The sequence below is a fragment of the Dermochelys coriacea genome, chromosome 2, assembly GCF_009764565.3.
Source record: "Dermochelys coriacea isolate rDerCor1 chromosome 2, rDerCor1.pri.v4, whole genome shotgun sequence".
NCBI classification, from domain to species: domain Eukaryota; kingdom Metazoa; phylum Chordata; order Testudines; family Dermochelyidae; genus Dermochelys; species Dermochelys coriacea.
The window spans coordinates 221,385,877-221,457,664 of NC_050069.1; the positions used below are offsets into that span (position 1 = coordinate 221,385,877).

The following is a 71,788-nucleotide window of genomic DNA, read 5'->3' on the forward strand; positions in this document are numbered from 1 at the left end:
CAAGGAATATTTCCAACACACCTCTGACCAACATATTAACCCAAAGAGACCTTCCTGCCAACACTACAAAAAGAAGAAGGATTTTGGGTGGACTCCTCCTGAAGGTCGAAACAGCAGTCTGGATTTCTACATAGAGTGCTTCCGCCGACGTGCACGAGCTGAAATTGTGGAAAAGCAGCATCGCTTACCCCATAACCTCAGCCATGCAGAACACAGTGCCATCCACAGCCTCAGAAACAACTCTGACATCATAATCAAAAAGGCTGACAAAGGAGGTGCTGTCATCATCATGAATAGGTTGGAGTATGAACAAGAGGCTACTAGGCAGCTCTCCAACACCACTTTCTACAAGCCATTACCCTCTGATCCCACTGAGAGTTACCAAAAGGAACTACAGCATTTGCTCAAGAAACTCCCTGAAAAAGCACAAGAACAAATCTGCACAGACACACCCCTGGAGTCCCGACCTGGGGTATTCTATCTGCTACCCAAGATCCATAAACCTGGAAATCCTGGACGCCCCATCATCTCAGGCATTGGCACCCTGACAGCAGGATTGTCTGGCTATGTAGACTCCCTCCTCAGGCCCTTCGTTACCAGCACTCCCAGCTATCTTCGAGACACCACTGACTTCCTGAGGAAACTACAGTCCATTGGTGATCTTCCTAAAAACACCATCCTAGCCACTATGGATGCAGAAGCCCTCTACACCAACATTCCACACAAAGATGGACTACAAGCCGTCAGGAACAGTATCCCCGATACTGTTACGGCTAACCTGGTGGCTGAACTTTGTGACTTTTTCCTCACCCATAACTATTTCACATTTGGGGACAATGTATACCTTCAAATCAGCGGCACTGCAATGGGTACCCGCATGGCCCCACAGTATGCCAACATTTTTATGGCTGACTTAGAACAACGCTTCCTCAGCTCTCGTCCCCTAATGCCCCTACTCTACTTGCGCTACACTGATGACATCTTCATCATCTGGACCCATGGAAAAGAAGCTCTTGAGGAATTCCACCATGATTTCAACAATTTCCATCCCACCATCAACCTCAGCCTGGACCAGTCCACACAAGAGATCCACTTCCTGGACACTACAGTGCTAATAAGGGATGGTCACATAAACACCACCCTATATCGGAAAACTACTGACCGCTATTCCTACCTACATGCCTCTAGCTTTCATCCAGATCATACCACTCGATCCATTGTCTACAGCCAAGCGCTACGATATAACCGCATTTGCTCCAACCCCTCAGACAGAGACAAACACCTACAAGATCTCTATCATGTATTTCTACAACTACAGTACCCACCTGCTGAAGTGAAGAAACAGATTGACAGAGCCAGAAGAGTACCCAGAAGTCACCTACTACAGGACAGGCCCAACAAAAAACAACAGAACGCCACTAGCCATCACCTTCAGCCCCCAACTAAAACCTCTCCAACGCATCATCAAGGATCTACAACCTATCCTGAAGGACGACCCATCACTCTCACAGATCTTGGGAGACAGACCAGTCCTTGCTTACAGACAGCCCCCCAATCTGAAGCAAATACTCACCAGCAAGCACACACCACACAACAGAACCACTAACCCAGGAACCTATCCTTGCAACAAAGCCCGTTGCCAACTCTGTCCACATATCTATTCAGGGGATACCATCATAGGGCCTAATCACATCAGCCACACTATCAGAGGCTCGTTCACCTGCGCATCTACCAATGTGATATATGCCATCATGTGCCAGCAATGCCCCTCTGCCATGTACATTGGCCAAACTGGACAGTCTCTACGTAAAAGAATGAATGGACACAAATCAGACGTCAAGAATTATAACATTCAAAAACCAGTTGGAGAACACTTCAATCTCTCTGGTCACTCGATCACAGACCTAAGAGTGGCTATCCTTCAACAAAAAAGCTTCAAAAACAGACTCCAACGAGAGACTGCTGAATTGGAATTAATTGCAAACTGGATACAATTAACTTAGGCTTGAATAGAGACTGGGAATGGATGAGTCATTACACAAAGTAAAACTATTTCCCCATGGTATTTCTCCCTCCCACCCCACCCCCCACTGTTCCTCTGATATTCCTGTTAAGTGCTGGAATTAGCCTACCTTGCTTGTCATCATGAAAGGTTTTCCTCCTTTCCTCCCCCCCTGCTGCTGGTGATGGCTTATCTTAAGTGATCACTCTTCTTACAGTGTGTATGATAAACCCATTGTTTCATGTCCTCTGTGTGTGTGTGTGTATATAAATCTCTCCTCTGTTTTTTCCACCAAATGCATCCGATGAAGTGAGCTGTAGCTCACGAAAGCTTATGCTCTAATAAATTTGTTAGTCTCTAAGGTGCCACAAGTACTCCTTTTCTTTTTGCGAATACAGACTAACACGGCTGCTACTCTGAACTCTGTCACAGTGATATTCAGTGTAATGAAAAAACTGGAGTTGTGTGTGCTGTCTGCTGAATCTAGGAAACTATGTAAAAAGTGGTCACTTTAAACTGATCATTTTCTCAGATGAAAAAATGCAAAGTTTTTGAAACAAAGTATGAATTTTAGGTATACGTGCAAAAATACAATAGTCATTGAAAGAGTTGAAAAGCACATGGAAACGACGTGTGACGTTTTACAAAAAAGGATTACTTTCTAACAGTTCTAGACTAATGTTGAGGCAATTATATATAAGCATTAGATCTGGATCCTATAAACTGAATAATGGAAAACAAAACCTTGCAGTTGCACCACACTGAAATCAATGGGACTCTGCAGGAACAAAGGCCTGCCTGTGTGGATCCAGTTTATAATACTGGGGCCTAACTTCACATTGAAAAAAAAATACAAAACGAAGTTTCCTAGGTTGTCTGTTTTGTAAAGAAAATATGAACATGTATATTTATGTAGCACAAACAAAAGATAGGAAACAAGTGCAAAATGAGATGGTTTTTGTTTTTTCAACATATGCCATTCCTTATCTATTGAGTTGAAAAAAATTTTAAGGAAATGCCTAGGTAAGCAGGTGCCTCTATCAAGCTCACCTGTATTGAATGAGTAAATGAACACAAGAGACAAGCTTTGTGTGATTATTTTATTTGTGCAGTTATCACTTTGAATTCATTATTAAAAGATGGTCAAAGGCACTTCGAAGAAGTTGTAAACAAAAAATTTGTAAATGTTGATCACTTAAAAACATGTAAGTCACCATTCATTGTTGACCACAATTGAAACTGGTTCTTGTCTCGAATTCCAGAACATTCACTGATTTTAATGGAATAGACTGCTCAGCAGCAACATACGTCTTCCTGAAACTATTTTTTATACGAACAGCTGCAGTTCATTTAGCAGAGTATTTAACACCACACAGTAAGATGAAGAGCTGCTACATTTGTTGGGGTTCTCACACATTTTTTCTTGCCATAGTAAAAACTGGAAAGGTTAAGTCCTATACTAAGCTGACTATTCTCATTGTGGTGTGTGCATGCCCAAATCATAAATATCAATGGTAGTTATGTTATCAAGATGCCACCTCTTTCTCCAGATTATCAGAGTATGTGAACTAAATGGTTTCAGAGTGGCAGCCGTGTTAGTCTGTATCTGCAAAAAGAAAAGGAGTACTTGTGGCACCTTAGAGACTAACAAATTTATTTATTGTTATGGGGGGATATTTGGGGGGGAGGGGGAAGATGTCTCCAAGTGGGCTCTTTCCCCGTTCTTTGTTTAACATGCTTGGTGGTGGCCGCCGCATAAAGGTCCAAGGACAAAAGGTAAAAGTTTATACCTTGGGGAAGTTTTAACCTAAGCTAATAAGAATAAGCTTAGGGGGTCTTTCATGCAGGTCCCAACATCTGTACCCTAGAGTTCAGAGTAGGGAAGGAACCTTGATATGAAAGACCCCCTCAGCCAGCCAAGAGGAAGTTTATGTGGAAGGTGGTTTTTTTTTTTTTTTTTTTTTTAATGAGAGTATCCAGTTTTGAGAACTCATTCTTAATCTTTCCCTGTTTGCTGTAGAGAGGATGTTGATCAGGTGGTTCCGCAGTTTCTTTGAGAGTGTATGGCACAAGTTGTCAGCATAGTGTGTGTGGTATGTAGATTGTAATGGATTTTTTACCTTCAGTCCCTTTGGTCTGATGTCCATCTGTTTGCATTTGGAAAGGATGATTATGTCTGTCTGCATCTGTATGAGTTTTATTATAACATTCAAAAACCAGTCAGAGAACACTTCAATCTCTTTGGTCACTCGATTACAGACCTAAAAGCGGCAATTCTTTAACAAAAAATCTTCAAAAAAAAAAAAAAAAAAGACTCCAATGAGAGACTGCTGAATTGGAATTAATTTGCAAATTGGATACAATTAATTTAGGCTTGAATAAAGACTGGGAGTGGATGGGTCATTACACAAAGTAAAACTATTTCCCCATGTTTATTCCCCACCCCCCCACTGTTTCTCAGATGTTCTTGTCAACTGCTGGAAATGGCCCACCTTGATTATCACTACAAAAGGTTCCCCCCCCCAACCCCTGCTCTCCTGCTGGTAATAGCTCACCTTACCTGATCACTCGTTACAATGTGTGTGGTAACACCCATTGTTTCATGTTCTCTGTGTATATAAATCTCCCCACTGAATGGATTAGATTAAGTGAGCTGTAGCTCACAAAAGCTTATGCTCAAATAAATTTGTTAGTCTCTAAGGTGCCACAAGTACTCCTTTTCTTTAAACTAAAAGGCTCCTAGCTATTTTGGGAGTAGTCCGTTAAAATGCAGTCACTGAAACTTTCTTTCACTTATGAAAGTGTAACTGGATGGAGCTGTAGAAGCGTTCTCAGAAAGATCAGGAAAAAAAAAATCAAAGGGGAAAGAAATGTTGAGCAAAAGGACAGACAAGGTATTACTGGGGAGTGTACCAACAGTGCAAATTGCTAAACTGAATTAACAACAAAGAGTAAAAAGATTAAAGTTCAATTGAGTCACTCATCTAAAAATGTAACATTCAGTACCACCCCACAAGTAAGAGCTTCGGATAATTTGATAATATTGTCATGCCTCTGGAAACTAATGCATGTCTAATGAATGTTCTGAAAAACAAAAAGGACCTAAAATATTAAGAAGCCTATTGAAAGAACAAGCCCCGTATGTCTGACTCTCAGTATAAACCCCAGGGATTGTAGAGAATTTACTGCCAGGTAATTTTCTTAAAGAAATTTAGACTAGAATTACATGATTGGATTGTTTCTGTACATTGTGGTACAGAACTCTGTCAAGCTTTTTTAAAATTAAAAATCAAGAGTAATAAGCACTGTAGCATAAGACATCCTGCGCTCCTGCACTTCAAAGGCATATTCTAAGGAAAGCAAATAATCAACTAAAGAAGGATTCCTTGTAGTAGCTTGCCTGGGCTGCAAAAGTACTCATTTTACTATGTGCTTGCTCTTAAAGTGATGACATGACACTGAAATCAGTGGCTTACAATTGTAGAATGCTATACAAGGAGGCTGCAATGTTGAAAGCCCCTCTAATAAAAGCAATCATAAATGTTTATTAGGTAGCCAAGTTTGGAAAGCTATCTGGTAAAATGGCTACCAAAGTAAAAAACAAGTTAATAATCCCTACGTATCATTCATTTTGTTTCCATAATGATACTGGAGTTTGACAAAAAAAACCAATAGTTTTAGAAAAATTTACGATAAAGTCAAGTAGATACTTCTCAATCAGTGATACTGGAAGGCAAAACCTTCTGTTCTCCTTTCTGGGTATATGTGGTGGAGGGTAGAGACAGAAGCCTTCTTAGCCAGATACTAAATCAGAGGTGGGCAAACTTTTTGGCCTGAAAGCCACATCTGGGTACGGAAATTATATGGCAGGTCATGAATCCTCACGAAATTGGGGTGTGGGAAAAGGATGAGGGCTCTGGGGTGAGGCAAGAAATGAGGAGTTCAGAGTGTGGGAGGGGAGCTCCGGACTGGGGCAGGGAGTGAGGGCTCCAGATGTGGGGTGCGGGCTCTGGGGATAAGAGGTTGGGGGTGCAGGAGGGTGCTCTGGGCTGGGACTGAGGGGCTCAGAGGGCAGGAGGGGGATCAGGGCTAGGGCAGGGAGTTGGGGTGCAGGAGGGGTTCAGGGTGCAGTCTTTGGGTGGCACTTACCTCAACCAGCTCCCAGCAGCAGCGGAATGTCCCCCCTCTGGCTCCTACCTGGAGGTGCAGCCAGGCAGCTCTTCATGCTGCCCCATCTGCCCCACTCCTGCTGCTCCCATTGGCCACGGTTCCCGGTCAATGGGAGCTGTAGGGGTGGCGTTTGGGATGGGGGCAGCATGTGGAGCCCCCTGGGGAACCCCCCTATGCATATGAGCTGGAGAGGGGACATGCCACTGCTTCCGGGAGCCATGGTATGCATGGAGTGGGGCAAGCCCTGGACCCCGCTCCCCGGCAGGAGCTTGAGGGCCAGATTAAAATGTCTGAAGGGACGGATGTGGCCCCCGCCTATAGTTTGCCCACCCCTGTACTAAATGCTTTCTGAAGTATCCTTGCTAACACTTTATTGGAGAAGGAGATTTGCATTTCTCAAGACACAGCCCACCCAATTCACTAAAACATTGGCTGCCTACACCACAAGCTGAGAAGTTCCTTTTTTGTTACAGGTCAATGGGTGACATTGAAGGAGAAGAGAATGGTAGTGGGGAACTATAGATTTGCAATTCAGTAGGTCATTTACATTGGCTGAGTATACAGAATTTTAAATCAAAACCATCAACTTGTTAAATTTAGATTAAATGTCATCAGCTGTTAATAAAATGGTTTAGCCAAGAATCTGAACAATATATTAATCACTGTTGCTGTCAGTGCTTTTAGCATATTGATTTAGCAATCCTATTTGCTGCATCTCATATATGACCTAATGTTAGTTTAACGAGTGAGTCTCACATGGGAATACTTTGCTAAACTTAATCACCTTCTACAGTTCAGCTGAAAACACAAGTGATAAATTTTCTTCTTTGGACCAGCATCAGCATAATCTTGGATAAAAAGCACAGCTTTTTAATCACCCAATAGGTTCAAATTTTAAAGAGTTCTATAGGTCAATTCACAGCACACATTAAAGCTCTGACCCCTTCCAGCCTGTGTGTGAGGAAATCCTGCTAGTGAAAAATACTCATTATGAAATATTTAGATTTAAATATGAAATAACTAAAAATAACTGTATATGGAAACATCAGTGGTACTAGGGAATATAAATAATCCTGTGTTCAGACACTGAGGAGCAGCAAAAATGGCTATGTTTACTTCACATTCATGAGATACTGTAGTTATTGGCATCATGTCACAAGGCAGAACAGAAGAAAATAGATAAGTCAGTCATGATGTTTGTTGGCAAATAATGTTTGAGACACACTACTCCAGAGTCCCAAAATCTCCTAGCAACATCCTCAAGAGAACAGTGGTAACCATTTTAGTAAGGCCATTTACAACCAGTAATATGACCTCATCAAAAACACTGGCTAAGGGAAGTAAGGTTTTGGCCAAACTCACCAATATGATGAAGATGAAAACTAGCAACAGAAAAGTGATAAAGAAGCTTTTGTGAAACTGAGGACCGAAGACAGCCAATGTGTCAAGCTAGGCAGAACATAAAACTGGGCAAATTATGTATTGATCTCAAGAGCAAAAAACAAAAAAAACAAAAAAACTCCCCTTCTATAGTGGGTGTAACCTCTGATTGTATTTTAATATATTGATAATCTGTCAGTCTCACAGATAACCAGTGGATCCTTTTTAGTTAGACAGAGCTACTCCCGTAGCCACATAGTGGACGAAATAAATGCACGTTTTGAAAGGGTCCTTGCATTCAGGTTGGCTTACCTGAATAACTGTACAATACATTCACAAGACAGACAATAAAGAGAATTTAAAATGACACATGAAAATCTTAAACTGAAGACACAGAAAAAAGACACTATAAACCAGACAAAACCCTCAGAAGGGTAACTACATATTACAACCAAATAAAATAGAATTTGTAGGGAACATTCAAAAAATCATAGTAAGAGAACCTATACTGTGATTTAAAATAGTACCTTTTTGGGTGCAAAATCACTTCCATAAACAAAGAACCCTCCTCCTCCCCACGCCCACAAAACACCTACAATAAAGCAATGTGTAAATTAAATAGAAATAAACTAATAGTAACACTGGGTGAATCTGGAAATTACTGTACACTAGTGCATAAACGCCTTGCTGTCTAGCAAGTCTTTATTGTATGACTGTGGTGTTATATCACACATTTTTTGGCTTACAGAATGAATACAAGGGGAGGAAATTTCACTTTTAAGAGGTTTATTTCTATCATATGTACATTAAAAAGCTTTTGGATGAATTTTGTGCCCATTCAAGCAAGGAGTACACACCAAGAGGCATAGAGTGGGGAGGCATAGAGTTGCTATTCCTGGGCTTTTCACCAATTAGAGCAAGCCAACTGGGTGGTTGTTTTGTAGAACAAATAGTATCTTGGGGGAAGTTTATGATGAGGCAAAGAGTAACAAGTTCATTTCATTTGGGAAGTACTTCATATTTCAACATTAAACAGGCACAGTATTACTAATTACACCAAATAGTTTGAAGTCTGTCTTTAAGGCAGGAGTGGTTTTGAAGACTTATTTCCCTCTTTTCAGCCCAGTTACTTCACATCAAATTTCTCCAGTATCATCACCATCTCAAAGTGATGGACCAATGTAGCCCAAGATTTCTAATACTAGTACTTATCCAAAATAATGGGAAGGGGAACTGGGGCAAAAAGAAAAACAACAACTAGAAAATACTGCATAATCGTGCTTGAACCTCACCACCATTTGTTTTAATACAATAATATAAACAAGAACTTGTAAAAAAGCCACCTCAGATTTCACAGATCATGTAAAAGCTTTAGGGCCTGATTCTGCAGTCCTAACATGTGAAAAGTCCCACTATCCCCATGAGTAAGAATTGTACAACGAAACCTGCAGTTTGCAGTCACAGAGGAAGACCATCACCACAGAGCTTTTAAAATTCAAAAAGAATTACTACTAGCAATTCCAGAGTCCTGTCTGAGCTAGATGTAGCTGCTTTTCACTCCACGATACTTCTGTCAGTTCCACATATTGAGTAGAAGTCTGATTCAGTTTCAGGAGCTTTCTGCTTTAGCTTTTGTATCATTATCCTCTGCTTTGCTTTTCATTTGCTTTTCTAGATTCTTGAGTGAGTCAGGATTGTACCTGTATAGGTAACCATATGGTCGGAGATGATAAATCAAGTATTCCAACTGATACATAGTTATGGAATCAACATAGTGGAATGAAATTGCAAGATCAGAGCAGCATCCAGGACCCTAAAAATGGGGAAACAAAAAGACTCAGAGGACATTTCAAAATGTGCATAAAATGTTAAAAATAACTCTCTCTACAGTGTAAATACATATTTGGCTTCCCTTTATCAAACAATTCACCTTTATCAATAATTCACACTGCAAAGCCTAAATTTTGCAGGAATAGAGTACTCAGACCCTGGTATTCTATTTTGCTTGATCATCCCCAAATGGAAATTAACATCTTTCAAGAATGCTTGATGTGCTTTAGATAGTTTCTGTGACAACATGACTAAGAGCATGTCTGGCGTACAGTGAGCACAGTGTAGTTTCTAAAACTCACTAATGTGTTGTGCAAGTAACTGGTTTATGTGGACTCTGCTTCCCAGAATCTTCACCCAGGTTTCTCTACATCCACTTTTCCTTACCTTCCATTTTCCTCACCTATTCTCCAGGACATCTTCAGCTTGGTTTCCCGTATTTCAAATTCAATTTCAAGTCTCCAGCCTTGCAGTTAAAACAAAGATGCCAGAAACAGCCAAAACAGCTAAAGTACTTTGTTTAAAGACCTGGTACTAGCAAGGTACCCGACAGATTTCTGCTTGGATGCAAATAGTGAGCAACAATGGATAACCCCTCAAATTTCTTAAATCTCTAATTTTTCTGCCACCCTGTTTAAACTGAAGCTGTTCAATTTTTGCCCCCAAAATTTGCAATTTCAATTAAATTTTCAAAATTTTGAAGAAAATAAGTGGATTGTTGTTTCTACAAATTACATCCTAAATTTTGACCAGCCTTAGTTCAAACTAGCCAAACTCTCACTGGAAAGAGTGTGCACACAAAAAAAGTGATACTAAAACTTGACGCTGAAATTTTAAAAGACGAATCAAAGCTAGTTAATGAGACCCTAATGTGAGGAAATTACTATCCTTAAACTCAGCATGGGAGTTGAGTATGTAAGCATACTGTAATGGTTACAGAGGCCAAATGAAGGGAAATAGAAACAGTCTGCCTCCCACTACGGTTAAATGTCAGGGTTCTAGAGTTTGAAACAAAGAGGTATTCTTCAAACAATGGAAAACCAGTTCAAGCAGAAAAACTGCAGGTTGTAAAATGTAAGAGCTAATACGAAGAGCAGCTAGCGAAAAAAGACAAGACAAAAATAAAGGAATAAGTAAATTAAAGTAGGAAGCCTGTGAAAGAATTAGTAGGTCTACTGGGATAACACAATAAAAGGATAAAAACACAGAAGAGAAACTACATTCTTGCAGGCAGATCCCCAAAATTCACCTGGTGATAAGGACTGATTTAAAGAAAGAGATATTCTTATCAGGTGGAAGATGATAATGTCCAAAATTGAGCTGTCAAAGAGAAAGTTCTGGGACACACTGATAAATTAAATAGTAATGAGTCATCAGGAACGGAAAGTACTCATGATTTTTGAAGCAATTTAAGAATGAAGTGCTTAAGCTGCTAAAAATATGCAAACTCTGATTAAAATCCAATTACTATGCTAGAGGACTGGAATATAGCAAGTCTCATGTCTATTATTCTTATTTTAGGAAAGTGCTAGGTTTAATCCTAAAATTGTTGAGACCCATAGATTTCATTTTCAGATGAACTAGTTGAAACGATAGAGATATGTGCTCGTACATCAGCTAGCAACATGGGGTGTTGATCCAGGACGAGGTCTTAGGCTATACAATATTACTATGAGTACACCTACTTAATACAACAGAGGCAAATAAGCATGACATCTGGTCAGGAAATTCTTTAAATATGTCAAGTAATGGATACAGGATAACACGTGGATATAATTTATTTGGACTTTCAAAAAGTCTTTGTCAAAGTCCTTCTGAAGAGCCTAGTTAATAAACTAAATTAAGTAGTCATGAAGTGAAAGGTAAAAGCATTGTTATGGATTAGAAAATGGCAAAGAAATAATCAATTTTCAGCCAGGAACTCAGTAGGCTTCCAAAAAAAGGGCAGCATTTATACAGTTGATACAAAACATTCCGTTATATTAGTTATAACTTATAAGGGAAGTAAGCCCTCATGCTTCAGAGCATAACCCAACTACCTGGAGTTAGGAAGAAGCTTCCCTAATGGTAGGGGAGTTATTCCAGAATTGTCCATTGCTGAAGCATCTGTAATTGGCCACCCTTGGAGACATGACTGGACTAGATGAACCATGGATTTGACATGGTAAAGCAATTCTACTTTTTCTAACTGTAATACTCAGCCTGGAAAGCAGCTAACAGTTTATCCAATATCTTTCAATACTGGATCCTAAATATTATCGGTTTTAATTTGTTGAAGAGTTAGCACATTTACACTATATTCTAACAGCAGCAACTTAAATGGCTGCCATACCTTTATATTCCACAATAAAGCCAACTGTTACCATGAAGACAACTCTAAAAGACTAAAAACAAGATCACTTGTCTCCTACCTGTGTGGATCAGGTATTTGAACAAGGGAACTGACTGCCAAGCACTAAAGAAATTACATCTAGAAGTGGGGGGCAGGGGGGAAAGAGAGTGTCTGTGTTTTATATATCTTCATCCCTCCTGATTTGGAATGTAAATACTTAAAGATACATCATATAGGGTATCAATTCAGAATCTGCCGCAACTACATAAATATTTTAGTTATTACTAAGAAGGAACTAAACATGTCAAAATGTTCATTCCATATGGAGATTTACAGAAATAAAGTATAGAATTTATTGACACCTTTCATATCAAAGCACTTTTCAGGCAGCTTTCACTCACTTACAACTGAAATACTAATAGTTTAGGCCAGTCTTACAAATCATTCACCAGCAGAACTCCAACTGATTTTGATAGGGCAATGTGCACAGTGCATGAAAGACTGGGTCCTTTAACAGTAACTGAGGGAGCATTTAAAGCAAACAAAATAAAATTACCAAGACTAATTTTTAATCAGAGGTTCAAGCCTAATAAAATATAGCACTTAGTGATTTTCAACAACACAGGAGGGAGTTGGATGTCTCCCTCCCCACTGTGTCCATGAGAAGTTTCTCCTTATACAATTGTTTAAAATGGTGTATAAACATAACTAATTAGTCCTGATTCCCCTCATGAGATATGGATAGTACTGCCCCCAATTCTACAAAATGGAGAAATGGAGGCAGAAAAAAAACCCAAGTTAGAAGTTAGCCCAAGATCTAGTGAGAGTCAGTGACAGGGCTAATATTAAACCTCAGAACCAATCATATGGTCATTCCTACAGATCATGCCGCACCTTTAATTATAAATGCTAACCAGTTCTTTAAAAAAAAATACTATTAGGAGTTTCACTGTTTTATTGTTAAAATATTGATAATCAGGACCTAGGTTTATATATAATCCCCAAAATAGCGCCTCCAAAGTGCCTTCAGGTAGCATGCTAGTTTACTAGCTCAATGCTGCTAAAGCAGTAAGAGTGCTACTTACTAAATCACCAGCACCTACATGTTCCTTGGAAGTTTATCCAAATCCATCACCATTTAGCTAGTAAGATGTGAGGTAACAACTTGATGCGGTATGGCTGCTGGCCATATCCCCGATATACAATTCAAGTCTAATGCATTACACAGATTACACGTTACATGCAACAAGGCTTTTGAAAATACTTGCACTTCTCACCTACAAAAAACAAGTTTTACAACCTAGTAGTTCTACTCATTAGTAGGGCTCCGTGTCTGCCACAGAGGTCAGGGAAGTCATGGATTCCGTGACTTCCTGCACTTCAGCAGCTAGTGTGGCTGAACCCAGGGCTGCCCAAGCAGCTGGCCCCAGGCAGCTGCTCAGGCAGCCACCCCGGCAGCTGCGGGAGAGGCCCAGGGCCAGCTGTACCAGCTGCTCCTCTGGCAGCTGGCCCCAGGAACCACCCGAGCAGTGGCCGATGCGGCTGGCCCCAGGGACTGCCTGAGCAGCGGCGATGGGAGCAGAGGCAGCTCGGTGGCTCCTGGCAGCGGCCCCCCCGAGGTGGCCCAAGCAGCAGCAGTTGCGCCTCCTCCACCAGTTGCTACCACAGGCCCGTGGGGCTCCCCCCACTCAACCCTGAGATTCAATCATGGGTATTTTTAGCAAGAGACATGGACAGGTCACAGGCAAACAAAAAAATCACGGCCCATGACCCGTCCATGACTTTTACTAAAAACACCTGTGATTAAATCATAGCCTTACTCATTAGAAATGAACACGAGTGATCACAAAGCTGAAAGAAACTAGATCCATTACCATACCCAGATGAGACATTCAGCAGGAAGACTGGCAAAGACATAGAACTATTTTGGTAATTATCAGTGGATGCTCCTTTAATTGCAGTTTCATGCATGAAATTCTCTTCCAAATTTATCAGCAGAAAAAAGGATATTAGCTTACAACAGTGTTTTTGACTCCTGGTGGTCCTCAGGCTACGTTTAAGATTTCCAAAGGGGTCCACACCTCCATTCAAAATTTTTAGGGGTTCACAAATGAAAAAAAAAGTTGAAAACCCCTGGATTACAATGTCTATAAAGATATTTCCCACACCCTCAACACTCTAGGTACTTTAGATGGGACTAAAAATATGCAGATATAGAAAAATTAAAGATGACCAAAGCAGGAGTAAACACTCACATTAAAAAGGTTAACTTTTACATGCCAATCAACTTGCTTCCACAATTTCCACTGCGAGACCATTCCATTGACTACTTTAAATTTAATGCATACAGTAACTCCTCACTTAATGTTGTAGTTACATTCCTGAAAAATGCGACTAAGAGACACGATGTTAAGCAAATTCAATTTCTCCATAAAGACTTAATGTAAATAAGGGGGGTTAGGTTCAAGGGAAATGTTTTTCCACCAGACAAAAAGCTATATTTGTATATATGTGCACCCACACAGTATAAGTTTTAAACAATTTAATAATGTACACAGCAATGATGATTGTGAAACTTGGTTGAGGTGGTGAAGTCAGAGGGTTGGATGATATTTCCCAGGGAATGCCTTACTGCTAAATGATGAACTAGCATTTGGCTGAGCCCTCAAGGGTTAATACATTGTTGTTAATGTAGCCTCACACTCTACAAGGCAGCACAGATGGAGGGAGGGGAGACAGCATGGCAGACAGACACACACACCCTGTGTGGGGGGGGAGGGGGAGAGAGAGAGAGAATACGCATTGCCCCTTTAAGTACACTGCCTTTTTAAATATACCAGGATGTTGAGACAGCATCTGCGGCCAGAAAGCTCTCTCCATCCTGAGCCCTATCATGTCCCCATCCTGTTCTATATGGAGAAGGGGTAAGCAGGGGGGAGGGGGAAAACCCTAACGTTAGCTCCCGTTTTCCCTCCCCCCTGCACAGCAAGCAGGAGGTTCCTGGGAGCAGCTCCAAGGCAGAGGGCAGGAGCAGCACATGGCAGTAGGGGGAGGGACAACTGAACTGCTGCCAATTGATAGCCTGCTGGGCAGCTGCCGGTACACCCTGGTTCCAAGCCCCCACCAGCTGGCTGCAACGGGCTGCTCTTCCTGCAAGCAGCGGACAAAGCAGGCGACTGCCAAACAGCATTATAAGGAAGCATTGCGCAACTTTAAACGAGCATGTTCCCTAATTAATCAGCAATGTAACAATATTAACCAGGACAATTAAATGAGGTGTTACGGTACATATTTTAGTTATTTCACTATCTAAACTAGTTGCAAATAAGTCTTCTAAATATTGTTTTTTTTTAAACACAATTCTTAGGCACACAATTTGGACTTGTACACATCAGGTAGACATGTTCAAAATCAGTTTAGGGGGCAACTGTGTTTAAATAATTCAAAGGGTCCTTCTTAATCAAGGATGAGAACTAAATCAGCTGAGGCCACAGTACTGTACTGAGCTTTGAACAACGAACCCACCATCTCTTTAAATATTTGCTTCTGGGAATAAGATAGGATAATGCAAGTGCCAGTGTCATTTTTTTTGCCTCTTATCTTAATCATCTATTTTTTACTGTCCTATTAGATTACACTAAAAGTGCTATCAAGATAGCCTCTTAAAAGTGGGACAGAAGATTTTTTCCATTTACTAAATGGCACATTTTATCACTTTATTATCACAGCCATGCTATATTTGTACACACAGAGAATGGTTTGGCGGTATTATGTGACAGGTGGGATTTCAAAAGTATTTACCTAATTCTGCTCCCAAATGAAATGGGAGTTTCACCACTGACGCCAAGAGGAACAGTTTCAAAAGCACCCAGTGTTAGTGTAATTCCCACTCCATTTACAGGTAAAGTTACCACTGATTTATTTATGAACAGGATTATATAATGGGTTGCCTATGATAGCATAGTACTGGACTCAGTGACCAGGAGGTACTTTTCAGTCCTATGTTCCTGACCTTTAGGTTGTTAATAAGGCTCTTACAGAGATTATATACAAACCAGATTTTTTGAGATACGAGTACCTGCAGCTATCATTACTTTCAACAACTATATCCCTCATAGATTAGAGTGAGATATACAGGTCTCCACTTCTCTGTAAATCAGGTCAACAATAAGGACCTCACATTCAGCTTTAAACTGGTAGAATATGACTAACAAAAAAAATCTGTTATTGCAATTTAAAAAGAGGTGCTAAAAAGCTAAGTTCCACCACCTGCACTCACTGCAAACTTCTCATGTTCCCCTCAACTTTGACAGGCAAGTAATATCCTCTAAAATTACAAAAGGCAATTCTTTGTAGGGATTCTCAAACTAGCATGGACCATACCTTCAATTTTCTCATGAACCACATATTCCCTCTCATTCACGATTGCATAACCACCCAGTTGCAACTATAGTAATTGAGGACGTGGAAAGGTAACATTAGAAACAATATGTATTTTAGCTACCTTTTAATGTGATTTAGCAACAGGAAACAAGTAGCCGCCAACATCCTGCGATAAACCATACAGCACAAGAGTTAGATAGAAGAGACCTACTGGAGAATCTAGTCCATTTTTTACGACATGAGAATAGTAAAACTAATTTCAGATTAACTTATTCTCATAGTACACTAGGTATTTGCTTTCAAGTTTTAATTTATAAATGGAATATATAATGATTCCACCCGGAAATCTGTCTCAAGCACTCACAACAAAATCATTTTATTTTCCCAGAACATTTTAATAATGAACAGTTAAATAGCCTATAATCACTGTATATATAAAAAGATAACTTCTGCAATGTTCTTCATATAATGAACACAGCCTTTCTAAAACAAACAAACAAAAAAACCCAACTTACCTCTACTGCAGGATAATAATTATAATTCCAGTACCAAAATGTTCTAGGTAGATATCCTCTGATTAAGTGATGTTCTGGCACAAAGGGATGAAAAGTTTCTTTACCACTTGTGTCCCTTGAATCTCCAGCTTCTACATTAATATTCTCCATGCATTTTCCGAGTGCTAGGTCTTCGATAGAAGAGCTATGAGAACATTTGTTGGTTTTAAATGCATTAACAAATCTCCTTAGAGCTTCTTTGCTCAGTACATATCCTGCTCCTCCACTCATGTAGCCCTGTTTCACATAAGGCTTAAACCTTCTTCCAAAGTATATTGGTTGTTCGGGATTGTATTTTGAAAGAAGCCATCTCAAGTTGTCCAGTATAACGTATGTGTCATCATCTGCTTTCATAAACCAATCAGCATCGTCAAAATAATGGTCATGTACATACTGGAAGGCTTTAATAGTTTTCCAGTACAGTTGGTCCCTGCCTTCTTTGGTTTCTAGTCCCACAGTTGGAAAGTCTTTATTCTCCTCAGAGCTCATAAATAGTATTTTATTGCAACGCTGGGCCCAAGTAGCCTTAACATGCTTGGCTTTTTTCTCTAGATTCTGAGGCCCAGTCATCACCCAACAAAGTATTTTCACCTTCTGATACAGTCCTTCTGCAACATTTTTGTTCTCATCTAAAGGGGGGCGGGGAAGAGAGAGAAAGAGGAGGAAAGAAATTCCATGATACATTAGTGTGTTTGCTAAGTAGTAACACAAACGGAAGAGTACAATAGAAATGATTCAGCAATGCGTAAGAAAAAATAAGTTTTGTTAGCCATTAAGAAAGTGCAAAGAGATGAATGGAAAGAAGTCTAGTATAGATGCGCATCAGATGAGACTTCTGTTTTGGACAACTTTTTTCTGTCATATTTAATACAAGACAAGCCATGTACAGCCCAGTTTATATTACCTGAAATTTGGTGACCAACATTTGTCTTCATATTTTCTTCGGTCAGCAAGACCAAAGTTAAATTCAGGAATGAAAAAATGTAAATTTTCAAATACTTATTCCTACTTAGTTTTACAAGAGAAGTAAAATTGATACTATTAATTAAGATCTTACAAAAAAACCCATATAGTTTTACAAAATCTTATATGAATTTAAAAATATTCAACTCAAATTTATTTAAAAATTCTCCGGTAGACTTACGAAGCTAATGAAAACTTTAAAAAATTGACTAAAATATATTAAAAAAAGGACTGGCTTCAAATTTTTATTTTTTTAAACAGTCCATACTAAGTAAAAAAATATCAATGGTGAAGAGCAAATTTGATTTAAATGTTTAGTTTTAATACCTAAATGTTAATAATTACAAACTTATTTTAAAATAACTGTCACCAACTACTGAAACTGGTTTTCAAGTTAAAAGCAGCAAGACAGAAAAGGCAACTTGTCACCAAAAAACAAATTAAATCTTTATTTACTGTAAGGAGACAAGAAATAGATTCTGCAATACTGTGATAAAAATTATCATTGCTCTGTCTGAAATACTCTTCATTTCCAGATACAATGACAACTTAATCTGAGAAAAGTCTACACCTATTTAAGGTTTAAAAACCTCATGCACCAATTCTGCAATTGGACCCAAGTAGATGCACCCCTGTACCTAGGCATGGTTTACACTACAATTAGCTCAACTCAAGCCAGCTTACGTTGACCTAAGAATGTGTCTACACTAAAATTGTGCTCCCGCTGACATAACTGCCCCTCAATGCCGACTTAACTCTACCTCTCTGAGATGCAGAAAATCAATGTAATTAGGTCAACACAGCATCAGGGTAGACACAGCGTTGCTTTCACCAACTGTTACTAGCTTTCAGAGGCCATCCCACATGACTCATGCCGACAGTCCAATTGGTACAAGCACTCCTGGTGAGGACAAGCAAAGTTGACACAAGGAGCTTAATGTGGACACGCAAAATCAATTTAATTACTGCAGCAGCTGTATGCTGATGTAATTTAGGCTGACATAGTAGTGCAGACATGCCCACAGTGTCCCATTGACTTCAACTGACATCATTTAAGTCAATGAGATTCTATTCAGGTTCAGATCCGATTGCAGAATGGAGTCCTAAAATTAATTGTTTACCTTTATACAAGGTCAGGCCAATTTTCCTTACAATAATTTACTATAATAGTGTGCACGTTTCAGAGAACAAACAGGTTTGCATGTGTTTTGCAGTTTAAATATATTTAGTTTTAAGTTACTGATTGGTGGCCTGGCTCTGCAAACCCTAAACATAAGGTAGTCTTGTTGCAGACAAGACTGGGCCCTAAATTTTACAGTTAATCAGTCTGACAAAATATATCCACTGTAAAAAAGTGCATGGAATTGCAAATAAATATGGTTATTAGTTTTGAGTGCCTGAGAACAACAAAATTAAAGTACAGTAGAATTAATTTGTTTCTGAATGAATATGGCTTTGGATTCCTGATTCACCACCAATTAGCTGGAATGTATTTTTTGGTTATGAGATTATGCCATTTAATTCCCCCATGAAATTCAGACCACCAGCCTCACTTGATTATACAAGTTGCCTGTGTTAAAATGAAACGGGGGGGGGGGGGGAGGAGAGAACAGCCTCCCCTTGAAGATCTAGTGCAGGGGTCTCAAACACGCAGCCCACGGGGTTATTTTCTGCAGCCCACCAGCTCCCCGTGGCCCCCCCCACACAGCGTTTAACTAGAGCAGCTTGGCCTGCCCCCGCGCTGCTCTGGGAAGCGGCTGGGAACCGGTGGGGGGCGGCACAGGGGTCTATGTATTGCCTAGCCACGGTTCCCCATTCCCAGCCAATGGGAGCTGCGGGGGGCAGTGCCTGGAGGCACAGCCAGGGCAACACACAGACCCCTGTGCCCCTCCTGCCCCAGGTCCCGGCCACTTCCCAGAACAGCACAGGAGCAGGGCAGGCAGGCAGGGAGCCTGCCCTGCCCCGCCCCCAGTGTGTGCTGGGCCGGAGCCCCCTCCCTGCAGCCAAACCCCCTGCTACACCCCATGCCTCTCCTGCACCCCAACCTCCTGCTGCACCCTGCACCCAGACCCCCCTGCACCCCCTGGGGGCAGGGAGGGGGCAGAGTTGGGGTGGGAATTTTGGGGAAGGGGTTGGAATGGGGGCAGGGAAGAGGTGAGGCAGTGAGGGTCATCAGTGATGCAGCCCTCGGGCCAATGTACTAGTCCTCATGTGGCCCTTATGGTCATTTGAGTTTGAGACCCCTAATCTAGTGGGTAGAGCAAAGGGCTGGAAGCTAGGAATCTTTAGCTCTATTTTCTTTGCTGTCTCAGATCTGTATAACCTTGAGCAAGTCATTTAACTTTTCTATGCATCAGTTTTAATACCTGAAAAATAGATATTTATCTGCCTCACAAAATTGAGATGGTTTGGTTAATGTTTGTGAAGCACTCTGAACTTACACAGAACTTTTCATTCAAGTATTATATGATGTTATAGACTACATGCTTCAGACAACCAAGATCTATAGCATTTTTCCCCTCCCAAAATGTAAGCTGTTTGATCAGGTTTAAAGAATAATGGGCTACTTTTAAAGTTTCACTTTTATTTTAAAAACTTAATCACAGATTATAGATGCTCCTAAATTATCTTAAGTAAAACTAAAAAAGCAATCTAGCTGCCTATGAAGTACTACGTGTGTGTGTCAAATGAGCAGAAAAAATATTTGTTGTAATTTACCACTTAAGAAGCTCCAGGAGCCAAACTTTAAACCGCTACCTCCATTTCCAAGTCTGGATGCAATAGTTGGCAAGTACTGGGCTCTCTGAAAAAATCACTCTTATTAGAAAATGCAAGTTAGTAAAGAAAAACCAATCATTCAAGGTCTTAGGAGGGGAAACCTACTTGATTGTATATTGTGTGTGTGGACATAGGATAAGAAAAACTTGTGTATAAATACTTAGCAAAGAAGAAAGAAAAATGTTAAATTGGAACATAATGTTCCCTCTCCTTTTACGTTGTACAAAACATAAATACCTTGATGCTGCCCAGCATCAGCATTGAAGTTCATTTGTCCTTCCAGCTGATCACTTCCAGCTTCTTCTGAGTGTTCACCATGGGGATCATTATGAAGAATATCAGGTTGGATCACAACCTGTTTTTCCAACACTATGCTAAAGAGCATGTAACATGCGAAAAATCCTATTGTTGATCCAAATGTGAAGGTTAGAAGATTCAGCAAAGATTTAGAAGAGGCCATTTCCTGAAGGCAATGTGCTGCCAAGAAAGAAAGGCACATTAAGTTTTTCTAAGCTAAGTAAGGGACATATAGGAGGAGTGTGAAAAAGAAGTCAAGTGACAAACTCAGGGCCTGATTCTAGAACCCTCATTCATGCAGAACTCCCATTACTTGAACAGGATTCTTGGGTGACTGAGAGCAGAAAGATTAGATTTATTCCTTTGTATATAAAATACAGAAGGAGAAGCATTTTATATACTATATAAACATAGAAGAGGACATTCGAAAGACAAAAAAGTAGCACGTGTACAGACATCCACAAGTTTGCATATTACAAGAGTTAATAATAAATAATAATAATAATAATAATAATAAATAAAAATGATGTCAAACAAATAGGAAAAAAAAATCTAAAAATACTCCCAATCCCAGAATTAACTAGATCTTATCTCTGTGCATTTTTCTATCAATGTCTTGTCCCCCCTCACCCTCTCCAAGAAACAGATAGAGGTGGAATGTCCTGAAAGTCACCAAATCCAGGCTCTGATGGGACAATGAAAAGTAAATTCTAAAGTCCAGGAGCTCATCCTGAGAAAGCCCTGCTTTCCCCCTTCCTCATATGTTAAGTAGCAAGTTGTTAGCTTGGCCATCTGAGACAGGATACATCAGGAGAGAAGCACTCTCTCAAACAGCCAGTAAACCACAAAATGAGTTTTTACAAGACAAAACCAACACCTTAAAGCTTCTGCTGAAATTCAGCTAGTAGATTTACGTGTGCTTAATTCTTTGCAGGATTGACCTGAATATCCAATTTCTTTATGAAAAGAAACACTCCATTTCTTAGAAATATGGTTTTCTGTTTTTGCTAGATGCTTGAAAAATTCTTGGATGACCCAAATGTGCACATCAATCTTAACAGCTCTTAATTCACAGTCAAATCTTTAAAAAAGATTTTTCTCCCAAATGCGAGTTGTAGGTATTAAAAAAACCACTCAAAAACACACACAATGGAGGGGGAACAGGAGACACAGAGAGACTAGCATGAGGAAGGGATTGCAAGAAATACCTGAAACAGAGAAGATAGAAAGGTGGCATTCAGAGAGCTTGTAATAGGGTATGAGGAATGCAAGGAACCCCTACTGCATGCAATAAGTTTAGTGTACAGAACAACAATGTATGGAACCCCCTAGTTTTTGTTTTGTTTTTTTAAGACGTTAACCTTAGATTTGACTTCACTTCCAACTAAGGAAAATTTTAAGTGTGTTATAGTCTCAGCCTAATCTGCAAGGATGAGCAACTCACTTCCAAGCAAGGGTGGTTCTATGTCACATTTTTTACATTACAGTAAAGCGGCATTTAAAATGATTGTTCTGTTGACTGCAATACATTTGGTCTATAGAAGGGCTATAATTACTCTTTGTACACAATCTATTAGAGAAGCGAAATGCCAAGGAGTTCTTGAGGTCAAATCCTGACATGATCCTGCAAAAACTTGCACACAATTGTTATTATTTGCATTACTGTAGTGTCTCAGTGTCTAGTTATAGACCAAGACCCAATTGCGATTTGCTCTGTTTGTACAGCACACAAAGATACTGCCTGCTCCAGAGAGCTTACAATCGGAGCAGTACCATTAATATCATTGGGTTTATCATGTGTATAAAGTTAGGCATGTGTGCAACTCTTGGAAGGATTGGGGTCTATGTGAGCCATTTACTATGATCTTGTACAAGCAACTTCAACTCCTTCTAAAAAAATTAAAATGTCACTAAACATCAGATTCTACACCAGAGCTAAAATTTTTGTAAGAACGAACTGTACACAACAGCCTGCCTTTTTTTTTCCCCCCAATAAAAGGGCTATGAGAAGCAACTAATGTTAGAATTCAGACAAATGAACATAAAAGAAAAAGCTAATAAAATAATATTTATTCTGTGAATGCAAACTATAAATTATTAGTCAAAACAGGGGTGGCACTCTATTTCCATCTTTCCGAACCAGCAATTTACGCCACTTAATGTAGAATGACAGAAAAAGTATGTTTGATATATTTTTGTTTTTCACTGAGTTCCTGCCACACTAATTAGACAGCTACTTGAAGCATCACAGAAACTTCAAGACTGTATTAACTGCTAGGAAAGAACTGAAACTGGAAAAAAAAATGCATTAGCAGTACACAACTTGAGATGAAATGGGGGTGGGGGGAGGCATTCCATTAAGCTTATAACTGCAATGAGGACTTCCGAGTTGGGGATTTCCTAACTCAATGGTTCCCAAACTTGTTTAGCTGATTGTGCAGGGAAAGCCCCTAGCCTGGAGCAGCAAACCGCAGCCACTGGGAGCTACCAGAGAGAGCCTCAAAACTGACAAGAGGACAATGAGAGTGCCAGGATAAAATGTGGCCACCAACACTTAGGACTTAAAAAGAAAGTTCATACTCACATGGAACAACTGCAACACACACTTCACCTTTCACACTTAATATTAGTTGCCTCTTTTCCATGCAATTTAAATGTTCTGTTTTAACAATCAGTTAATTGTACTTGTTGGAGCACTATATCATTTCAGAAATATTTTTTGTAATTAAGATATTTTAGTATTAAGTTACAGTTAAATATTTAAGTTGAATATTAAGAACTCTATGTTTGGGCATCAGTAAGTGCCTTAAAAAAAAATGTCATAAAATACATTTTCCGCTTCTTAATGTTTCCAATGTGTTCCTGAAAATTATTAATCATGTCTGGAAAACACTAGTGTTCATTTTGGCAGTATTACAGAAGAGTAAAAGTATTATTTTGGGGGACCAAGTATTGGGACAGCATTTTTGAAAAATTCAGCATTGGAGTCACCCTGCTTGATATACAATATAAAAATATCCTCCCAACCATTTAAATAGTTTGTTGTATATTGATTATGAAGACACTAAACAGTCAGAGAAATTAATGCATATCAGAATGTTTATGCATATTTATAGGCAATATCTTAGCAATGCTAAGATTTGAAGTGAGTGAAAAATGTTTTTACTTGCCAGCAAAACAAGTGTTTTTTAAACACTTTTTCCCATTACATTACAGTATCTGACCAGAGCAGATCAAATTATGCAAAGAAAAGAAAGATCAGCTCTCAGATATTTAATAACGAGCCCTCACACCCATATTCTTTATTTAAAATTACTTCTCTGCAAAATGATTTATTCAGATAGACATTAAGAATAGAGCCAAGACAAGTACAGAATCTGTGGAGTAGCACAAAGTCTCCAGTTTGCACCCATAGTGCTATCTTACTTCTTGTTCTTCTTTAAATCAGATACAAATTAAAGGGTTGATAAACTACAGTGGCTTAAGGCCACATTCAATTTTGTACCTCTTTACAACTTTAGGAGCATTCCGGCAAACACTTATACATACGTAATTTTACTCATGCGAGCAGTCCCATTCAAGTCAATGGAACTGACTGCCTCCTTAGTGTTTTAAAAGTGTTGTCACAGTTTAAAGGAAGACTGGCACCTTAAATTTGGTCCAAAATTTACGTTGTGTAAAGACAAGCTTTTATAAAAACCCCAATCCATACAAATTTACAGAATTTATTCAAACTGTGGAAAAATATTTTTAAAAACAGAAGCATTCTCCTGCCTTGTTTGAAACCCAAACTCGGCACTATGGTGATACACAGTATGGCTGCCGCCCTGCAGCCTGTTCTACACAGCCATATCCCCCTGGTCAGTAGAACTCCATAAAGGTTATGGAGTCTGTCCATGCAAAACATGACTGAGGCCTGCAAGCAAAGTACAAGGTAATTAACTGACTTCCTTTCTCTGAATTGAAAGAAATATAAAAACTAAATGAAGAATATAAAAAGTTGCAAGTAATCTGGAGTTTTAAAATTGTCATTTATGCTTGTGACTATTTCCTTTGTATTATTTTGTGTATTTTTAATTTATGGCATCAAATCATAGAATATCCGGGTTGGAAGGGACCTCAGGAGGTCATCTAGTCCGACCCCCTGCTCAAAGCAGGACCAATCCCCAATTTTTGCCCCAGATCCCAAATGGCCCCCTCAAGGATTGAGCTCACAATCCTGGGTTTAGCAGGCCAATGCTCAAACCACTGAGGTACCTAGAGCCTAGATATTTATAAATGTGTAGAGATATTTTATTTTTACTTACATTTATAAAAAATAAAATTAAAGTGTTACTAGCAACAGTTAAAAGATTAAGGAATCCGGTGGCACCTTAAAGACTAACAGATTTATTTGAGATAAGGAGGTGTCAATTCCAGGAGAGGCAAAGCTGCTTCTGTAATGAGCCAGCCATTCCCAGTCCCTATTCAGGCCTAAATTAATGGTGTTAAATTTGCAAATGAATTTTAGTTCTGCTGTTTCTCTTTGAAGTCAGTTTCTGATTCCTTGCTTACAGACAGCCCCCCAACCTGAAGCAAATGCTCACCAGCAACTACACATCACACCACACAAACACTAACCCAGGAACCAATCCCTGTAGCAAACCTCATTGCCTACTCTGTCTCCATATCTACCCTAGCGACACCATCCGAGGACCCAACCACATCAGCCACACCATCAGAGGCTCATTCACCTGCATGTCTACTAATGTTATATATGCCATCATGTGCCAGCAATTCCCCTCTGCCATGTACATGACAGTCCCTACGTAAAAGAATAAATGGATACAAATCAGACATCAGGAATGGTAACACACAAAAGCCAGTGGGAGAACACTTCAATCTTCCTGGACATTCTATAACAGATTTGAAAGTAGCTATACTTGAACAAAAAACCTTCAGAAACAGACTTCAAAGAGAAACAGCAGAACTGAAATTCATTTGCAAATTTAACACCATTCATTTGGGCTTGAATAGGTACTGGGAGTGGCTGACTCATTACAGAAGCAACTTTGCCTCTCCTGGAATTGACACCTCCTCAACTGTTGTTGGGAGTGGACTACATCCACCCTGATTGAATTGCCCTGTCAACACTGGTTCTCCACTTGTGAGGTAATTCCCTTCTCTTCATGTGTCAGTATACTTATGTCTGCATCTGTAACTTTCACTCCATGCATCTGAAGAAGTGAGGTTTTTACCCACGAAAGCTTATGCGCAAATAAATCAGTTCGTCTTCAAGGTGCCAACGGACTCCTTGTTGTTTTTGTGGATACAGACTAATATGACTACCCCTGATAGTTAAAAGATTGTTTTTTAAGTTGACTTTGTCCATTGAATTAAATGGAAACACATTACATACACAACTAGGTTCTCTCTAGGGTTAATTCTACCTCATGTAGTGTAGTTTATTAATAAATAATAATAAAAATAAAAAACCCTAAGATAAATACTCCTTCAGAGTTGCATACTTCAGAATGAAAATGATGTATACTGCCATGCCGCTAACATCAAAGCAATGACAAACAGAATGATCTCATTTTTAAGTAAAAAAATCCCTGAAAAAGCACAAGAACAAATCTGCACAGACACACCCCTGGAGCCCCGACCTGGGGTATTCTATCTGCTACCCAAGATCCATAAACCTGGAAATCCTGGACGTTCCATCATCTCAGGCATTGGCACCCTGACAGCAGGATTGTCTGGCTATGTAGACTCCCTCCTCAGGCCCTTCGTTACCAACACTCCCAGCTATCTTCGAGACACCACTGACTTCCTGAGGAAACTACAGTCCATTGGTGATCTTCCTAAAAACACCATCCTAACCACTATGGATGTAGAAGCCCTCTACACCAACATTCCACACAAAGATGGACTACAAGCCGTCAGGAACAGTATCCCCGATACTGTCACGGCTAACCTGGTGGCTGAACTTTGTGACTTTGTCCTCACCCATAACTATTTCACATTTGGGGACAATGTATATCTTCAAATCAGCGGCACTGCGATGAGTACCCGCATGGCCCCACAGTATGCCAACATTTTTATGGCTGACTTAGAACAACGCTTCCTCAGCTCTCGTCCCCTAATGCCCCTACTCTACTTGCGCTACATTGATGACATCTTCATCATCTGGACCCATGGAAAAGAAGCTCTTGAGGAATTCCACCATGATTTCAACAATTTCCATCCCACCATCAACCTCAGCCTGGACCAGTCCACACAAAAGATCCACTTCCTGGACACTACGGTGCTAATAAGCGATGGTCACATAACCACCACCCTATATCGGAAACCTACTGACTGCTATTCCTACCTACATGCCTCTAGCTTTCATCCAGATCATACCACTCGATCCATTGTCTACAGCCAAGCGCTACGATATAACCGCATTTGCTCCAACCCCTCAGACAGAGACAAACACCTACAAGATCTCTATCAGGCATTCCTACAACTACAGTACCCACCTGCTGAAGTGAAGAAACAGATTGACAGAGCCAGAAGATTACCCAGAAGTCACCTACTACAGGACAGGCCCAAGAAAGAAAACAGAACGCCACTAGCCATCGCCTTCAGCCCCCAACTAAAACCTCTCCAACGCATCATCAAGGATCTACAACCTATCCTGAAGGACGACCCATCACTCTCAGATCTTGGGAGACAGACCAGTCCTTGCTTACAGACAGCCCCCCAATCTGAAGCAAATACTCACCAGCAACCACACACCACACAACAGAACCACTAACCCAGGAACCTATCCTTGCAACAAAGCCCGTTGCCAACTCTGTCCACATATCTATTCAGGGGATACCATCATAGGGCCTAATCACATCAGCCACACTATCAGAGGCTCGTTCACCTGCGCATCTACCAATGTGATATATGCCATCATGTGCCAGCAATGCCCCTCTGCCATGTACATTGGCCAAACTGGACAGTCTCTACGTAAAAGAATGAATGGACACAAATCAGACGTCAAGAATTATAACATTCAAAAACCAGTTGGAGAACACTTCAATCTCTCTGGTCACTCGATTACAGATCTTAGAGTGGCTATACTTCAACAAAAAAGCTTCAAAAACAGACTCCAACGAGAGACTGCTGAATTGGAATTAATTTGCAAACTGGATACAATTAACTTAGGCTTGAATAGAGACTGGGAATGGATGAGTCATTACACAAAGTAAAACTATTTCCCCATGGTATTTCTCCCTCCCACCCCACCCCCCACTGTTCCTCTGATATTCTTGTTAACTGCTGGAATTAGCCTACCTTGCTTGTCACCATGAAAGGTTTTCCTCCTTTCCCCCCCACCCCCCCTCCGCTGCTGTTGATGGCTTATCTTAAGTGATCACTCTCCTTACAGTGTGTATGATAAACCCATTGTTTCATGTTCTCTGTGTGTGTGTGTGTGTGTGTGTATATAAATCTCTCCTCTGTTTTTTCCACCAAATGCATCCGATGAAGTGAGATGTAGCTCATGAAAGCTTATGCTCAAATAAATTTGTTAGTCTCTAAGGTGCCACAAGTACTCCTTTTCTTTTTGCGAATACAGACTAACACGGCTGCTACTCTGAAACCTAATACCATACCATGTCACCCTTACTTCTGCGCTGTCGCCTTCGGAATTGGGCTGCTAGAGAGCGGTGGCTGCTGACTGAGGGCCCAGCTCTGCAGGCAGCGGCGCAGAAGTAAGCGTGGCAATACCAAACCATGCCATCCTCACTTCTGCTGGTGGCAGCCCTGCCTTCAGAGCTGGGGTCCCAGCCAGCAGCCACCACTCTACAGGTGCATAGCTCTGGAGGAAGTGTTGCTGTCAGCAGCAGCGCAGAAGTAAGGGTAGCAGCCCTACAACCCCCCCCCCCAACAATAACCTTGCAACCACCTCAAGTCCTTTTTGGGTTAGGATCCCTAAAATTACACCATTAAATTTCCACTGAATGCATCAGATGAAGTGAGCTGTAGCTCACAAAAGCTTATGCTCAAATACATTTATTTATTAGTCTCTAAGATGCCACCAGTACTCCTTTTCTTTTTTCATTAAATTTCAGGTTTAAATAGCTGAAATTATGAAATTTATGATTTTGAAAATCCTGTGACTCTGAAATTGACCGAAATGGACCATGAATCTGGTAGGGCTGGACTCATTAACTCACAACATTTGTTCATCTTCAATGGGTCTCATTAGTGTGAGTCAATGAGTTTCAGCTGATAATGAAGAAAATTTTACTTAAAAATAGAAAATTTATCAGACTTTCTAAGGAAACTTAGGTACCTGAACAAAAATATATTCGTAGCTGGTATAAATACAAAGAATCAAAATTAATGTAATTTTGACAGACATTTATTTTAAAACTGCTTTCAAGAGCAAAAACGATGGAAATAAAATCCTTTTACCACCACCAACATAATCCCATTTTTTAGAAGAAAAATCTTAGCAGAAACTTCTCTTCCACCGGCCAAAATCTGGCACCCTTCTCTTGGCAATAAATGCACCTCCCCATAAATGCCTAATGCCGTTTCATTGACCCTGATCGCTGCTAAGGGCTGGGACTCCCGGCCAGGAGCGCTCTGGCCTGGGCCTGCGGAACGGGACTCCGCCTGCCTCGCGGGGAGTCACCTCCCCCGCTCTCCTCGCACAGGCGCCGAGAAGCGACGACGGGAAACAGCCTCTCGCTCGCCGGAGAGGGGCGAGCCAGGCACCTGCTCGGGAACAGGGGTCGGTGCCTCCCCGCGCCATGCCGGGCCTCTAGCCGGCTGCCTGGGTTACTGCCCCCCCGCCCCGCCCGGCCTCGGGCTCTGCCCCGACAGCCGGCGCTGGACAGCCCGACCTCTCCGCCCTGGCTAGGCCGACACAGACCCCGCGACGGCTCCCCTCTTACCGCTCGGCCCTGCGCGCGCAGGGCGGGTCCCGGCTCTCAGGCACCCGTCAGCTGGAAGCAGGAGGGGAAGGGAAGCAGCCCGCGGAGCCGCTGCTCTCGGCCCCCGGCACCATCGCGCTGCCGGCCTAGCACGCACCAGAGGCGACCCGCAGCGCGCCGGGGCCTCGCCGCTCCTCACGCCACCGCCGGAGGGGCGGCTCCAGCCTGGTCGCGCTCATTGGGCCGCGAGCGGCCGGGGCCGGGCTGGAGGCGGCGTGGCGAGCGGCAGGGACCCGACCCGCCGAGCCAGCGAACGGCAAGAGCTCGCGGGCCGCCCCCTAACTCCGCCCCCTGCTGGCCCCAGGCCAGCGCGCCCGCCAATGGGGAGCGAGCAAGAGCAGTAGGGGCGGGCGCGCGGAGACAGACGGGCAGAGCAAGGCAGACGGGAGGGGGCGAGACCGCCCCGCCCCGCCCCGCCCCGCGCGCCTGTCACGTAGCTGCTCGGACTGGGGGCCTCGAGCTACAGCACGTGCCTCAACCTGGCGGGTTCCCTGGGCTGGAGTAAAGAGCCCCCGGCTTGGTTCAGATCTGGGTGGTAACCTCCCCTCCAGCCCCAGGTAGCTTCTGTGGCACAGCAGTAGCAGTGGATTAATGGTGCTATTGGCCCTTACCACCCCGCCTCTTAACCTCAGCCACGGTGGCTTCAGCTAGAGTCGGTTCAGGCAGCTGGTGGTCCGAGGACTAGAGCTGGAATGGGACTCTCAGCTGGGCCACTGCTCTGCTGTGTGACTGAGCAAGGCTATGTTCCTCAGATTCCCCATGAGTAAAATGGGAATAATGAGGAATGTCCTTCTCTGTAAATAACTTTGGGACAGAAAGGTGAAAACTCTTGGTACAGTTTAAGGCAGAAGGAATTTGGGAGGGTGGAAGTAGGGGAACTGGGAAAATGAGAGTATCACGTTTCTTTTGTCATTAAAACGATTTCAGATTGTAAAACATATTTTGCAGCAAATCCCTTAAATATCCCCTCCCCTCCCCCGTGCAATCACATTTGGAATTGAAATCCTCTAGAAAATTCTACTCCCTGTTGTACTTTGCTATTGCCTGCTTTTCTTTCTAACTAGCTGCACTGCCTGCCTACACTACAGGTAGGGATCAGGGCTAGATGATTTGGGACTAAGTAGTCTCCACTCATTTATTCGGCTCATTTCAGTATATTAGTCTAAAGCTCTTGCACTTCAAAAACTAACACTATGCCACTGTAGGCTACAGTTGCTATGTAACTGCACCTTCAGAGATTATTGCCATATTTGGTGTATTTCAGACAAACAATCCTTTATTCCTTATCTGATTCTATTAATTCCACATATCTATTTAACAACTGTGATGTTATTCTGTAGAACTCCTTGGTTTTGAAAAGCTGAGCGAGAAGATAATATAGCTATATATTATGTACATTTCACATTATAATGTGATCAAAGGATAGTGCTCTTACAAATAGAGCAGATAGCTTATGTGGTTTTGCTAGTGCATCTTGGTGGAATTGAGATTTTATTTTTATGAAGGCCCTAGACTGCTGAATGAATTTGCAAACAAAGACTGATTGTTAACACGTAGAGGGTCACACACTTTTTGCTTCTGTATATAGTTTGTACAACATGCTCAAAGGGCTAGACTGTGCCATGTCTGGTGAAGAAGCTCTCCTATTGACATAGCATCCACATCAGAGTTTGGGTCGGTGTAATTTACCTTACTCAGGGGCGTGGATTATTCACACACCTCCCTGGAGGAAGCCTACTGACTGCTATACTTACCTACATGCCTCCAGCTTTCATGCAGACCACACCACACGATCCATTGTATACAGCCAAGCTCTAAGATACAACTGCATTTGCTCCAGCCCCTCAGACAGACACAAACACCTACAAGATCTCTATCAAGCCTTCTTACAACTACAATACCCACCTGTTGAAGTGAAGAAACAGATTGACAGAGCCAGAAAAGAACCCAGAAGTCACCTGCCCAACAAAGAAAGTAACAGAATGCCACTAGCCATCACCTTCAGCCCCCAACTAAAACCTTTCCAGCACATCATCAAGGATCTACAACCTATCCTGAAGGACGATCCCTCACTCTCACAGATCTTGGGAGACAGGCCAGTCCTTGCTTACAGAAAGCCCCCCAACCTAAAGCAAATACTCATTGTGACGAAGTGGGACTGTTCTTAATGTTTTCTCTGAATATTGTGGGGGTGCCTCAGTTTCCCCTATGCAGTTCTTAAGTATCTAGGTGGTGGGATAAAGGTGTATGATCGTTGCAGAGCCCTAGAGGGCAGGTGTGTGCAGGGGTCTGGACACACAGAATGGCCAACACCCCTTTTCCTGGCAACTGATGGCCTGGCCCTCCCCCCCTGCAAGGTGATAGCTAAAGGGTTGAAGACAAAGAGATCAGGTGACCTCCTGGCTCGGGAAAGGGACAAAGTCCAGAGGAGGAGGGGCTATAGAGTGTTTCAGTTTGGGGCTGGCTGGGGACGAGGAGTGAAGTGCAGACGTGGTTGCTTGGCTCACTGCCCCACAAAATGGACCCAGCTGAGGGGTCCTGTTCTCTGTACCTACAAGTTCTGTTTTACACCATGTTCCTGTCATCTAATAAACCTCTGTTTTACTGGCTGGCTAAGAGTCACGTCTGACTGCGAAGTTGGGGTGCAGAACCCTCTGGCTTCTCCAGGACCCCGCCTGGGTGGTCTCGCTGTGGGAAGCGCACGGAGGGGCAGAGGATACTGAATGCTCCGAGGTCAGACCCAGGAAGGTGGAAGCTGTGTGAGCTTTTTGCCCTGCAGACAGTCTGCTTCCAGAGAGGAGACTTCACCAGAGTCCTGACTGGCTTCGTAGGGAGCAGTTCCAGAGCATCGCCCGGGGACTCCGTGACACTCAACGGCAACCACATACCACACAACAAAAACACTAACCCAGGAACCTATCCTTGCAACAAAGCCCGTTGCCAACTGTGTCCACATATCTATTCAAGGAACACCATCGTAATCACATTAGCCATACTATCAGAGGCTCGTTCACCTGCACATCTACCAATGGGATATATACCATCATGTGCCAGCAGTGCCCCTCTGCCATGTACATTGGCCAAACTGGACAGTTTCTACATAAAAGAATAAATGGCCACAAATCAGACGTCAAGAATTATAACATTCAAAAACCAGTCGGAGAACACTTCAACCTCCCTGGACACTCAATTACAGACCTAAAAGTCGCAATTATTCAACAAAAAATGTCAAAAACAGACTCCAACGAGAAACTGCAGAACTGGAACTAATTTGCAAACTGGACACCGTTAAATTAGGCTGGAATAAAGACTGGGAGTGGATGAGTCATTACACAAACTAAATACTATTTCCCCATGCTAATTTCCTCCCTACTGTTACTCACACCTTCTTGTCAACTGTTTGAAATGGACCATCCTGATTATCACTATAAAAGTTTTTTTCTCCTGCTGATAATAGCCCACCTTAATCGATTAGTCTCACTAGAGTTGGTATGGCAACCCCCATTTTTTCATGTTCTCTGTATATATCTTCCTACTGTATTTTCCACTGCATGCATCTGATAAAGTGGGCTTTAGCCCACGAAAGCTTATGCTCAAATAAATGTCTTAATCTCTAAGGTGCCACAAGTAAAAGTTATGTTCTATCCATTGTACATGCAACATCAGTAGGTATTAAACTCAGGCCCTCTACTACCCCAACTTCCCTCAGAAAGCTAAAGGAGTTTCTTACCTAAAGTATGAAGGGAAATTATATATTCTGTTTCATCTCATTCTAGCAGAGGTTAGTGATATTGTATCCTTACACATATCAGAAACAAGGACCGCTGGACGTAGCTGTTTGTAATATTAAGCGCAGCCTATTTAAAACCAACTTAGGTAGTGAAAAAGAATAAGAAAGATGGTGGCAAAGGAAATGGATTGAAGGGGAAATAAAGGAAAGTGGGAGGAGAAAGCAATGAAAAGTGTAGAGATTAGATATGTAGGCCTGGTCTATACTGGAAAATTAGGTCAGCATAACTACATAGCCCAGAGATGTTGAAAATCCACATCCCTGCGTGGCCTAGTTAAGCCAACATTAGTCCTGAGTGGAAAGTGCTAGACTGACAGAAAAATTCTTCCAGCAATCTGGCTACCACCTCTTGGGGAGATGGATTATCTATGCTGATGGAAGAATCCTTCCCTCCTGTGAGCGTAGGTGGCATCTACGCTGCAGTGGTGCAGCTGTGCTGCTGTAGCATTTGAAGTGTAGGCAAACCCAAAGTGACTTGAGGAAGCAGGAAAGGAAACAAGATAAATACTAAAGGGCATATTTTCAAAGGCATTCAGGTGCCTAATGATGCACATAGGCATCTAGTGAAATTTACAAAAGCACCTGCCTGCATTTTTAGGAACCTGAATACCTTTGAACATCTGTCCCAAAATGACTAGAACCAAAGAGAACTGGAGCAGAGGGAAAGCAAAACAAGAAGAGGAAAAATGGCACCAAAGGAAGGCAGCAGGCCAGAAGATGGATGAGAGAAAAATTAAACCCTTTGTAATGTAGTTTAAAAGTATAGGACCAGATAGAGTCTGGCCCTTGTGTAGGTGTGCAAAGAATGGGGAGAGTACAAGGAGCCTTCCCCTTCCATGTTTGGCTTGTATATAGGCCAACCACAACTGCAGTGAGCACAGGAACTACTACCTGTTGTTTCCGATAGGTGACAGGGCAGAGCCCCACCGCAGATACACCAACTAGCAGAGGTGGTTTGTGGTTGTAGAATGGTACTATTTTTACACTTTCCAAAGGGGTGTAGTAGTGGATGCACTTCTCCTCGTCCACCTCGCTCTGGGAAGATATTGGCAGCTGCCCTTAAAAAAGGCACTGGGATCAGCAACAACAGAGCCCAAAATGTTGATTTAAGCCAGGGGTCTCAAACACGCAGCCTGGGGGCTGCATGCGGGGCTATTTCCTGCAGCCCGCTGGCTCCCTGCAGTCTGGCGCACACTGGAGGCAGGGCAGGCTCCCTCCCTGCCCCTGCGCCACTCAGAGAAGAGGCTGGGACCTGGGGGGGCCCAAGAGTCTGTGTGTTGCCCTGGCCGCTCCTCCAGGTATCTCCCCCAAAGCTCCCATTTGCTGCAGTTCCCCGTTCCCGGCCAATGGGAGCTGCAGGGGGCGGTTCCTAGAAGCGCGGCCAGGGCAATACACAGACCCCTGTGCCACCACTCCCCCAGGTTCTGGCCACTTCCCGGAGCAGCACAGGGACACAGCAGGCAGGCAGGGAGCCTGCCGTGCCCCTGGTGCGTGCCAGGCCGGAGCCTGCCCCCCGAACCCTCTGCCGCATCCCTCCTGCACCCCAACCCCTGCCCTGAGCCCCCTGCCACACCCCAAACCCCTCCTGGGAATGGGGGTAGGGAAGGGGTGGGAAGAAGCGGGGCCTCATGGAAGGAGTGGAGGGAGGTGGGGGCGGGGCCGGGGCAGCGGGGTGCCAGTGATGCGGCCCTTGGGCCAATGTACTAATCCTCATGTGGCCCTAGTGGTCATTTGGGGTTGAGACCCCGATCTAAGAGCTGCATAAAGTGACACTCTTAGCTAAATAAGAGTGCTTTTGAAAGTTAGGATGGTCATACAATTTGGCTGACAAAGAAATAATTGTTTATAATATCAAATACTATTAATCAGTATGGATAACTTTCCTTGTTTTCCTAACCGCTTATGCAATTTTAAAGTGACATTTCTTATCGAGATCCTGTTTGCCTCCATGGCACATAAAGAATTATTCATATGAGTCAGCAGTAAGCACTACAAGATATCTATCAGAGTGTAAATCCTTTGTAGTCACTTCCTTTAATGCATTATGCACATTAGAAGACCACTGTTATGGCACTTATGTTCTTTGGGTTAATACAGAAAATGGTAAGTTTGAACACAGTGAGGACACCATAATTTACAACACATATGTTCTGTTTGTCTAGAGAGATCTGTATATGTGGACTGATTTTGAGCAGGCTTATGCACAGATTCTTTTAGCAAATATGGGTAGTGTTAATCCACACGTAAGCCTGTGCTTAGTAACGCCATGCCTCATCCCAATTCTTCAATCTAGGATATGTTTCCTGTTTTATTATCAGAAATAATACAGGCCAGAATAGTAATTGAGTTACATGCCTCAGTTTTCCATTTGTAAAATAATACTTTCCTCCTTTGTAAAAGTGCTTTGTGATCTACAGGTAGGGTTGCCAATTTAGGTTGGACGTATTCCTGGAGGTTTCATCACATGACATAATCTTTCATTAAAGATTAATTTTTAATTCCTGGAGATTCTAAGGCAACCCTATCTACAGATGAAAAGCAGCATATAAGAGTTAGGTATTTTTAGGGGCAAATCCAGCCCCCACCCGTTAGCCTCAGATATCCACCATCTCCCCAACCCTATCCACCTTCTCCCCTATCTTGGAAATAGAATGGAGCAGTTCCATGCACAGTAAGAGATGTGCAAGGTGCGTCCTATATGGTGCAGAGACCTGCTCTGTTGAGGTTCCCTGTGTAGAAGTGCACAGTAAGTGAGTTGAGGTGGTGCAGGGGAGGGTTATTTTCCAGCCTCCATGCTGTGGCTCCCAAAACACTTTTGTAGACTTAGGAGGGAGGACATCTTCCCTTTCCCCTCAGACATGCACCCAGCTCCCTGTTCAGCTCCTCAGGTTTTTTTCCTGCCACTTTCCCTAAGAAGATACCCAGCATACATGAGAAATGGGTTCCAAGATTTAACTGTAAATGAGAACAAAATATTCAGCTGAAGCTGAAGGATCCAAATAGAATAATCTACATATATATGGATAGCACTGATCCCTAAATACTCTGCATAGAGCAATTTTTTTTTAAAAAAAAGCAAAATATAATCAGTATGTCTAATTTTCAAGATTTTTTTCATACATCTAGATCGGGGAGGCCAACCTGAGCCTGAGCCAGAATTTACCAAAGTACATTGCCAAAGAGCCACAGTAATATGTCAGCAGCCCCTCCATCAGCTCCCCTACCTCCTGGTTCGAGCGCCTCCCACGCACCGGCAGCCCCACCAATCAGCGCTGATCCCTCCCTCCCCACACCTCCTGATTAGCTGTTTTGTGGCATGCAGGAGGCTCGGGGAGGGGGGGGGAGGAGGAGTGAGGGCATGGCAGGCTCAGGGAGGGCAGGAAGGGGTGGGGGCAGGGCCTGTGGCAGAGCCAGGGGTTGAGTAGTGAACATTCCCCGGCACATTGGAAAGTTGGCACCTGTAGCTCCAGCCCCGGAGTTGGTACCTATATAAGGAGCTGCATTTTAACTTCTGAAGAGCTGCATGTGGCTCCAGAGCCACAGGTTGGCCACCCCTGATCTAGATATTGGACTTTAAAGTAGGAACCAACTTTGGACACCAACTTTTACATTAAATATTCTAGTATTAATTTTCTTACTATTCTCCATATGTCACTTGCATTCATGAACTGAGAACCTCACTTTACTTTTAGCTAAATATGGATTATATATCAGTACAGTAAAGTCAAATGTCAGTCCTAAATTAATGCTGAATATGTATGACTTTTCCTCTTGTATCCTCTTCCTTCCTTTATTTTCTTTGTTCTTAGTCTTCTGCAGTTTTAAATTTTATTTATATACTTATGGTGATATATTTGCCTTTCAAAAGAACATTTTTATTTATTTATTTCCAGTCTTCCTACCAGGGTATGACTAATTACTTCTTCTTGGGGCTTGAACTCCAGGCTAGCTACTTATTTACAGTCATACCAAGTTAATTATTTATATCAAGTGTCAGTAGATGGAGGCCCATCATAAAATTCTGAATGAAAACATCATAGCACTTATGGTTGAGAGTTCGCCTGAGAATACTCTCACGTTCTTGAGAACAAAAATGTACAGAAGGCAAATAGAAGGGGCCAAGAATACCACAGAACAAACACATGGTTTGTATTCTAAAAAGTATCAGCAAATCATTTGTTTTGCCGTCATTGCCCAGCTATAGTTATGAGTATATATTAACCACTTTGAGCCAAATACTGCTCTCATTTATAGTGGTCACTTAATCGGTGTTACTGTGGATTTATACTGGTGTAGATGAAAGTTGGAGAACTGATACTGGGCCCTACTCCAGTTGCTTTGTGCCACTTGATACGAGGCAGATCAGTTAGAGTAGCCTGGAAGCTGCTCTAACTTATATTGGGAATCAAACCTATCCCCTCTCCTTCCCACTTTTGGATTATAAAAATGTGACACTGACTTAAAACCCATTTATAGCTTACCCTTTACAGTCTTGCAGCAAGCAGTCTGGTCAGATCAGAAAATCTAAGCCAACATGTAACCCTTCTTATTTTTATTATACACATCACTTTGCATCATTTTCTTGTTTAAGACTGTGAAGGGGCACTCACCTTGAGTGCCTTCTTGTAGTTGGATGTGATATTGCAGTCCTTCTATTGCCCCTGGTATCTCCTGCAGGCTGTCAGCTGATCTTGGTGAGTCTTCAGTGGCTTACCCCCTCCAGCCAAGTCATCAACTTCAAATGAACCCCTTTCATGGTATTAAAGAGTCCAATACAAAAAAAAACCAAACAAACAAAAAACGACTATCTACCCTTGCTAGTGTGTACAGCCCTGGCCCTGAGCCTTTTAAATTCAGCCCAGTGTTCAAGCTCCCAAATATGTTACATCCACTTCTTGGGATTTATGCCACTTTACCAGTGACTGGTAGGGAAATTCTTGATTCAATTCATTGCTGCTTCTTCCCTGGGCCTCTTCCTACCTAGCCTTTTTAGCTTCACTCTTAGTTCAGGATTAAGGTTCTTAGATCCTCTCTCTCCTAGCAAACCCACCAATGCAAAACCCGGCAAGAAAACTCCAACTAGCCCTCAAGTGCCTTTGGCTAAAGAGAAGCAGCCTCTGTTTATCTGGGCCAGCAGGGTCCTGATTGGTTGGTAGTAGCTCTTCTAGCCCTGGGAGGATCAGGTCTCTGGTTTCCAAAATGGCTGCTCTAGAGAGTCCTTTCTTAGCAAGCTTTGAGGTACCACCTTTACTGCTCTTTTCTTCTCATCTGGCTGCTTCTTGGTATGTGGTGCAGTAGGGCTGTAGGGCCCCAGCAGGAAGCAACAAAGACTGAGTACACCCTGTCACAAATATTTACAGGTATACGCAAACAACTTTATTTGATTGATATTGTTCTGCTTTGAACTCTGATTCAAACTGAGCCGTTGCTGCTTATTTCCTCCTGAAGAGAGACAATATCTGCATAAAAATATAAGCCAACTGCTCTTGCAAGAGAAGTTGTTTGAGGCCCATGAGGGAACTGAGAGGATGGGATTAGTTTAGCACTGCATGTGAATTTAGCAGAAGCTTGGACAAAGATTTGTCCTTAATTCTGAACTAAGAGTGAAGCTAAAGGGGCCAGGTAGGAAGAGGCCCAGGGAAGAGGCAGCAGTGAATTGAATCATGCAGTATGTAGCTATTGTTTATAGGTTCCTGGCTTGGAACCCAGAGTAGTGGGTGGGTCTGGATTTCCTACCAGCCACTGGTAAAGTGGCATAAACCCCAAGAAGGGGATGTAGCTTATTTGGGAGCTTGAACACTAGAAGATAGCTAATATAATGCCAATATTTAAGAAGGGTTCTAGAAGCGATCCTGGCCATTACAGACCAGTAAGTCAAACATCAGTACTGGGCAAATTAGTTGAAACAGTAGTAAAGAATAAAATTGTCAGACACATAGAAGAACATAAATTGTTGTGCAAAAGTCAACATGGCTTCTGTAAAGGGAGATCATGTTTTACTAATCTACTAGAGCTCTTTGAGGGGGTCAACAAACATGTGGACAAGGGGGATCCAGTAGACACAGTGTACTTAGATTTCCAGAAAACCCTTGGACAAGATCCTTCACCAAAGGCTCTTATGTAAATTAAGTTGTCATGGAATAAGGGGGAAGATCCTTTCATGGATTGAGAACTGGTTAAAAGACAGGGAACAAAGGGTAGGAATAAATGGTAAATTTTCAGAATGGAGAGGGGTACCTAGTGGTGTTCCCCAAGGGTCAGACCAAGGACCAATCCTATTCAACTTGTTCATAAATGATCTGGAGAAAGGGGTAAACAGTGAAGTGGCAAAGTTTGCAGATGATACTAAACTGCTCAAGATAGTTAAGACCAAAGCAGACTGTGAAGAACTTCAAAAAGATCTCACAAAACTAAGTGACTGGGCAACAAAATGGCAAATGAAATTTAATGTGGATAAATGTAAAGTAATGCACATTGGAAAAAATAACCCCAACTATACATACAATATGATGGCTAATTTAGCTACAACTAATCAGGAGAAAGATCGTGGAGTCATTGTGGATAGTTCTCTGAAGATGTCCACACAGTGTGCAGCGGCAGTCAAAAAAGCAAACAGGATGTTAGGAATCCTTTAAAAAAGGGATAGAGAATAAGATGGATAATATCTTATTGCCCTTATATAAATCCATGGTACGCCCATGCCAGGGTTCCTTCCCCACTTTGAACTCTAGGGTACAGATGTGGGGACCTGCATGAAAGACCCCCTAAGCTTATTCTTACCAGCTTAGGTTAAAAACTTCCCCAAGGTACAAACTTTGTCTTGTCCTTGAACAGTATACTGCCACCCACCAAGCGTTTTAACAAAGAACAGGGAAAGAGACCGCTTGGAGACGTCTTCCCCAAAAATATCCATCCCCCCCCACAAGCCTTACACACCCCCTTTCCTGGGGAGGCTTGAGAATAATATCCTAACCAATTTGTTACAAAAATCATCAAAGACCCAAACCCCTGGAAAAATCAGTCAGGTTCTTAAAAGAAGGATTTTATTAAAAAAAAAAACAAAGGTAAAAATCATCTCTATAAAATCAGGATGGAAAATACTTTACAGGGTATTCAGATTCAAAACACAGAGGATCCCCCTCTGGGCAAAACCTTAAAGTTACAGGAAACAGGAATAAACCTCCCTCTTAACACAGGGAAAATTCACATAAAACAAAAGATAAACTAATCCACCTTGCCTTGCTTAGCTATACTGGTTGCAATATTGGAGACTTGGATTAGGATGGGTTGGAGAAGATGGATTTCTGTCTGGCCTCTCTCAGTCCCAAGAGAGAACAACCACGTAAACAAAGAGCACAAACACAACCCTTCCCCTCCTCAAGATTTGAAAGTATCTGTCTCCTTATTGGTCCTTTGGTCAGGTGCCAGCCAGGTTAGCTGAGCTTCTTAACTCTTTACAAGTAACAGGATGTTGCTTCTGGCCAGGAGGGATTTTATAGCACTGTATACAGAAAGGTGGTTACCCTTCCCTTTATATTAATGACAGACCACATCTTGAATACTGCATACAGATGTGGTCCCCTCATCTCAAAAAAGATATACTGGCATTAGATAAGGTTCAGAAAAGGGCAACTAAAATGATTAGGGGTTTGGAACGGGTCCCATATGAGGGGAGATTAAAGAGGCTAGGACTTTTCAGCTTGGAAAAGAGGAGACTGAAGGGGGATGTGATAGAGGTATATAAAATCATGAGTGGTGTGGAGAAAGTGAATAAGGAAAAGTTATTTACTTGTTCCCATAATATAAGAACTAGAGGCCACCAAATGAAATTAATGGGCAGCAGGTTTAAAACAAATAAAAGGAAGTTCTTCTTCACTCAGGGCACAATCAACCTATGGAACTCCTTGCCTGAGGAGGTTGTGAAGGCTAGGACTAGAACAGGGTTTAAAAGACAACTGGATCCATTCGTGGAGGGTAAGTCCATTAATGGCTATTAGTCAGGATGGGTAAGGAATGGTGTCCCTAGCCTCTGTTTGTCAGAGGGTGGAGATGGATGGTAGGAGAGAGATCACTTGATCATTACCTGTTACTGTTAGGTTCATGCCCTCTGGGCCACCTGACATTGGCCACTGTTAATAGACAGGATACTGGGCTGGATGGACCTTTGGTCTGACCCAATATGGCCATTCTTATGTTCTTATTTGTCACAGTCAAGAACAACAAAAAATGCACAGCGAATGGAGTGATGCAGGTGTCAAACAGTAATTTCAGAGTTCAGAGTTTCTCAAGTTCACACATGAATTGCCATTCTTTTAACAGCTCACAAAAAAGGGGGGGCTGTGCTCATTGACCTGTTGAAGTACTGTTTGAACTACTCTAGTTAAAGCTCTAACAATACTTCTGTTAAAGCCTTGCACTAATGCTTCTATAGTTTGGCACTTTTATTCCTGTGTTTTCTGGTAATTTATTCCTTTTTAGGGAAAAAGATCTTTGGACTGAAATTTCTTATGCTTGCGTTCATTCCAAAAAGTTTGAAAGTTACAGAAGGTTTAAAAATTACCGGCATGTGGTAAAACTGTTCTTTACACAGAGTGCAATGTTAGCCCAGGCTCAGCCTCAGGCTTGAGCCCAACCCCCACTTCTGTCTATACACAGATCTCTCAGACTTGGGTCTTAAAATGCTGTGGGGCTGAAGGGTCTGCTCCCGTGTCAAGCCATGACCCAAGGTTTGAGCCCTATTGCTTTGCAGTATAGATACAGCCCTGTCTGACTTATGTCCTGGGAGTCCATCCAAAGTATTCCACAATTGCATGGGCCAACATCCTTTGTCCTCTCTATCCCATCAATCTCCAAACTACTCAAATGAAAATGGAATCCACCTCTCTTGGCATACATCAGCAGCTCAGTGAGTCAGTATTAACCTTTCCATTGTCTTCTGACCACCGAACTGCAAACACACTATCAAAGAGCCTTCTGTGTTTGTAATGGAGAACAAACAGAACAAGCCTTTTGCAAAGTACACTGCTTCATGATTGTGGGAGCACAGCCAGATTTTAGTTAATCTCTGTAGCAAGGCAAGCAAAACTGTGGACTTTAGCAAAAGTACTAGGAATGACCATATTTACTAGCAGATAATTTGCAAAGCTACCAGCTTTTTAGCTTTCTGGACTGGTGAGCAGTGCAGGGAGTGGATTAAAAGACTGAAGAGCAAGGAGCAGAAGATGAGGGATCAGAACCACACCTTGGGCAACCCACTGACCTCATGCCCATTTTATAAGGAGTTTTAGTGGATGCTGGGCACTCCCTAGCACGGAGTCCACCAGGGTGCACGATGACCTGGTCAGCTGAGATGGCGCCCTGCTGGCCCCTGAATCCAGCATGGGCACTGGTGAGAGCCAGGCTCTGAATGAGGACATGAAGTGACTCTGTTTCTAAAACCAGTCCAAAAGCATGTGTAATCAGGGTCTGAATGAACTTGTATTTATATGAACACATCTACTCAGCTCAGCAGATAGAGCGGTGTTGCTCAAAGTAAACAGCTTTAGCTAGTGTTGGGTTACAAATCACTTTAGTACAGAATGCAGTGGTAGTGAAATGCTGTTATCAATATTGTTGTCATTATTGTATGAATAAAGGAGCAGAATTGTGCTTAACCTGTTTCAAATGTCACCCTCAGCTGAAAGAACCTAGTTAAGCCAGGGGCTCGAATCCCAGATGCCTGTGAAAGAGAGTTGGGCACAGTTGTCCCAGCAAGGCGGTGTGGCCTCTCCCTAAGGGTACCCGGTCTGGTTTAGCCTGTTCCTCCCTACTGCTCAAAGATAGAGATAAATAGGTTTCATTAGGAGCCTTTTTGTTATGTTAAGTACTCAAGAGAGCTGAAATCAGTTGTGGTGGGGCAGTGTTTCTGCCCAGCCTGCTGAGAGCTAAAAATCACTAAGAGACTGACCTACAGAGGTCACAGCAGAGAGGCAGGTGGCAGCAGGAGGTGACTGATGGGCAGTTAGCAGAAGCAACCAGAGAAAGTGGTAAGCAGTCCGGAGGCAGCAAGGAGCAGTGGCTGGCAGGGTGGCCAGGCAGTGAAGAGCAATGGCTGGCAGGACGGCTAGCCAGAGCAAGTGCTCAGATGGTGGAGCAAGCCAGGTGTCTTCTTCCCTGGGTGAGAGGTGAACTCACAGATGTGCTTCTGAAACCTGGGTCTTCACTGACCCAGGACAACCACTGTGAGTGGGCTATGGTGAGGGAGCAGAGAGGGGCACAGAAAAGGAACTTTTGGCTGTAGAACTTAAGAACATGAGGCAGAAGACTCTGCCCCACGCACTCTGGGGTGAGCGTCCTGCTCACACTTTTAGGTTTATGAATCCTGCATTAATTTTCCCTAATTAATGTTGGGTGACTTCTCTCCTTTCATCAAAAGTTTCTTTTCTACACTCAGACTCTGTGCTTGCGAGTGGGGAAGTATTGCCTCTAGGGTGAACAGATGTCCTGTTTTTTGAGACAGGGACAGTCCCGTTTTTTGAGACTTTTTCTTATATAGGCGCCTATTATCCCCCCACCCCCGTCCCATTTTTTCAGTTGTTATCTGGTAACCCTAATTGCCTCTCAGAGATGCCCAGGGGCGGTGTGTAATTTTTTCCAGGTTACTGGGTGGTGGCTTGAGCTGGTTCTGTGTTGTATTGTTGAAAAGGAACCCCTAGATATTGAACCCAGTCCTGGTTCCTGCCGGCTCTCACCTGGCAGAAGAGTTACATTTGGAAAAGAATCGGCTGCAAATTCTGGATCTGTACTTGGAAGAGCTGTTTGTCTCGTCCCCTGAGGATTGCCCCTCTGACAAGTCTACAGCAAAGACAGAGAAGACAGAAGCCGTCCCTGAGCTCGGTATATTTCTGACTCCAATTTAAAGCTTATTACTACAGTAATGGGAGGGATTTCCACTCTAACAACCAATGCAAAATTTATGAGATGCCCCAGCTAGGAGCATGTATCTGCTAATGGTGGATTGTATGCAAGCACCTTAGCATTCCCCCCTACCCCCATCACCATGTGGAGTTCAAAACAGAAACTGGGAAATGCAAACAGTAAAGAACAGCTTTAAAGAGTGTTTTAACTGGAAAGGCACAGATTTTTTGCTAGGGTCACTGCTATTTTCCTTAAAGTAATAATGGCTTTAAGTTTACTGCTCAGTAATCACTCAACGGTTTAGAGAGCTGCCTGGAAGCAATGAACATTTCAGTTAGAGGTAGTCCATGCAGTCCCTGGTTGACAGAATCATTTCTTCCAAGTATGACTGAGTTTTTTTTATTCAGAAATGTGTCAGAGCAGGGAGAAGGAAGGCTGTGGAGTTCAGTGTGTTTGCATGCAGTCATAACAAGGTAAGCTATGTGTAAAATAACCCAGCATCCTGTTAATTCCCACATGGATTCTGATCCAGTGCCTTGTAGTGAAAGCTGCAAACTTCCTGAAGCTAGAACTCCAGATAGTCACTTTTCAGGGAAGGGCGTATATTTAAAGGCCACCTCTATAGCTAACTAGTTCGCTCCACTCATAGATGTGCTGTTCAGTCATGATATGTTCAAATGCTTTGGATGCATACACTGCAGGTGTCCCACCAGCAGCTTGGAATAACATCTCTCTTTGTTCCTGGAGTGCCCTATTGACAAGTATATCCTCCAAAAGGCCTGAAATGACAGAAAAAAACCTGTTGTAGAAGGCCACTTGTCCCACTGCAAACAGCTTGTAATTTTAAACTTACCATTGCCTCTGTACTTTTTCTATAACTGCAATTAACCATTCTGTATCCGGGGAGATTCTGTGAACTGAAGCATCCTTTTCACAATGTATTGTGCTTCAGTTTTGAAATATAACATTTTAGATCCTTGAAATTCCACAAGAATGAATTTTGTGTTCTTCCACTGAGCTATTTTAGACAATAATTCTGTTTCTTGTCCTGTTTCAGGCTCCTCGACCTCTGCTGCTGTACATCCACAACTCGAACCCTGGCCCAACATATCTTCATGGACCGTTCAAAGAGGAAGGATTTCTGTGATGAAGTTATGGTCGAAGTTCTTGAGAGGGCTCACAACGGGGTCCATTTCCAGAAGCAGAGGGGCTTAAAACCAGAGAAATGGCAAGCTGAGAGGGAGGCTTTGCTCCATATCAACATGCTGGAGTTTTGGGCCATCCACAATGAATTCCGTGAATGTATCAGACATTCAGTGGTTCACATACTCACTGACAATATCACCACTATGTAAACAAACAAGAGGGAGCATACTTCAGGTTGCTCTGCCTAGAGGCAATCTGTGGTAATTTTGCATCAAGGAGGACATTACTCCGATAGGTGTCCATTTACCCAGAGTTCAAAATCATCTCATGGACCATCTCAGCAGGTATTTTTCTATGCGGCACAAGTGGTCCCTGAAGACAAGTGTCCTCCAGGTCATCTTCACAGTGTGGGACATTCCCATGATTGATCTTTTTGCCACAAGGGAATACAGAAAATGTCACCTGTTCTGCTCTCAGGGGGCCCTCAACCCAGGTTCCCTGTCCGACACCTTCCACCGCAGTTGGCAGCCAACTCTTTTGTTTACCTTTTCCCCAATCCTGATCATTCCTCAGGTCATCTTCAAGCTCAAGGTGGATGGGGCCAATCTTTCCTCAGCCCCGACGTGGCCAAGACAGTGCTAGTTCTTTGACCTTCTCGTGCTATTGATTCAGCCTCCCATACCACTTCCTTCCTATCCTGACCTACTCACTCAGAACCCTGGCCGCATTCACCATCCCATGATCAACTCTCTGAACCTCAGGGCGTGGCTTCTGCAAGGTTCAGTGAGGAAGAAGAGCAGTGCTCAGCAGCTGTCCAACAAGTCCTACTCATCAGTAGGATGTCCTCTACCAGGATGACCTACTTAGCGAAGTGGAAAAGGTTTTCAGTGTGGTCCTTGACCAGCGGGATCCAACCGACACTGACTTCTATTTAGGACATCTTGGAGTACTTGCTACTCCTACAGAAATCTGGACTTGCGCTCAGTTCACTGATAGCGCATTGGGCTGCAATATCAGCATTTCATCCTCCTATTCAGAGAAAATCGGTCTTTGCCAACACTATGGTGTCAAGATTTCTAAAAGGGCTTCTCTGTTTATACTCCCCTGTCTGAGAACTGGTGCTCTTGTGGGACCTAAAGAAGTTTTTTGGCAGCTCTACTGGGCCTGCCATTCGAGCCCCTAAAGTCCTGTCCACTGCCCCTCTTGTGTCAAAAAACTGTTCCTGGTAGCCATTATGTCTGCAAGGAGGGTGTGTGAGTGGCAGGCTCTGATGACAGGGCCTCCTTACACATAGCTCTCCAAAGACAAGGTAATTTTACGATCTCACCCAAAGTTTTTTTTTTTTGTTTTGTTTTTTTTATCCAAAGTGGTCTCTCGTTTCATTTGAATCGAGTGGTATATTTACTTGTGTTTATCCCTAAGCCTTATTCATCCCCTGAAGAACAGCATCTGCATACTTTGAGTGTCAGGCAATGTCTAGCCTTTTGTCCAGAGAGGTCTGAACTGTTTCGTGCTTTGCCTTGCCTGCTCATGTCTTTTGCAGAGGTCATGAAGGGGCAAGCAGTCTCTGCACAGACCATTTTTGGAAAGCGTAGGGGACAATTTCCTGGTGCAAGTGCTAGGGGAGCCAACTAGGGGGAGCGCTTTTCTTGACCTGCTGCTCACAAACCGGGTAGAATTAGTGGGGGAAGCAAAAGTGGATGGGAATCTGGGAGGCAGTGACCATGAGTTGGTTGAGTTCAGGATCCTGACGCAGGGAAGAAAGGTAAGCAGCAGGATACGGACCCTGGACTTCAGGAAAGCAGACTTTGACTCCCTCAGGGAACAGATGGCCAGGATCCCCTGGGGGACTAACATGAAAGGGAAGGGAGTCCAGGAGAGCTGGCTGTATTTCAAGGAATCCCTGTTGAGGTTACAGGGACAAACCATCCCGATGAGTCGAAAGAATAGTAAATATGGCAGGCGACCAGCTTGGCTTAATGGTGAAATCCTAGCGGATCTTAAACATAAAAAGAAGCTTACAAGAAGTGGAAGGTTGGACATATGACCAGGGAAGAGTATAAAAATATTGCTCGGGCATGTAGGAAAGATATCAGGAGGGCCAAATCGCACCTGGAGCTGCAGCTAGCAAGAGATGTCAAGAGTAACAAGAAGGGTTTCTTCAGGTATGTTGGCAACAAGAAGAAAGCCAAGGAAAGTGTGGGCCCCTTACTGAATGAGGGAGGCAAGCTAGTGACAGAGGATGTGGAAAAAGCTAATGTACTCAATGCTTTTTTTGCCTCTGTTTTCACTAACAAGGTCAGCTCCCAGACTGCTGTGCTGGGCAACACAAAATGGGGAAGAGATGGCCAGCCCTCTGTAGAGATAGAGGTGGTTAGGGACTATTTAGAAAAGCTGGACGTGCACAAGTCCATGGGGCCGGACGAATTGCATCCGAGAGTGCTGAAGGAATTGGCGGCTGTGATTGCAGAGCCCTTGGCCATTATCTTTGAAAACTCGTGGCGAACGGGGGAAGTCCCGGATGACTGGAAAAAGGCTAATGTAGTGCCCATCTTTAAAAAAGGGAAGAAGGAGGATCCTGGGAACTACAGGCCGGTCAGCCTCACCTCAGTCCCTGGAAAAATCATGGAGCAGGTCCTCAAAGAATCAATCCTGAAGCACTTAGAGGAGAGGAAAGTGATCAGGAACAGTCAGCATGGATTCACCAAGGGAAGGTCATGCCTGACTAATCTAATCGCCTTTTATGATGAGATTACTGGTTCTGTGGATGAAGGGAAAGCAGTGGATGTATTGTTTCTTGACTTTAGCAAAGCTTTTGACACGGTCTCCCACAGCATTCTTGTCAGCAAGTTAAGGAAGTATGGGCTGGATGAATGCACTATAGGTGGGTAGAAAGCTGGCTAGATTGTCGGGCTCAACGGGTAGTGATCAATGGCTCCATGTCTAGTTGGCAGCCGGTGTCAAGTGGAGTGCCCCAGGGGTCGGTCCTGGGGCCCGTTTTGTTCAATATCTTCATAAATGATCTGGAGGATGGTGTGGATTGCACTCTCAGCAAATTTGCGGATGATACTAAACTGGGAGGAGTGGTAGATACGCTGGAGGGGAGGGATAGGATACAGAAGGACCTAGACAAATTGGAGGATTGGGCCAAAAGAAATCTAATGAGGTTCAATAAGGATAAGTGCAGGGTCCTGCACTTAGGATGGAAGAATCCAATGCACCGCTACAGACTAGGGACCGAATGGCTCGGCAGCAGTTCTGCGGAAAAGGACCTAGGGGTGACAGTGGACGAGAAGCTGGATATGAGTCAGCAGTGTGCCCTTGTTGCCAAGAAGGCCAATGGCATTTTGGGATGTATAAGTAGGGGCATAGCGAGCAGATCGAGGGACGTGATCGTTCCCCTCTATTCGACACTGGTGAGGCCTCATCTGGAGTACTGTGTCCAGTTTTGGGCCCCACACTACAGGAAGGATGTGGATAAATTGGAAAGAGTACAACGAAGGGCAACGAAAATGATTAGGGGTCTAGAGCACATGACTTACGAGGAGAGGCTGAGGGAGCTGGGATTGTTTAGTCTGCAGAAGAGAAGAATGAGGGGGGATTTGATAGCTGCTTTCAACTACCTGAAAGGGGGTTTCAAAGAGGATGGCTCTAGACTGTTCTCAATGGTAGCAGATGACAGAACGAGGAGTAATGGTCTCAAGTTGCAATGGGGGAGGTTTAGATTGGATATTAGGAAAAACTTTTTCACTAAGAGGGTGGTGAAACACTGGAATGCGTTACCTAGGGAGGTGGTAGAATCTCCTTCCTTAGAGGTTTTTAAGGTCAGGCTTGACAAAGCCCTGGCTGGGATGATTTAACTGGGACTTGGTCCTGCTTTGAGCAGGGGGTTGGACTAGATGACCTTCTGGGGTCCCTTCCAACCCTGATATTCTATGATTCTATGATTCTATGATTTCTAGATGGATAACATCCTGTATTGACTGCATATGAGACAACTTTGGCTGTGCCTCCTCAGCAAATACGAGCTCATTTGATGAGAGCACAAGCCATGTTGATAGCATTCCTCAGTGACATTTCCATACTGGATGTGACAGGTTGGGTCACAGAGACTCCTTGGGCCTGTCACCTGATGTGCCAAGACTACCTCTGAGCCCGTTTTCTCTGCCAGTTTGGGGCTCCAAAACCCTGTCTTGTTGAGCCAGACACACCAGTCTGCTCCAACAGAGACTCAGGGTCTGAACCACGTGCCCCGAAGCTGTAGACTTAACTGAAAACAGCTTAAGAAGTACTCCGGTCTCTAGCACCCTAGTACTCAGTGGACCCAATGGGATCCAAACCCCAAATAAATCCATTTTACTCTGTATAAAGCTTATACAGGGTAAAGTCATAAATTGTCCACTCTCTATAACATTGATAGAGAGATATGCACAGCTGTTTACTCCCCCAGGAATTAATTACCTACTCTGGGTTAATTAATAAGCAAAAAGTGATTTTATTAAGAATAAAAGTAGGATTTAAGTGGTTCCAAGTAATAACAAACAGAACAAAGCAAGTCACCAAGTAAAATAAAACACGTAAGTCTAAGCCTAATACATTTAAGAAACTGATTACAGATGAAATCTCACCCTCAGAGATGTTCCAATAAGCTTCTTTCACAGACTGGACTCCTTCCTAGTCTGGGCCCAATCCTTTCCCCCTGGTACAAGACTTGTTAGCTCCAGCTCAGATGGTAACTAGGTGATTTCTCATGACTGGAACCTCCTTTATTCTCTTCCAACCCCTTTTATAGCTTTGGCACAAGGCGGGAATCCTTTGTCTCTCTGGGTCCCCACCCCTCCTTCTAAATGGAAAAGCACCAGGTTTAAGATGGATTCCAGTGCCAGGTGACATGGTCACATGTCTTGTGAGACCCCAAGCCTTCATTCTTCCTGGCCTGACTCACAGAAAGGCTTTCAAGTAAAGTAAACAGCCATTTATAGTCAATTGTCCTGGTTAATGGGAGCCATCAAGATTCCAAACCTCCATTAATGGCCCACACTTTGCATAATTACAATAGGACCTCAGAGTTTTATTTCATATTTCTAGTTTCAGATACAATAATGATACATTCAGACAAATAGGATGAACACACTCAGTAGTTTATCAGCTTTGTAATGATACCTTACAAGAGATCTTTTGTGTGAAGCATATTCCAGTTACATTATATTCACGCTCATTAGCATATTTTCATAAAATTATATGAAGTGCAACATCACACTGGCCATTTGCAGCGTGGCCATGTGGTCATCCATACATGCATTTACAGATCATTATGCTCTTACCTCATCTTTCAGAGCAGACACAGGCCTCAGAAGGGCAGTCCTGGGATCCCTCTTTTGGTAGACTCTGAGACCCTCACTACTGGATGGGGTACTGCCTGTGGGTCACCTAAGTGGAATACATACATGCATCTATACAAAGAAGAAGAAACAGTTACTTACTGTAACTGTGGTTCTTTGAGATGTGATGCAGATGTGGATTCCACAATCCACCCTCTGTCTCCTCTGCATTGGAGTCTCCTCTCATGGTCTTTTGGTGCAAGGAGCTGGCGTGGGGTGGGGAGGCACCACCTCATATAGCCACAGGAGGAGCCACAGCCATGAGGCATGAATGCTGCCCCTCTATGGGTACTGGTAGTCAAAAGTTTCCAGCTCTGGAGCACTGGGCATGCACACACCTAAATGGAATACATGTCTGCATCATATCTCAAAGACCTACAGTTACCGTAAGTAATCATTTCTTCTTTTCTCTCCCTTTTTGTGTGTATTTGTCTTGTTTTGTCTACCAGGTAATGGGATCCGACTTTAACAACAACAACCCCCATCTCAACTAATTTTTTTCCTCTTCCCCGCCAATAAGGACCAGTATTACTATCCCTAATACCATTTAAAAGACTGACACCTGGGCAGTGGGGATTGTTCCTATGAAACCTCCCTACAGTTAAAGGGAAATAGAATAAGGGAAATTGTGAAAATGAAAGCCTTACTTACTACTTTACACTTTCAAATGTTTTAGCTCTTTTTAATTTTTCTGTATCTTCAATGAAAGATTTTTTAAAAAAATTAATGGTGGTTGTTGCCCTGGGACTAAGCAGGCAGAGGTCTCTGTACTTGAAACCCCAACCCTTGTTTAACTGTTTAATATTCCACACTGACAGGGTCATGTTAAAATTGTTGGTTGCCTGTGCCCATTTAGTCCATCAAAATTAACACAATGTACTCATGTGCATGAATTGTCTCCTGTAACAGGGTTCCCCTCTGCTCCTGTCCTCAATTTATCCTTAAAAATTTTCTGCAGGATGAAACTTCTCAATTAGCTTTTTTGTATAAAGAAGTCTGCCAGCTAAAGATTCTCATCAGACTGGAATGTCATGTCACAATACTTACAGGTCACTGATCTGCAAATCAAGAAGGACTGTCTGTGGGTAAACATCATGCAATTTCTAAATTACTGTTCATGCTGCAGTAAACTCCTTCATGACAGATTAATTACTTTAATCAAGCCATTGTGGAGAATTGAATAAATACCTAGTGTGTGCCAAAACTATGATAGATATAATCTGTGTACTAGAATAAATATTTCATTGATATATATTATGCTTCTAGCAATATATATGTAATTATTTGGGATAGGGAGACTGAGCTGGATAAAATAGGGACTAAGTAAGAACTTCTGAAGTTTGAAGTAATTAGCCTTTTATTTGCTATTTACTTTGGCAGTTCCTGAGTTTCCTGGTTTTGGCATAGGCTGGAAATATCAACGGGAATGCAGTATAATATATATTACCCAGCTGAGGCTTGTTAACCCTCATGTGATAACTTTTTCTCAGAATGTTTCCATTCCAGTTATAGGCCTGATCCAAAGCCCATTGTAGTCAATCTTTCAATGTAATTCAGTGGGTTTTGGATCAGAGGCTTGCAGACCAGATTGGTTCAGACATTTTTACACACTTATCTGAACAAATCCGAATCTTTTGATATTCTTATTAATATGTATCCATGATACTGGAATGGATTACTTATGGGTCTGATTCAGGCCATCTGTACTTCATATGCATAAACAAAAAAAAGGTAGTCAGGAAGGGAAGCAGAGGGTGCACATTTTGTGCTCTGGCAGCCCTTGAACAAACCACACATCAGAAGCATTCCAGGAAAGGGCCCAGAATTCCTAAGTGTGACCAGCACTTGCATATACATTCCTTTGTCTGGCTATTCCATATTTTGGGCAGATTACTATGTCCCTGGCATGATAAAATAATATAATATTAATAAATACTAAATATAATCAGCAATTGATAATTAATATAATTAATAAAAAGTTATGTAGTGGGATTATGCATGGAGTTATGGCATTTAAGATAAGGTTCAAAATAATGTTGTTTTAGCAGCATATCTTGTGTATCTAATTCTGGAGAAATTGATATAGGGATTGAATTTGGCTAATTTGTGTGATCTTCCTATGAAAGATTAAAACTAAAACATACAGAAACGTAAATGTTGAATCTGTGTAAAAATTGGTGAGTTTAAATTCATGAATTATTTTATATTAATGATAAATCCCTCTGTCATTAAAGATGGCACATAATAATATGGGTGAGGTACTGCTCAATATAAATTAGAAGCAAAATGTGGCCTGCTATTACTTAGTACTTCACAAACGTTAACTATTTAGCCCTTAACCACTTATATTGCAATCTGAGTTATTTTAGAAGTGGATTATGGTGTGCGATGAAACTGATGAAGAGTGGTGAGGCTGGTTATTTTGGAAAATGGCATATTGAACTGGTTTCTAGCTACTGAAGAGTAATGATGGGTTAGGTTTTGTCTTACTATTTATATGATAGCAATAATAGTTTACCTACTTACAGAATCCCTTAACTAGAAGAAACATAAGCAAGTAAGGAGTAAGACCAGATCCATAAAGGGACTTAGGTGTTGCAATGCTCAGCGTAACAACACCTAACTTTTTTGAGTCTTGAAAATCTCAGGAACAACATTAAAATCCATGAAGCCTGAGTCGTGGGACTTGGATCCCTATGCAGCGAATGAGAAGAGAGATAGGCACCTTACAATATGATCAACAAAAGCCAGCATGCGAGGTGGGAAGCCACCTAAGCTACCCAGTGGAAGATGCAAACCGGAGGGGAGTGGGCTAAGACACACCTCTCTCATAGCGATAACTTAATACATCCAGGCTTAGTGGTTAGAGCACTCACCTGGAAAATGGGAAAACCGGTTCAATTCCTCCCTTCTCTGCCAGAGAGGAGAAAGGATCTGAACAGGGGTTTCTCATGTCTCAGCAGCGTGAGCGAACCACTGAGCCATGAAATATTACGATATGGGGGATCCTGAAATCTGTCGTGCTTAAGCTGTTCCACTGTGGATAAATGATGAAATAGTGATTGGGGTGGACAGACTGGCCCCTGCATCTCCCACCTCCCAGATGGGTGTTCTAACCACTAAACCAGAGTCATTCCCTTTCTCTCTGGTCCTATGACTATTTCAGTATTTATCCACAGTGGGACAGTCAGAGGATGGGGGGATGATTCTGTCTCCTGGAGGTTAGGGCACCATTCTGGGAGATGGGGAAACAAGAGTTCAGTCCCCTTGCTCCAGTCATTCTTTCATTATTTATCCAGAGTGCAGCAGCTTCAGCAGGAGAGATTCTGGGAGATCCCCATCAGACTAACCCATAGGTCAGTGGATAGAGCACTCTTCTGAGAGGTGTGGGAAACCCCATTCAAATTCTTTCTCCCCCTCTGCCTGTGTCACAACCCAAGGGACCCCGGCCTTAGGGGGTCCCCTTGACAGGCAAATCAGCATTGTATGTTGCTAACGTTGTTGCAAGCATTACAAGGCATGTTGGGGAAGGGTTAAAGGTGGGAGTGTGGAGTGGAAGATTCTTTTGCACGTTGCGAGAGGCCTAAAGGGGGCAGGGGGAAGGAGAAAGGAACGGGTTAACTTGATGGTCCAGGTCCAAAGATAAGACGCCAGCTCCAGCCCAAGGCCACAGCACACAACGGATGCTGGGCTGCCTGCCCAGAAAGACGGGGGCCTGGATTCTCCCCCCCACAGCAACCAGCCGTGAGAAAGGAAGATTCAGCTGTGCAAACCTGCAGGGGCTGCAAAACCCAGCGAGACAGTGAAGGCTAGCGAGGAGGTAAACAACCGCTGTAGCGTCCCTGAAGCTGATGTGTTTTGGGAAAGCTGAAGAAGCCACTAAGGCCGGTTTGAACTGGTACACAGAGCTTGGGGAACAAAAGTCCCAGAAGGAGACGCCACCAAGAGACCCCAGGAACTTAAAGTTATGGGAGCTGAAGCAAATCAGACATCAACAACGGACCCTGGACGACCCGTGCACGGGACAAGAACTCCCGTCCACCCCTCCCCCTCTTCTTCTTGCATTACATCCAGGCTTGGCCAGCCTCGGGTAGTGCAGGTGTGAGTATGAAAGTGGGTTAGGGCTTGGGGCACTAATGCTTTTTTCCTTCCTCTGAGTGATGTGGAGAACCCCCCAGCGCTCTCCGCTGTTTTATTACTTTATCAATAAAGCTTTAAAAACTCAGTTACTTGGTGTGCTCTGTCATCTCCTCCCCAAACAATCCTGCGGCCTCAGCCTGATCACCTGATGCCTCAGGCAGACTGGTAACAGAAATCTGTCACACGTGCAAGGGGAGAATTGAATCTGGTCTCCCATTTCTCAGGTGAGCGTTCTAACCAGTGGACAAAAAGTTGTAAGGTCAGCACCACCTCCTCCTTCAGGTGGATTTTGAATGGGATCCAATCTGGTAGGCATCTCTGTCCATATTGACTGGATGCAACTTAAGTTGTCTGGCCACCCATCTTCCCCAAATTTGTGGATCACTCTGGAGCTTAGGTGGGAGATAGGCATCCAGACACCTAGAGTGAGGCAGCAGCAAGCGTGATCAAAGGCAGGAACTTAGACACTGAGGGAACTTTTAACCTGAAAACGTAGGCATTAAGTGAGTTTAGTCACATATAGGGTTTGGTGGGTGTTTTGTGGATCGCAATGGAGTCTAAAACTGGGACTCAGATTTCTAAGTACCTTTGTGGATCTGGGCCTAAGACACCCTTCTGAAGAATTCAAGACTATCTAATTTGACTTTTATGACTTTAAGATATGAGTGCCATTACCTACAGTATGCATGATTAAGACTACGTTTTACTCACTGGTATTTTTAGTAAAAGTCATGGATAGGTCACAGGCAGTAAATAAAAATTCATGGCCCATGACCTGTCCAGGACTTTTACTATATACCCTGACTAAAACTTGGAGGTGGGGGGACTCGGGAGGGTGGCCTAAGAGGCACCACAGGTGCTGGGGAAGTGTGGCCCAGGGGGAAGCTGTGGGTGCTGGGGGTGAGGTCGCAGCCTGAGGGAGGCGCCGCGGGTGCTCGGGGTAGGGGGGAGTTGTGGCTTGGGGGGCACTGCAGGAGCTGGTAGAGGAGGTTGATTGGGCTGAGGCAGGCTACCTCTCCAGCTCCTGAGAAGCACCAATCTTAGCTCTATGTGCTGCCTCCGCTCCGCCCCAAAGCCCAGTGCTGCAACTCCCATTGGCTGGGAATCGTGGCCAATGGGAACGGCGGGGCCGGTGCCTGTGGGTGGAGGCAGCACATGGAGCAAGGAGCTGAGGGAAGGGAATTCCTGTCACCCTTCCAGGGAGGCCCCCCCCACAGGTAAGCACCGCCCTGCATCCCAACCTCCAGCCCTGAGCCCCTCCACACCCAAACTCCTGCCGCTGGAAGATTGGGGGGCCCGAGACTGCCCCAGCAGCGGCTGGTGCGCCTGGCCCAAGGACTGCCCGAACTGTTCAGGTGGCTCCCAGGCCAGGTTCACTGGCTGCTGCAGAAGTCACGGAGGTCATGGGAAGTCATGGAATCCATGACTTCCGTGACCTCCGTGACAAACATGGAGCCTTATGCATGATTCATATTCTGAAATATCGTCAGTATATATTTCTGTGAGAAAACTGGATTTTGACTGTTAACGCAACCTCACTTAAAGGAAACACTCTAGTTTACGTTATGCAGTGCAGAGAATAACTAAACTGCACAAGTGTTACCATCTGTAGGCCTAATGACGTTAGCTCAGAAGCCTTCACCACAGGTTTCCCCCTACAGTTTCTGGTACATTTACATGTACATTAGTCACTAGTTTGACTATGAACTAACTCAGCGTTTCTCAAATGCTGCATTCGGTCACCAGCGGCGTTTCTTGCAGCCACAACCTCCTGGGCTGTGATGGGAGGAAGGGGAGGGAAGAAGCAGCAGCTCCTCCCCCTCCCTGTTGCTCCTGGATGCACCACCTTGGTGTTGGCTGCTGGGGCTGCAAGCAGAGGTTGGATGCTGTCCTCTCTGGAGACAGCTGGGGCACAATGCTGGAGGAGCAGGCAGCTGATGAGTTCCCCATCTTCCCAGCGGCGGTGGGGCTCAGGCTTTGGGCTTCACCCCAGGAGTGGTGGGGTGGCAGGCTCTGGCCATTGGTCTTCGGGCTCTTGCCCTGGGCTCTGACTGCACGGCAGCAGGTCCCAGGCTCTGGCCATGCAGCTTCAGGCTCCATTCCCTAAGTATGGGGATTTGGCTCTGGCTACGGGTCATCAAGCTCTGCCCCCTGACTGTCTCCCCTGGCATCCCCACCCCAATCACCCCTGGCTCCTGCTGTTTCCCCCCACTTACTTACTCAGCCTCGGCTTAATTTGTCCCCAGGTTTGCCGGGGCTGAGTAAGTATGCTGTGAAAAGTGATATTTGTATGTTTGTTAATATCAGTTTTAACAACAGACTTATTAGCTATCAAGAAATAAATTACAATGATTTGGACATGTATATTTGCATATTTATTTGTTCTCCCTAAAGCTAATTAAGTATTTTAGGAAAAAATGTGAGTGCAGCCACCAGCAAGAGTTGGTGGCCGCACTCTGAGGTCACCAAAATATTTGTCCTGAGAACTCCTGAACTAACTTCTGATTCTGAGACAATAGCTCTACCTTGTGATGGTAAGTAGTAACTGCATCCTTTACACTTGTAGAATGTTGTGAAATTTGCCATCAATGGCAATAGAAGCAGGATCTATGTGCCAAAGTAGCTTTATTAGAATTGTGCCCATTATTCCATTTCTGCATTTGGCTCTGTCTGTAAGTCTTTGGCTCTTTGTTATACATTTGTGACATTGATTCAGCAGTCACAGCCTTATACCAATTGTATCTCCAGCTGTGTGAGTTTGTTTTTAACAGTATATCCATACAAATTAGTGCAACATCAAAGGGATCAGTGTATCCAGTTGCAATGGAGGAGTGAATAATTATTCTAAATGCTAGTCTGGATGGGCTGCAAATCCTTTCTACCATTTTGAAAGAGTACTATGGAATTAAATAGGCATGAAACCAATATTTTTTCTATAGAAGTTACTCTAAAGATATGTAGAATATATGAGAATTCTTCAGGTTTTTAAATTATCTAATAGAAAAATAGACTTAAAAAAAGCTCTGAGATAGCCCTTGTTTACACTATGGAAATTTAGTGGAATAAATTTAGTGGAATAAACAAAACGTGGGGAGAGAGTTGCAAGAAGGGTAATCTTATCAAGTATCTGTTAACTAGTGACACATCTGTTTCTCTTTGACAGACTTTATACTAGCCAAGTTTTGTCGTGCTATTACTAACTTCAGTTCAGCTCCACCAATGTTCACATATGCAGCCAATGTTTTAAGTACCATGACCTCTAACTGTCACAGAACTTAAAATTGAACATTGAATGCTACCACCAGGTTCCACAGAAGGGAAATGATTAAATAGGTAAAGATTGTAGCAGTTCTATATGGCAGACATTGCCACCATTTACACCAGGGATCGGCAACCTTTGGCATGCGGTGGGTTAGGCCGCTTTGTTTACCTGCCGTGTCCACAGTTTTGGCAGATCATGGCTCCCACTGGCCGCGGTTCGCCACTCCAAGCCAATGGAAGCTGCGGGAAGTGGCACGGGCTGAGGGATTGCTGGCCGCCACTTCCCGCAGCCCCCATTGGCCTGGAGCGGTGAACCGTGGCCAGTGGGAGCCGCTATCAGCCGAACCTGTGGACGCGGCTGGTAAACAAACTGTCCCGGCCCGCCAGGGGGCTTACCTTGGAGGGCTGCGTGCCAAAGGTTGTCGATCCCTGATTTACACCAAAGGCAGAAGTCTGTCCTTGTGACTATAACATTTTATTTTTCGGTGTATCAACTATTTCCCCTGGTTGAAGAGAAGAGCCTGTGCACCTGTTAGATTTCTTTTAAGCAAAGGAAAAATATCAAAGAAAACTTATCAGATCTTCATGAAATATATTTATATAAATATTCCCGTTGCAACCGTAGTTGCAAGGGAGAAGAGGACTCTAGCCTACCCTGCTGGCTGAAGTCTCAGTGTAAAACCTTAAAGTTCAGATAGTTATCCAGGTTCCTTTCTTCAAATGTTTTTCTCTTTGAAACCAAAATACAGAACAGTAGCCTTCCTACAGGCATAAACTTTGGAAGCTCTCCCTTTCCCCAGACAAAATAAAGCAAGGCTAATGGCAAGCAAACACAGCTTTTCCCCCCTCAGAACAGTATAAAGTACGACCTAAGTACACTAAAACAAATTGTCTCAATCCAGAGTAGGCTTGCTTGCAGGCAGGTCAGCAGTGTTACTTTGGTCAGACACAAACCTCTTGGGGATGAGAGGTTTGAGGTGCAGGAGGGGGTTCCGGGCTGGGCCAAGGGGTTGGGATGAAAGGGGGTTCTGGGCTGAGGCAGGGGGTTGGGGTGTGGGAGGGGCTCTGGGCTGGGGGTGAGGGCTCTAGGCTGGGGCCAGCAATGAGGGTTTCAGGGTGCTGGAGGGGGCTCCAAGCTGGGGCAGGAGGCTGGGGTGTGAGAGAGAGTAAGGACTTCAGCTGGGGGTGTGGGCTCTGGGGTTTAGCTGGGGATGAGGGGCTTGGGGTGCAGGAGAGGGCTCCAGGCTGGGGCTGAGAGGTTCAGAGTGCAGGCTAGGGCTCCGGGCTGGGGCAGAGGGTTGGGATGTGCGGAGAGGGTTCTGAGCTGGGGCAGGGGGTTGGGATGCGGAGGGCGTTCAAGGTATGAGTTCTGGGTGGCGCTGACCTCAGGCAGCTCCTGGGAAGCAGCCGGCATGTTCCTCTGGCTCCTAGGCAGAGGAGCGGCCAGGAGGCTCCATGCATTGCCTCTGCCCACAGGCACCATCCCCACAGCTCCCATTGGCCATGGTTCCCAGCCAATGAGAGCTGTGGAGCTGGCGCTTGGGGCAGGGGCAGCATGCGGAGCCCCTGTGGCCGCCTCTCCACCTAGGAGTTGAAAACCAGACACATGGCAACCCTACCGCCTTTCTCTTTAAACATCATCTAGTCCTAGTGCATCATGGCTGCTATCAGAAATAAACAATAATAATGTTATGGCAGGGAGTCATTAGATGGTGCTATTACATATTCTTTCAAGTTCCTTTTCCTAGCTTGCGAGTAAATATTTAGTCTTGGAAGAATGCTGTGTTGTCAATTTTGGGATAGCTGTGGCAAACCCCAAGGGAGCGTGGTCTCTGCTTTAGGCCTCTCTAAGTGGAGTTAATGCTTGAGGTAGTGTCGCTGGGAATTAAGACACTGATATTTGGGCCGAGATTCTTGAAAAGGGGGATTGCATGCATGCTGTTTTGGACTAACTCTGTTCAAAGACTGGTGTTTATAGTGCAAAATAAACAAGCTGCACAAAGAATATACCGGTTTCAGAGTAGCAGCTGTGTTAGTCTGTATTCGCAAAAAGAAAAGGAGTACTTGTGGCACCTTGGAGACTAACAAATTTATTTGAGCATAAGCTTTCGATGAAGTGAGCTGTAGCTGTAAATAAAAAGGTGCCACAAGTACTCCTTTTCTTTTTTTAAAGAATATACCCAGACTCTGTGTCAGTAATTTTCCTCTAATGGGCAGCTGCCTTGGAAGGCTCTCACATCTACTACTGCTTTGCAGTGGGGTACCAGTAGTAACAGGAGATGAAGAATTGGACCTTTGGAAGTAGGTTTTGTGAGATAACGGTGCGACTGTGCTGTCTGATCATCTTTAATTGTACCTACTCAAGTGTATACTGAGAAAGGGCTTTGATAGTTATATAACACCCTATGGCTCTGGCTGGAACTTTTATATCCTGAATCCCTGCTTTCCTCACAACCGGAGACCCCATTAGCGGACTATGCTCCGTGTATCTCAACCTAGCAAGGCCATTTTTTGACACTACTGGTTTAATAAAAAAAAGAAAAGGAGGACTTGTGGCACCTTAGAGACTAACACATTTACTGGTTTAACATTTGCATGATAGTCTGCAGCAGGGCTCCCCAATGCCAACCTCCCTCCCTGCTCTTATTTTAACAGAGAACGTGTGTGTGTGTGTGTGTGTGTGTGTGTCTTTTCTTTCTGGAGAAACGGTCTGGCGGCAGGTTGCTGAGTTAAATATAGATCTAGGGGCGACGCTGACCTACCAGGTGTACGGGGCAGCGCAGCGCCCCTCTCCGCTTGGTGGTGAGATTAGGGCAGAGCAGCGAAGGGCGGCGGCGGCGGCACGGGGAGCCCCATGACGAAACCTCGCTCTGTGTTTCAGCAGCAGGAAGACGGGGGAGGAGGAGCCAGGTTCCCCGCGGCGCCGCTCGGCAGGTGAGGCGACTATTGCCGCCGTCTGTCTGGTTCGCAGCAGGCTGGCCCTCTGGAGCCGGGGGCCTCTCTCTGCCTGGCTGCTGAGCAAGCCCGGCCGAGCGCTGGAGGCGGAGCAGAGGTAACGGGGCAGGGAGGGCGGCGGCGGCAGTTTGCGGTGCCCGGCAGCCGCTGGCTCTCCCCGGGCAGGGCCCGCACCGCGTGGCGGGCGGCGCGGGCAGGGCACTGGGGGGGGGGAGCGCTCTCGCCGCCGCCGCGCTGCTTCCCCTGGACCGAGCTCCTTCCTGGTTTGTGCCTGGCCGGGGGGGTGTGTGTGTGCGCGTGCGCGCTCCCCACCTACCGGCTGGGGCTCCCTCCCGGAGCGCGCCCTCCAGCTGGGGGGGGGGGAGGGGGGGGATGGCGCACGCCCGGGGGCAGCTGGTCGCTCGCGTGAAGCATGTTGATGTTTTTCTTTTGCCAGCGTCTCCTGTAGGCCCCGATCCTCCAAACTCTTACCCGCCTGCTTAGGGACTGCTCGGCTGGAGGAACGGGGCCTTACTATGTGGGTTGCATTGGTGCCTAGCAGACCCAAAGATTGAGGGCCCCATTCTGCTAGGTGATGACTACCCAGAGCTAGACACTGGCCCTACTAAAGTTTGCGGACTAAAGCCCCGAGCCTGTAAACGGATTCGTGCGAGCAGATGCCGCTGCCCATATGTTTCAGAGTAGCAGCCGTGTTAGTCTGTATTCGCAAAAAGAAAAGGAGGACCGGTGGCACCTGTTAGTCTCTAAGGTGCCACCGGTACTCCTTTTCTTTCTGCCCATATGGAAACACAGCCGCTGGGCTTCATGTGGGCTATGCAGTCCTTAAGAGGAGAAGCTTACTGACTCATTGCTGTGCAAAGCTGTACGCCTAAGAATTGCATCAGACAGAGGATGTGAAGAAAGCAATACGTGTTACTTGGGCTATCAGCGTTGAAGGGAAATTTTGCTGAATGAAATGGGCTTACCTCCCCTTCTCCCCCCGAAATTCACTCCATGGTCCAAACATTTGAAAAAGGTTGTCCTGCGGTGTTAAAGAGACACTGCCAATTTGAAAGCTAGTCAATTAAAAATAAATTGAAAGTCGTTTTGAAGTACCTACACCTACCTCTGAGTCTGTCTGCCAATTTTTGTAGCTTGGCAGTTCCATTTCCCTGTTTTTTTTTTTGTTTAAAATCCCCCCCACCCCCACCCATTGCTGTGTGGAAGACCCATGCAAACAACAGAGGAAATACAAAATAGTGAAACAGCTAAATTGACAGGTTTCAGAGTAGCAGCCGTGTTACTCTGTATTCGCAAAAAGAAAAGGAGTACTTGTGGCACCTTAGAGACTAACAAATTGCAGAAAGTACCATCAAGTACACAAAGTAAATAAGAGGAAAGACACGTTCCTCTGTTTTTCAGTTTCTCCCTTTTAAAATAGGGTATGTCTTCACTAGCAACCTTAAAGCGCTGTTGCAGCTCTTTCCTAGCGCTGTAAAAAAAAAGAAAAAAAAAAACCACTCCCATCAGGTGAGCACAGCTACCAGCGCTGGGAGCACTGTCTACATTGCCACTTTACAGCACTGAAACTTGCAGCACTTGAGGTGTTTTTTCACACCCCTGAGTGAGAAAGTTGCAGCACTGTAAAGTGGCAGTGTAGACGAGGCCTATAGTCTTGGTAATTCTTTAAAAAAACAAAGAAACCCCAGACACTCCCCCATTCTACTCAATGGACAGAAGAATGGTTTTTAAGTTAACAGGGTTGCTTGAACTGTTTGCACATTATATACATGTGATTTAATAATTGCCATTAACAAGGAAAACAGGAATAAAAATATTGCATATGTGGAAAATGTCTGTTTGCCACATACAACTTGACATTTGGAATGTTTTGACTTGAGTGGTTCATTTCATAAGTTAGATTCACTAGATATTTGCATTTGCCAGCAAGATCTTTCAAGAGCCTTTAGTCAAATTGTCTAAACTTAGGGTAACTAAAGCTCTTGCTTATCAGACTCAGAAAGTCAGGTCTGTATGCCAAGTTAGGACCAAAACTAATTTTTACCCACTTCATGACCATATCTGATCAACCTATGATTCTGTACTTGGAATATGAGTTTGTAGCAAGAAACAATTAAAATAACTCACAAACAAATTTACTGTATCTAAAACTGATCTTAAACCTAGTTTATTGGTCTGTGCAAGGTATGCTGAAGTTTTGAAGTTGTTTGTTTTAAATCAATCTTCTGTCAACAGGGCCTAAACAGGTTACTTTCTTCATAAGACAGTGTTTAATTATTCATATTCAAGAAATTAAAATATGCTTCCTAGGTATCTGTTATAGCTAAAACCCATTGTATGAGATATCTTTCTGTTAACAGGTTATTCGTTTTAAGTAGCTGTGACACAGCCTGCAAGAGATTTCAAAATGTGTGGTATCTGGGCCCTTTTTGGAAGCGATGAATGTCTTTCTGTCCAGTGTCTAAGTGCCATGAAAATAGCTCACCGAGGTCCTGATGCATTTCGTTTTGAAAACGTCAATGGCTTCACCAACTGTTGTTTTGGTTTCCATCGTCTTGCGATTGTTGATCAACTATATGGCATGCAGCCTATTCGGGTGAAGAAGTTTCCATATTTATGGCTATGTTACAATGGAGAAATCTACAACTTCAGACAGGTAAATGAAATAACAAAAACAAACAAACAAACAAAAAAAAGACTGATCGTAGTACCTCAGTGCCGGTGAAGATTTGGAACTTCTCTAAAACACTGTGGACTAAAATGTAAGAGCAAATAATCAAATGATGCAACTTCAAAAACAAACTGGGTCAAAATCTGGAGCCAATTCATAAGTATATGAGAGATACTCAGAATACAGTAGTCCTTCAAATAGTTACAGTAAATAGTGACTATGTATAAACAGGAAAAATAACTTAATAAAGAAATCTACCCCAATTTTAAGCTTCCAAGGGGTAAGCGCATAGTCAGTGCTTACTAATAAAGAATTTGGGAGTTGGGGGGAAAATGTAAAATTACCCCTCCCACCCCTCCCAAAAAAGTCCTCTTAAATTTGGTATTCTTCAGATTATTTTGGGGGAGCTCTTCTTCTGTCCTCCTTGTATATTATTTATGTTTCTGCTTAATCTCATCATATCAGATAAGATAGGACATGTCTTAAATATTCTCAATATAGATCAATACAGCGTTCACAATGGGCCAGATTTTCAAAAGTATTTAGGCACCTAAAGATACAGATAGGGGTCTAGTGGAATTTTCAAAACCACCTAAGCAGTTTAGGTGTCTAAGGGTATGTCTACACTTAAAGTGCTACAGTGATACAGCTGTACTGCTTCAGTGTAGACGTGCACTGCAGCGACGGGAGGAGTTCTCTTATTGCTGTAGTTAATCCAACTCCCTTAGAAGTGGTAACAAGGTTGATGGAAGAATTCTTCCTTTGACATAACGCAGGGGTTAGGTCTGCATAGCTGTCTCTCAGCGGTGAGGATGTAGCTGTGCTGAGGGTAAGTTCCCAGTGTAGACCAGTCCTGAATCTCATTGAAATGATTGGGAGTTGCGTACTCAAGTTGGACACTCTTGAGAATCCCATTAGATGCCTATCTGCATCTTTAGGTGCCTAAATACCTTTTGAAAACCTGGCACTGTAGTTCTAATTTATTGTCTGGTTCTACCCATATCCTTAAAGTTATGCACATTCATAAGCACCTTCCTGAATCCAGGCCTATATATAGTCAGTCACACCAGCATGTTAAATATGGAATGTATGGGTAAGTAGCAGCTGTGATTGATAGCAAAGGCCTGACTCTGTAATGCTTACTCAGTCACGCTCCCACTGATATCACTGGCAGTTTGACGAACTACGTGCTGCAGAGTATGGCTTTTTCAGTGTCTGATTGTTGCGGTAAGCTACTGAGAATCATCCTAACATACTGCAGAGCAAAGCAAATGCTGAGTCCCTTGTATCAGCAGTCTGCAATACTTGCTGTGTTCTGCAGGATGTTATGGTCATTTTCAGTAGCACTTAACGCTTTCTAAAAGCAGACTCTGAACATGAGTCCAACCCTGCAGTTCTTAAGCCTGCAAAACTTGCATTGCCATCAGGGGGAGTTATAAAATCATGTGTGCACTGATGTAGTTAAAAACAATTTGAGTAAAGAGAGTGATTTCCAGTTGGCAAGTATGTTTTAGGAGCTTATTTGTTAAAGAATCATAGGTGAGCTCCATGGTGGCCAATGACAAAACTCCCTTTGACTTCAAGTGAGGCCACGATTTCACCCCATGATTTAAAAAATATTATCAGAAATATAGTGATAATATCCTTTTTACAGTTGCTGTCTTACAAGTTATTTTTAGATGCTTTTCTACCATCCAGTATATGGCTGAAATAATTTTAAAAAGTAGCACAACAAGGGCATGAAGCATACTCATGACTGCCAAAACTTCTGGCATCTGAAACTGCTTTTTTTTTTTTCTTTTTTCCCTTATGGAAGAATCTTAAATTTCACTGAACAAACTTTTGTTTTTGTTTTTTGTTTTAATTCCTCCAGTTAAACTGGCAAAATGAAATTCTCAGGTCAAAGTATTACTACTATATTATGATGGTATCGTATAATTGAAGCAAATACAGTTCATTTCCAAAGTGTTTTAGAAATATTAATGAATTAAGCAACACCACACCCCTGTAAGGTAGATAAGTAGTATTGTCCCCATTAAGAGATTTAATTTTAGATTAAGTGAGCTCAGTGTCTCTCAAAATCTGACACAGGGTGTCTCAAATTTTACACCCAGCCACTGAAGCCCACACCTTTGAAAATTTATCCCTGAAGTGAGTTGCAGAGGAAGTCAGTGGCAGAGCTGCAAATAGAACCTAGATCAGATCTGAAACACGGTGTATCCTTTCCTTTGCTTGTATGAAAACATCTATAAAGTTTTCAGACTCTTATCCACCAAGTAATCGATATTCTTTTTTTTTTAATTACAATCAAGTAAATGTTCCCCCCTCTTTTATAAAGTAAAAATGAATGCAGTCAGTGTCTGTGAATACTAATCTTTTCTTTCTAATAATTATTTTCCTTAGCTGCAAAAGCAGTTTGGATTTGAATACCAAACTTTAGTAGATGGCGAGGTAATCCTTCATCTTTACAACAGAGGAGGAATAGAGCAAACAGCCTCCATGCTAGATGGTGTGTTTGCATTCATCCTGCTGGACACAGCAAACAGGAAAGTGTTTCTGGGAAGAGATACGTATGGAGTCAGACCATTGTTTAAGGTGCTGACTGAAGATGGATTCTTGGGTGTCTGCTCTGAGGCAAAAGGTAAAATCAATAAAGTTAAGAAATTTAGTAATCAATTTCATCGTCACCACTGTTAAGTCAAAATATAAAAAGTCTTGGAGGAACACAAATTTTATTCTCTTGGTGATCGTTAAGGAGATGCAACAAAATTATTGGTAATTGAATAATTAGTATAAAATCATGTGATCCCATTTGTGTTAAAAAAAAAAAAAATGTAAATTGAACCTGATAGACATTTTATAAAACAGGAAGACGCTAGTTGAATAAATGGCCTTTTAACATAGCTAAAAATCAGTTATCTACTTTTACATAGTTATGGCTGCCAAGTATCTTTATCTGATTTCAGATAATATTTGAGGTCTGGATTCTGATTAGTTATAAAGGAGTCAGGTGAAGTCAATGGATTTATGCCAGTGTAAGTGAGACCAGTGTTTAATCCTCGGAATTCTGAAGTAACTGTGGTGAGAATCTGTCAAATCAGATCATTCAAGAAGTTTACAGTCCTGCTAAAATTTCGTAGAGGAAGAGAAAATACAAATGCTTTTAGAATAATTGCTGTCTCTTATTTGAAAGTTCAGTATCCTTTTTTTTCCCTCAGACCTGATACTTCCACCTAGGGTGACCAGATAGCAAGTGTGAAAAATTGGGGACACTCTCCCTTCCCCCGCCCCTCCCACTGGACTAAAACCCCTTGACACTCCCGCACCCCTTGGAGGGCAGAAGCCCCTAGTCCCACCACTCCGCCACAGGACAAAAGTGCCAAGCTCCCCCATGCCCAATCTTATAGGCGGAGAATGAGAGAGGGGTATGTGGGGGGCCCTGGGAGCCACACTTTAACTGTAAAGACCTGCGTGTGGCTCATGAGCTACAGTTTGGCCACACCTTCTATATAAGACACCAGTCCTAATATCGGGACCGTCCTGATAACATTGGGATGTCTGGTCACCCTACTTCCACCAGTTCTTTATTTTTAGGAAAAACAATGAAATACTGGAACCATAGACACTAAGATGTATAAACACTACCAAACTGGGATAGGAAGGGAGTTTATTTGAATAAGATCTAAATAAATCTTTTGTTTCCTCACATTTACCCTTGAACTGCTGTATATGTGTTTCGTTATTGGCATCCAGATTAGCTCAACCACTGTAATGATGCAATCTCAGAGACTCGATCCTACAGTCTTTTTATTTGTGCTTAACTGCATATGGTGGGTTTTTTTTGTTTTTGTTTTGTTTTTTCCCCTTTCCCCAATAAGGACTGCTCACAGTTCCCTTCTGTATCACTGCTAAGATAACTTAACTATTTGAAATTCATCTGACTGCATCCAAATAACATTCCCCTTTCACTTTTTGCAAAATACTCCCTGTGACTTCACCAGAAGTTTGATGTGTAAAGTATGTCCCTTGACAATTTTATTGCCAGTCTGATCCTGAGGCCTTTATTAGAAACAACACGGTCAGGTTCTGAGTCTATAATTTAATAATTATGGAATTGCTAAATTGATATAAATAATTACTTATTTTAATATCAACTCTGCAGTGACTTTGGCTGCTTAGTGATTTTTGTTAACCTCTTTTTGGTTTTATATGTAAATTTGTTAATTTCTGTCTTTCAAGCTCACACAGGCGCTTGACTCTGTCACTGTATTCAATAATGCCATATTTTCCCTAAAAGATCTCAGTAGTAAAATACTACTTAGCAGTTAGAAGCTGAGTTATAGTAAAGTTTGCCCTGTGCTGCGCTGAGACCTGATCCTATGCCATGCAAGTCAATGGGAGTTTTGACACTGACTTCAATAAGCACAGGACCAGACCCTTTGGTGCATTAGGGGACGAAGTGAGTGTCAAGAGCCTCTTTTCCCACACAGACAGCAAGGTAGGTAGGGTTTCTCCATAGGGTTCAAAGATAATATGGTAGCCTATGAACCGTGACCCCCAATGAGGTTGTCTGTTGTTTTGGTGGCTTGATCATAGCTAGATGGGGGTATCATGAGCTGCATGCTGCTGTTAGTAGCAAGTGCTAGTCACAGGGCACACCCTGTCTATGTTTGCAGTTTACTTTGTTGCTGCTCTAAAACAATCTGTTGGCAGGACTCCTGAATCAGAGGAGGTCTCAAGTAGCATATTTCTTCCTCCCCCGTTTCCCCCCCCCCCCCCCCCCGTCACTGTACCAGCCAGGGCAGAATTAGACTGTAATGGATAATCTGGAGAAAAATATTTTGTATCTAATTTTAGGCAGCTCAGGGACCATCGTGATAGGCATGGTAAATACTTCTCCACATTTTTTTCATGTTTGCAGGTCTTATCAACTTAAAGCACTCCCTGTCCTCTTGTTCTAAAGTGGAGCCATTTCTTCCTGGACACTATGAAGTATTGGATTTAAAACCATCTGGCAAAGTTGCATCAGTGGAACTGGTAAAATTTCATAGTTGTAAAGATGAACCTCTGCATGCTGCTTATGATACAATGGAACATCTGCCTGCAGGTAACACAGCAAAAAAACTCCTGACTTTTATGGCCTTGTTTTAAATTAATCAGAATAATTCATTACTTAATTTTTCATGAACATGTAACCTGTATTGTGTGGTATAAGTGGTAGAATCATTTGGCAAAGAGCTGAAAAGAAACATTATACTATAGGGGCATGATATATTTGGGGGCTCTCTTTGTATGTGACTGCTTGCGAACATATTGGAGCTCCTGCATCCTTGTCTGAAATTCATTTGATAGCAAAGAATGTTGTATTTAGTCCAGCAAAGCCTTAATGAAACCCCCGAAACAAGGATATTTGCTCGTTTCCTTTCGTGGCAGGTTTGGATCTTGAAACGGTGAAAAGCAACATTCGGCTTCTGTTTGAAAATGCTGTTAGAAAACGTTTAATGAGTCACAGAAGAATTGGCTGTCTTTTGTCAGGTAAATATCAAAACTTAGAATGATTATTCTTTCCCTCCCTGCTCTCTTCTTCCCCCCACCCCCCGAGCCAATAAATAAAGTGCTTATTTACTCTGGTATGTCTGTGATGCATCTAAAATAACACAACTTTTAATATACTTTTTCTACCTAACAAAAATTTTAACAGAAATTTGAAGGAATTTTTGAAGATTGTTATGGTCTTTATTGAGCATCTTACTATATTTATACCTAATGGAACCTGAGCTGGGATGTTGAATTGCAGAGTGCCTGGCCATCTTTCACTAAGAAGATACAAAAACAACACTTTAATCAGTGCTAATCCAATGTACTCATAACATTATAGGGCTTTTCATTGTGGGTAAATATCTTATAAAAATGAGACATCACTGCACTATTGCAAGGTAAATCTATAGAGAGGCCTCTGCATATTTCAGAAAAGAGGGGGAGTTGGCTTCTTTTCTGCCTTTCACCTCCCCTTGTGTGTGGGGGGGGGGCGGGCAGGGAGAAGGCATATCCTGTGTGTACTGACTTAGGGGCATCTGGGACAAAACTAATCACTAACTTTTTTTTCAAAGGGGGTAATCTAAAGTCCAGAAGAAAGTTCAGTGTCTTGGCTGGGAGGCAGTGTGCTCTAGTGTTTAGGCATTTACTGTAGAATCCAGATATCTGCTGTCTAGTATTGGGTCTTACATTTTGTTTCACTACAATTTTTTTTTTAGGAGCTCTTATTGACAGTTAGAGTTAAGGTAGGTTGTGCATGTGTGTATGTATGGCATAATGACATATGTTCACTATGCATCTTATCAGGTGTGTATTGGAATGAGGCAGGACTCAACAGAAGATTTTTAGTTTGACCAGTGCTGCTAACTCCTTTCATTTACCTACATAAAAGCTGGAATGGGTAGTGTGGATGGGACAGTCTCCTCCCTCCCCCCCCCCCCCCGCAAAAACAAAACAAAACCAAAAACCCAAGCCAAAACTATTTCAAAATTTAAATTTCTCAAGTTACAGCAGCGTAGTCAAATCTCCATAAACACAATCCAGGTACACACTAACTGTGTACTATTTATACAACTATTGCCCTGTGCATGCAGTTTCAACAGTGTGTTTTAGCAAGGGATGTGGCAGTAAATGAGAGAGGCAAGAAGAATTGTACATTTTGCTTTTAAAATGGCAAGAAGGATGGTGAAGCTGAGGAAGGGAATTCCAGATGGCTGGAATGGTAGCTGCAAGCAGAAGAGAGAGTTGGGGACTGTGAGCAGGCCAGAACGGGCAAAGCTGATGGAGCAAGTGGAGTCTTAGGGAGAATGTTTGTTAGCGATAGGTGGAAGCATAGGAGGAGACGAGTACAGTTTTGTATTGGAAGGAGGATGGGGTGGGGGAAATCAGTCTAATCTTGGCAGGATGGGCAGAGAGAAGGTATGTTTATTTAGAATCATTATACCACCATGGAAGATCTATTTGTGTATTTAAAAAAAGATTTCTGTTGTGGTTCCTGGACAGCACACACACTAGTAATTGCTACTACAGCTGTTCCACTGACATTGTACAGTGCCATCTTTTTTTTTTTTTTTTTTTTTTAGGGCTCTGTTCCACCCTCATTTTGTACATCATGTGTCTTGGATTCACACACAATTTAAAAAGCAAGACCTATGTAAATCATGTTTCCATTGTACAGATGCTTGTGCCTGAAAAACGTAACAAAATAAATTTGTTTTGCTGATAGGGGGTTTGGATTCCAGTTTGGTTGCTGCAATGCTTGTGAAACTGATGAAAGAATCAAGCATCAGTTACCCTTTACAAACCTTTGCCATTGGAATGGAAGACAGTCCTGATTTATTGGCTGCCAGAAAGGTATAGTAATATTTTTGTCTTCAGTTACAGTTAGCGTGCGCAAACTGAATAGAGAATACTGCTTTTACATTACCTGTATAAGGTCACAATGCGTCCTAGATGTAGTCTTAATCCTCTTTTGGGTGGAATCAGAATTTGTAGTAAAACCAAGTTTGCACAGCATTGGGTTTGCGTCTTAATTAAATTACAGAAATAGATTGGTTTTGTTTGTTCTTATGTATTTGAAAAATCTTTTTGTGACCAAAACTGTCACTGCGTTATTACTACAAGGCAGAGCCCTGCAGACGGACTGGGATCCAGGGAGTCCTGCAGGACCCGCTGCCATAATACTAGGAGTGGGTAAAATGTACTTTGTTGCAGGCATGATTAGGTGGGCAAAAAAAAACAGACTGCAGAAATTTGTGGGATCACTAAATGGTTTAAGCATGATTTGTTTTATTTTTTTAATGGTAAAAATTGTTTTTGTAATATATAAAAACATTAACTTTTTTTTTTTTTTGGTAGCATGGGGGA

At 43.0% G+C, this 71,788-nt stretch overlaps 2 protein-coding genes and 1 long non-coding RNA gene across 7 annotated transcripts in view; 2 read left to right on the forward strand and 1 right to left on the reverse strand.

The window, feature by feature from the left end:
• Positions 1-3,169: 3,169 nt before the first annotated feature.
• C1GALT1 (core 1 synthase, glycoprotein-N-acetylgalactosamine 3-beta-galactosyltransferase 1) lies at positions 3,170-38,509 on the reverse strand. Of its 4 annotated transcripts, XM_043509258.1 has the most exons (5): positions 29,255-29,480; positions 20,630-20,869; positions 16,613-17,280; positions 12,116-12,234; positions 9,237-9,365 (listed from the first exon to the last, which is right to left on the reverse strand). In XM_043509258.1, the coding sequence occupies exons 1-4, from the start codon at positions 29,463-29,465 to the stop codon at positions 12,160-12,162; spliced, it is 1,194 nt and encodes a 397-aa protein (XP_043365193.1). In that variant the 5' UTR covers positions 29,466-29,480; the 3' UTR covers positions 9,237-9,365; positions 12,116-12,159. The 4 variants fall into 4 exon arrangements, with proteins under 4 accessions (XP_038245933.1, XP_038245932.1, XP_043365192.1 ...); XM_038390005.2 differs by lacking the exons at positions 12,116-12,234; positions 29,255-29,480 and adding an exon at positions 38,047-38,509 and having other exon boundaries at positions 3,170-9,365; XM_038390004.2 differs by lacking the exons at positions 12,116-12,234; positions 29,255-29,480 and adding an exon at positions 29,608-29,886 and having other exon boundaries at positions 3,170-9,365.
• A 5,553-nt stretch (positions 38,510-44,062) lies between these two features.
• On the forward strand, positions 44,063-46,035 carry LOC122458998. Its single transcript, XR_006279400.1, has 3 exons — positions 44,063-44,311; positions 44,740-44,805; positions 45,390-46,035. It is a non-coding gene; the product is annotated as an uncharacterized LOC122458998 (long non-coding RNA).
• A 14,885-nt stretch (positions 46,036-60,920) lies between these two features.
• The window catches only part of ASNS (asparagine synthetase (glutamine-hydrolyzing)), a 20,956-nt gene continuing 10,088 nt past the window's right edge, over positions 60,921-71,788 (forward strand). The window contains exons 1-6 of one of the 2 annotated variants that reach the window (XM_038392275.1): positions 60,921-61,194; positions 63,576-63,871; positions 66,290-66,527; positions 68,808-68,993; positions 69,320-69,421; positions 71,148-71,275. In XM_038392275.1, the coding sequence (XP_038248203.1) occupies positions 63,623-63,871; positions 66,290-66,527; positions 68,808-68,993; positions 69,320-69,421; positions 71,148-71,275 (903 nt within the window). In that variant the 5' untranslated portion in view covers positions 60,921-61,194; positions 63,576-63,622. Of the gene's footprint in view, positions 61,313-63,575; positions 63,872-66,289; positions 66,528-68,807; positions 68,994-69,319; positions 69,422-71,147; positions 71,276-71,788 lie in introns of both variants that reach the window. The other variant, XM_038392276.1, reaches the window with a different exon arrangement.

Bases quoted from the DNA above. Each gene is read 5' to 3' on its own strand.
- C1GALT1 (XM_043509257.1), bottom strand. From the start codon at position 29,465: ATGGCGCGGGGAGGCACCGACCCCTGTTCCCGAGCAGGTGCCTGGCTC. The intron at 20,870-29,254 runs GTCAATGAAACG...CTTTCTTGGCAG, and splicing joins AGCCCTTAGCAGCGATCAGG to CACATTGCCTTCAGGAAATG. The intron at 17,281-20,629 runs GTATTTATGTTT...GCCCCCCTTTAG, and splicing joins TGATGCTGGGCAGCATCAAG to ATGAGAACAAAAATGTTGCA.